Here is a 71425-nt window from a genome sequence, read left to right as displayed (position 1 = left end):
AACACTTGCTATTTTGTTTATTGAAGTTAAGAATCCGTTAAATTGTGGTTGTCTGAAATGACTGGTATTCACCCCCTAGGAAACAATTAAAGCAAAAAAATCATTCAGCATTGTGAGCCGCAGACAAAGAGAGTTCAAACTGTTACGTCGTCCTGTCACTAGCATTTTCAGTGTAATATTTGTAAAACATTATTTGTACTATCCACATCATTCCATTTCTGGATCCGTGACCGGCTGTTTCACACTAACCAGGCCATGTTGTGCGGTTGTATGGGAGATCTGTTTAGAGTCTACACGGCATGTTTTTGTGTTTAGGTGATTTAGCAGAGCTCTGGTTTACAAACGCTTAGTGCTCGGCCCTGCACACGGTTTCATTTTTCATTTAGTCCCAGCCCAAGGCCATGTCCTGGATCCCAGATCCCAGATCTGAGGCTGCTCGGCTCGTCTGGTCTGGAGAGAGGACCTGCGGATGACCCCAGTGCCTGGGACACACACACACACACACACACACACACACACACACACACACACACAGACAGACAGACAGACAGACAGACAGACAGACAGACAGACAGACAGACAGACAGACAGACAGACAGACAGACAGACAGACAGACAGACAGACAGACAGACAGACAGACAGACAGACAGACAGACAGACAGACAGACAGACAGACAGACAGACAGACAGACAGACAGACAGACAGACAGACAGACAGACAGACAGACAGACAGACAGACAGACAGACAGACAAAACACACACATGTACACACATAGAACACACACACACACACACACACACACACACACACACACACACACACACACACACACACACACACACCCAGATGCAAACTCAAAGCCAGACAAGCGGAACACACCTTTTAATTCCACCAATCCACACATTGACATGCATCATATACGCCCACTCAAACAGTAACTACAAAAAGCAATATCGCAGAGACACACACACACACACACACACACACACACACACACACACACACACACACACACACACACACACACACACACACACACACACACACACACACACACACACACACGCCTGTGGTTCTGTTTGAAGTGGAAATACATTGCCTAAGTGATTGAATTTGAGCATAGCTTACTCTCCACATACACACACACACGAGCTCACACAGCTCACACGCACATATACACACACACACTTGTGTGTGAAACTCTCGCCTCCATTAATCTATCCAATAGCAATGGACCAAGCTCCCTGAAACAGACCTGATTTCACCCTGCTCTGCATATCTAATACACATACACCACGCCCAGCAGTATTCAGCAAACACACACGCTTAATAAACACACACGCTTAATAAACACACATTTGAAGCAGTCACCGACACAGCTGTGGTCTAGGCCTAGTACAGAGGGCTCTTCAGTCTCAGAGCTTTCTTAGTGGGGGCATCAGTAAAGAGGTTTTGACAGACAGCGAAAACACACACACACACACTCGCTGCGATGGGTACACGGCTGGAGTAGAAGACCTGAGTAAGCTGTATTTCTACCCTGCTCCCATTTCTCATTTTCCATCTGCCTCAGTGAGGAAGAACCTGGGGGAAAGTAATGTCCAACGCAACACTCTCTATTCTCCTCCTCTCTCTCTCTCTCTCTCTCTCTCTCTCTCGCTCGCTCTCTCTCTTTCCAACATCTCTTCTTCTCTCGCCTCCATTCCCTCTATCTCTCCCCATCTCTCTTTTACCTTCACCTCTCTCCCTCTCTTCTCTACTCTGTCATTTCTGTGGTGGTAGTGTGTGGTTGACCAGCAGCCAGAGAGACAAGTGCAAGCCTGCAGCGCCGGCCAAACTGCCTCTCCGCCCAAATTACACGGGACAGTCCCAATTACCCTGTGGCCAACCAAAGCATTTCCTGGGTTAGCGCTGGTGACGTGCAGCCTCTTTGCTGTGGTGAGGAGGGGGTGTGTCATTAGACGCTTGTTTTACTGCAACCCCAGGAACGCGCCGTCCACCGCATCCACGCCACGGGAGCGCTACCGCAACGCTGCAATAACATGTCCTCGCCGTGACGGATGACATGGGAGGAGACGTCTGTGCCATGTTAGCGGGAATGAAATCTGACGTGGCGGCATCGGAACGTTAACGCGGGTCGGTGGTGTCAGGTAGTGTACAGGTAACATTGTCTAACGGCATCCAAAAACGACAACCTTAAGGCAATACTGAGAGGGTGACACAGGTGTGCAATAAAAATGTCCCCATGATTCTAACCCCTGAACCTGACCGAGACTCTAACTCTTCTGCTAGAGTAACCTACTGGTCTTCTAACCCAGATATTCAAGCACTTGCTGCCCAGGGCTATTATAGATAAGAATGTCGCTTCAGGACGTACAGAGTTAGACAGTCAGAGGGGGTTGTGTGTGTGTGTGTGTGTGTGTGTGTGTGTGTGTGTGTGTGTGTGTGTGTGTGTGTGTGTGTGTGTGTGTGTGTGAGACAGTCTGGAGTGCTCTGTCATAGAAAAATAAATAGTAAATCTGTAACCCCTAATATCTTTATTAGAACCAAACCGTGAAGAGGGGAAAGACAAAGAGATGGAGAAAAGAGAGGGGGAGAGGGGAAAGACGAAGAGATGGGGGAGAGGGGGGAGAGGGGAAAGAGTATACAATTGACGCACAGAGCGGGTGGGAGATGGGGGCGGGGATGAAGGGGTCTGGTGAGAGAAAGGCAGAAAGAAGGGAGGAGGGATGTAAGGGAGGTGAAGAGCGATAGATTAGCTCTATAATAGAGATAAAGGGGTGCTCTCGTTCTCACTCCATCATCGTCCGAAAAAAGGGAGAGTCATCAGGCTCAGGGGTGTATGGCAGCTGTGTGTGTGTGTGTGTGTGTGTGTGTGTGTGTGTGTGTGTGCATTTCAAGTATGTTTATGTGCATGTATGTATTCATATTTGTATTGTCAATGTATGCGTTGATAAGTGCCAAAGTGTGTGTGTGTGTGTGTGTGTGTGTGTGTGTGTGTATGCTTAGTTGCCCATCTGGTGCTGCTCAGCCAGCACTCTAATAACTCCAATAAGCCTGAGGTTTGCAGCTTCACACACACACACACACACACACACACACACACACACACACACACACACACACACACACACACACACACACACACACACACACACACACACACACACACACACACACACACACACACACACACACACACACACACACACACACACACACACGCTCCAGTCACTGTGATTCTTTTCCACGAGAAAGAGGCCGAAAAACGACCATTTATTTACTCTGAGCTACGGGGCTGTGGTAACACGCCTGCCAGTACCAGAGGACGACAGAAACAGAGGGATAGGGAAAAGGAGAGAAAGAGCGAGTGAAGTACAAAGTAAGGAGAATGGGAGAGGTGGATGGCAGGACAGAGGGAGGGGCAGAAGGAGAGCGAGAGGCCCAGGTTGAGAGAGACAGGTTGTTGGTGGTTGTGGTATGGTTGTGGGTTGCAGTCGGCTGGTCTGGGCTGGTCTGGTCTGGTCTGGTCTGGTCTGGTCTGGTCTGGTCTGGTCTGGGCTGGTCTGGTCTGGTCTGGGGAACGTATTGCATGCTGCCAGACTGGCTGTTCTCAGTCGCTCCTCTGAGTGTCGGAGTGTGTCTGTCTGGTTGATAGAGCTTCAGTCTTGCAGCTTTGGAATGTTAGAGAGTTCAGGGGAGTGTACTGTACTGGAGGTGAGGGGAGATCAGTGTGACTCAAGTGCCACTCTCTTCCTCCATTCCTCTCTCCGTCTCTCTCTCTCTTAAACAGGCATGTACACACACACACACACACACACACCGCACACACGCGAACATGCGCGCGCGCACACACGCGCTTCGTCCTCTCTCCCTGTCTGTCACTCCCTCCACTGCAGGCCAAGGTTACCTGCCCTCTCCCTCTGTCCCTCCCCCCTGTTCTCCCTCTTCTGTTCTTTTTCATCCATCCCTCTCTCTTCCCCCTCTCCCTCCTTCCTACACTCCTCTGTTAATATATTCCAGAGCATTGTGATCACATGGAAAAAACATAGCAAGTGCACATATTTCCCCCCAAGCCAAGAGTAAAAAAACACAGAGGCAGAGGGGGGGAGAGGGGGGGTAAACTGTTTATTCAAAGCCAGTGCTGGTCCCTTTTGTTGTGGTGGGAACCTGTCTTTTATTAGCAGTCTGAACTGTCTTCAAAGCCTGGAAAGAGAGAAGACATGCCAACAGACGAGTGTATACAACTCAGAGGAGAGGGGACAGGGGGAGGGAGGGCACGGGGAGCAGAAATGAGGGGAAAGGGGTACAGGAGAGGAGGGGGCAGAGGGGAGAAGGGAGAAGGGGGGGTGGCGGGAAAGAGGGGGATGATGAAGCGGTGGAGGGGAGAGGGTACAGAGGGAGGGGACAGAGGCTGGAGTAGATTGCAGGGTTGGGAACATGGGACAGTGCCAGTGGCAGTAAGGACACAGAGCTGGGGAGAACCAAGGAGAGGGGAGGGGGTGTAGTGGGGGGGCTGGGACCACTCCAGATGGACCAGAACATGGGGAAAGTGTTCAGGCCTGTTCTCATATGTTTGCAGGTTTTTACACTGGCAGACCTTTCACAGAGCCTTGTAACTGACTTTGTCAGCCTACGCGAGCGTGTGTGTCTGTGTGCGCCTGTGTGTGTCTTACAGTGTGTGTGTGAGAGAGAGAGAGATAAATATAATAAAGACTTGGCTCAGTTGTACGTGTGTGTGTGTGTGTGTGTGTGTGTGTGTGTGTGTGTGTGTGTGTGTGTGTGTGTGTGTGTGTGTGTGTGTGTGTGTGTGTGTGTGAGAGAGAGAGAGATAAATATGATAAAGACTTGGCTCAGTTGTGTGTGTGTGTGTGTGTGTGTGTGTGTGTGTGTGTGTGTGTGTGTGTGTGTGTGTGTGTGTGTGTGTGTGTGTGTGTGTGTGAGAGAGAGAGAGAGATATGAAGGATGTATTTGGGGATAGCTTTGAGAGACGCGGAGGAGATATTCCCACATCTCTTATCTCTGCTCTCATATCAAACCTTCAGTATTCACACACACACACACACACACACACACACACACACACACACACACACACACACACACACACACACGAACACAAAAGTACAGCTCTCTTGGGAATACATTTTTGCTTTACTCTTCATCTCCTGTACATGCATTACCTATGACAAGGAGTGTGTCCCTGTCCAATATGTGTGTGTGTGTGTGTGTGTGTGTGTGTGTGTGTGTGTGTGTGTGTGTGTGTGTGTGTGTGTGTGTGTGTGTGTGTGTGTGTGTGTGTGTGTGTGTGTGTGTGTGTGTGTGTGTGTGAGCCTGTCAGTGTGTGTGTTTGCCTGTCAGTGGGTGTGTGTGTGTGTGTGTGTGTGTGTGCTCTTGCACTGTGACTGGTCTTGAAACAGAATCAAAGTTCTCTGCTTTGAGTAAGAGTCACAATCACCAAAGTGGCAACAAGCGATGACATCACTGCAGCTGGGACCCCAGCTGGAGATCAGAAAGGACTTTTGGCATGTGTGTGTATGTGTGTGTACGTCTGTACGCCCACCCTGCGTGCATGTGTGTGCTCAAGAGACTGAGTTTATGCATGTTTTTTTAATGTGAATGTGCATACATTCTTTTGTATGTACAGTACCAGTCAAAAGTTTGGACACACCTACTAATTCAAGGGTTTTTCTTTATTTTTACTATTTCCTACATTGTAGAATAGTAATGAAGACATCTAAACTATGAAATACATAATGGAATCATGTAGTAACCAAACAAGTGTTAAACAAATCAAAGGATATTTTATATTTTCGATTCTTCAAAGTAGCCACCTTTTGTCTTGATGACAGCTTTGCACACTCTTGGGATTCTCTCAACCAGCTTCATGAGAAATGCCTTTCCAACAGTCTTGAAGGAGTTCCCACATATGCTGAGCACTTCTTGGCTGCTTTTCCTTCACTCATCTCAATTGGGTTGAGGATGAGTGATTGTGGAGGCCAGGTCATCTGATGCAGCACTCCATCATTCTTCTTCTTGGTCAAATATCCCTTACACAGCCTGGAGGCGCAAACCAGATGGGATGGCGTATCGCTGCAGAATGCTGTGGTAGCCATGCTGGTTAAGTATACCTTGAATTGTAAATAAAGCACTACAGTGTCACCAGCAAAGCACCCCCACACCTCCTCCTCCATGCTTCATGATGGGAACCACACATGCGGAGATCATCCGTTCACCTACTCTGCGTCTCACAAAGACACGCCGATTTGGACTCATCAGACCAAAGGACAGATTTACACCGCTCTAATGTCCATTTCTCGTGTTTTTTGGCCCAAGCAAGACTCTTCTTCTTATTGGTGTCCTTTGGTAGTAGTTTCTTTGCAGCAATTCGACCATGAAGGCCTGATTCCCGCAGTCTCCTCTGAACAGTTGATGTTGAGGTGTGTCTGTTACTTGAACTCTGTGAGGCATTTATTTGGACTGCAATCTGAGGCTGAACTTGTCCTCTGCAGCAGAGGTAACTCTGGGCCTTCCTTTCCTGTGGCGGTCCTCATGAGAGCCAGTTTCATCATAGCGCTTGATGGTTTTTGCGACTGCACTTGAAGAAACTTTCAAAGTTCTTGAAATGTTCCATATTGACTGACCTTCATGTCTTAAAGTAATGAATGGCTGTCATTTCTCTTTGCTTATTTGAGCTGTTCTTGCCATAATATGGTATTTTACCAAATAGGGCTGTCTTCTGTACACCACCCCTACCTTGTCACAACACAACTGATTGGCTCAAACACATTAAGAAGGAAAGAAATTCCACAAATTAACTTTTAACAAGGCACACCTGTTAATTGAAACGCATTCCATGACTACCTCATGAAGCTGGTTGAGAGAATGCCAAGAGTGTGCAAAGCTGTCATCAAGGCAAAGGGTGGCTACATTGAAGAATCTCAAATACAAAACATATTTTGATTTGTTTAACACTTTTTTGGTTACTACATGATTCCATCTGTTATTTAATAGTTTTTATGTATTCACTATTATTCTACAGTGTATAAAATAGTAAAAATAAAGAAAAACCCTTGAATGAGTAGGTGTGTCCACACTTTTGACTGGTACTGTATGTACATAACAATATTACAAATGCAAGGACATGCTTGTGTGACAGTTCGTTTGAATGTTTATATAAGCATCAGTATGTGAACCAACCTCAGGCCTATCATCACTCTCACCACACACCCTCTCCTGTGTTTCTATTGGCTCAGACAGAGAGGGGGGTGAGAACCAACCTCAGGCCTATCCTCACTCTCACCACACACCCTCTCCTGTGTTTCTATTGGCTCAGACAGAGAGGGGGGTGAGAACCAACCTCAGGCCTATCCTCACTCTCACCACACACCCTCTCCTGTGTTTCTATTGGCTCAGACAGAGAGGGGGTGAAAACCAACCTCAGGCCTATCATCACTCTCACCACACACCCTCTCCTGTGTTTCTATTGGCTCAGACAGAGAGGGGGGTGAGAAAAACAACAGGACTCATCTGACATCATCTGAGCCTCATAAAGAGTGGCTGGTGTGTTTTATGCACACATCTATACGCCACAGCTACCATACCATGGAATATCATCAAGAGCAACAATGTGTGTGTACGCATGCGTGTGTGTATGTATGCGTGTGTGTGTGTGTTTATGTTGGGTGTGAGAAGATTTTCAAACGCTAAGTCATGCAAGCCGGAAAATACTGCTCATAAACTTCCAACCAGCGTGAGCAACTGAACCGACAACCCTTCGGGCGTGCCAACACACACACGCACACACACACACACACACACACACACACACACACACACACACACACACACACACACACACACACACACACACACACACACACACACACACACACACACACACACACACACACACACACACACACACACCACGCTACTGAACATACCAAGCTACCAAACACTCCAAAACTCACCAGACACACCTATGATCACACCACAATGTTACCTACCACTTGACCTCTATGGTACTCTAATGGAACAATAGACCATTGAGTTTACAGACAGAACACTGAACAGATGCTAATCTGTGATGAGGAAGAATGGCTTGTATCTTCAATTCAGTCAGACATCATTTCCAGTCCGAAGACCACAGCAGACGTAGTCCTTTCGGAATGGAAATGACAATGTGCTTTCTTGGATTTGTCTCATCAACAACTAAAAGGTAAAAGTCTACAATTGCAAATCAACACATAAAGTGGAAAGCAGTGTTTTTAGGAGTCTAAAACGGGTCTATCGCTAAGTTTTATAGTGCTGGATCTTTTACGATCCGCTATACAGGCACGCACGTCCCAGTGAAGTGCTCTCAGGCCCTAGACGGAGCCAACATGCCTAACCAACACTGCAAACCTGGGGAACACAGCGATGACGGACGGCTACCAGAGACACCAAGCAACGCTGCACACACACGCACACGCGCACACACACGGCATCAGCTATCAACACGTCCCTTATCAAGACCCATTCTTCTCTCTAGGGCTAACCACATTCTTCTCCTCATGTTACTTTCCTGCTGTCACTGCTTTCTCTGTACTTCTCTCTCCCTCTCCCTCTCCCTCTCCCTCTCCCCACCTCCATCAACTTCTAAACTTCTATCACCTTCCAGAATCCTGTCACATTCTATGGCCCTGCCACTCTCCACAATTCTGTCTCCAGGGCCGCACAATTCTGCCCCCCCCCCCCACACACACACACACACACACTCGCACATTTTAGTGGCCCCCTCTCTTGGCGGCAGAGAGAAAATGTCATGCAATTCTACTCGTTTTGCCATGGGGCAGCGATAACTAAATTGTGAGCCCCCTGGAGGTATTTGGGCATGATTACTACAAGTTCACTGGCTAAACTAACTTACCAACCCCAAAAACTGTTAGCTGAAACGGCTGATTGAGTGTCTGTCAGTGACTGACATAACAAGAAAATAAATTGCTGATCCACAACCCTATTTTGAACTTGCACCTTGTGTATACTCCCAGTCGGTATTAGATAGAACGTCACGGCACCGCCCGCCTTGGGGGAAAACCACCCATGGTCACCTTGGTTACCCCATTGTCTCACAGCAAAAACTTGACCTCTTTCAAAAGCTATGTTCTTGTTGTCTGCTTGTTTTTCAACACTGCCTGCTCCCTACCGTTCTCACTACTTAGAAAAACATACTATTGTAGGGCTTCCCTCATGCCCCTTTTCATGACGGCGCTGGCAGCCACGTGAGTCAGTGCTAGCTAGCTACCTACCGGGAACATTAAGCTAGCCAAGACCAACAACACAAACAAATGGACTACATAGATGTGAGTGGAGTTACAAACGGACTATATAGATGTGAGTGGAATTACAAACGGACTATATAGATGTGAGTGGAGTTACAAACGGACTATATAGATGTGAGTGGAGTTACAAACGGACTATATAGATGTGAGTGGAGTTACAAACGGACTATATAGATGTGAGTGGAGTTACAAACGGACTATATAGATGTGAGTGAAATTACAAACGGACTACATAGATGTGAGTGGAGTTACAAACGGACTATATAGATGTGAGTGAAATTACAAAGGGACTATATAGATGTGAGTGGAGTTACAAACGGACTATATAGATGTGAGTGAAATTACAAACGGACTATATAGATGTGAGTGGAGTTACAAACGGACTATATAGATGTGAGTGAAATTACAAACGGACTATATAGATGTGAGTGGAGTTACAAACGGACTATATAGATGTGAGTGAAATTACAAACGGACTATATAGATGTGAGTGGAGTTACAAACGGACTATATAGATGTGAGTGGAGTTACAAACGGACTATATAGATGTGAGTGAAATTACAAACGGACTATACTAAACAAGTTAAATGTCTTTCTTACCTGTGATTAAATGTTTTTCACATACATAGCTACATGTAGCTTACTTGGACGCCGGGTCACCACAATTTCCCACTCTGCCACACTGAATACAGCTCATTTCCTGCAATTCTACCCATTTTGCCATGGAGTGGAGAGATACTTTTTCAGTTTTTTTCACATTTTGCCATGAATTGAGTGAGAGCGGCTAACCAAATCTACAGGTGCCCCCTGTAGGTAAGTGCCTCTGGGCACATGCCCTGTGTGACTGGTCGGTATTTTGTCATGATTACTACAAGTCTAGATAGCCGGCTAGACTAATTTACCAATATAAAAATTGTTATCTGACATGGCTAATTGACTGACATAACAGTCAGTGACTGACATAACAAGAGAAAAAATGCTGATTCACAACCAAATTTCGAACTTGTGCCTTGTCTATTCTACTATTGTAACTCTGAGGCCCCCCCCCCCAAAAAAAAATACTAAAAATAAAGGGCCCCCTAGTGGCCTGGAGCCCTAAGCGACCGCTTATGTCACTTATGCCTGGAGCCGGCCCTGCCTGTCCCACTCCATTATCCCTTACAAATTGACGTCCCATTCCTCAACTCTGTCACATTCTATGTTTCTGTCCCATTCCAGAATTCTGTCACATTCCATCTGTCTGTCACTTTCTGTATTTCATTGTCATCCCATAAGTCTGTCAGAGCACTGTCTGCCCCTCAGCCAGGCTGTGGAAAAAGGGAACGAGTGACAGAGAAGATGGAGGAGGTGCCATCAGAAAGGGTAAACATGTCTCTCTTTTTCTGTTGTTTCCCTGAACTCTGCCTCTTTTAAAATAACAAAGGGCAGAGGGGGTGGCAGGTGGGGTACGGAGATGGAAGGAGGAGGAGGAAGGAGGAGGAGGACAGGGGGAAAGGCAGTCACCGAAACAGACGCTGACAGACAGAGAAAAAGGGTGAGCAAAAGAAAGAGGGGGGAAAAGACAGAGACAGGCCGAGAGAAGAGAGAAAACCAGAGACATTTTTTTTCTCCAACGGGACAAAAGGTTACGGCATGACGGGGGTAGGTGTCAGGTGATGTGTGACAAGCCCAAATTAAAGATGACATAATGGTGGGGGCCGTCAGGGCCGGGGGCTGGCTGGGGGTCGGTGGAGGCAGGGGCCCGTGGCAGAGGAGCCTGGCTGAGATGAGCTGAGCCGTGCTGGGCTGGGCTTGACTGGGCTGGGCAGCGGGGGGCTACCCCGCCGCGGGCTGCTACTCCATATGGAACGCGTTAGTCTAGCGCTGCTAATGAAATGCAGGCTGACGTCAGGCCGACACCAGCCCATTGTTTTGCTGCTTAATTTGTTATAATATTTGTCTTACAAACGAGGGCTTTTGCAGAGCGAGAAAGAGAGGAGGGTGTGGAGTTTTAGGCTTCAAATGAGTGAAGACAGAACTAAGGAAGGGCCTTAGTATGACAACCATAGGGAAGGGATCTTGAGGGTTTAGCATTAGCGATCGAGGTAGAGAGAGGCTTGAGGCCTTAGCATAAGTGCTAACAAGAGAAGAGCTCAGGGTTTCAGCATAAGGGTAGAGCCGTTTAAGTGGGAGGTTGTGCCCGGAGGTACATAGAGGTGTGTGGGTGGGAGTGTTAGTGTGAATGGTGAAAGGGTGTGTTTATTGCTGATGTGGAGGAGGTCTTACTCACAAGCAAACACTTAATCTCAGTCTGTCTCAAGTGCCCCTCTCTTCCTCCATTCCTCTCTCTCTCTCTCTTTCTCAGTCTTTCACTCTCCCTTTCTCATGGCTTGTACCTTCATTCACAAACAGACAGGCCTTCCCAAAAATAGTCTCTCTAGACCAGGCTAAAGAATGCCTTTGTTTTTCCCAAAAAATAAATGTGCTGTAATTGACTACCACCTGGGCATTTGGCTTGAGTCAGGGTGAGAAGGGAGGGGCACGGAGAGAGAGAGAGAGAGAGAGAGAGAACAAGGGGGAGGGAGGGAGGAGGGTATGCAGAAGGAAGAAAGGGGATGCGGCGGATGGGGGAAAAAATGAAAGAAAAGATGCGACATGAACCAACTGAGAGACAGAGGAAAGACGAGAGAGAAGGGGAGGTTGGGGGGGGTGGAAAGGGTGTGTATTATGTCCTTCTTCCCCCCCCCCTTCTCTCTCCGACATGTCAATTCGAAGGTGCTTTATTGGCCTGAGTAATGATGAGAAGTGTTGCCAGGGTAATTACATAGTACATTAAAGGGTTTCATAAACATTACAGTTCCTCCTCTGCCCGGTGGCAAGGCTAAGGGGGCAGGGAGAGCAAAATAAATACCAAATAAATAACAGAATGAGAGAAAGAAGGTGGGGAAGAGAGGAAGGGGAAAGGGCAACGGTGAGGGAGGAAAAATACAGGAAGAGGAGAGAATCAAAAGGAGGAGTAGAGAGGAAGAGGGAGGAGAGGACGAGGAGAGAAGCTTGGTTTTAGAGGTCCGTAGATTCCATCGTCGTCAGAACATGAAACAGCAACAACCAGGATCAGCCTCCAACATAAACCACAGCTGCTATTCACATCATCATTAACAGTGTAGCAGAACACACACACACACACACACACTGCTGCCACGAGCATTACACACTCGCATAACCTTAGCATACAACCTCACACACACCGCAGACACAAGCGTTACACACTTACACAACCACAGTGCAGCCGCGAGTCGTACAAACACTCACACACACCGCAGCACACGCCTTACACACACAATCTCCATGCACACAGCAGCCACAAGCCTCATACACTACAACTGACTACGTCCAAAAATACAGTGCAGCCTCACACCCTAAACTACATCCAACCAGTAGCCATGACTGGCATTCTACTGCAACTCACTAGATTGCAGTTGAGAGCCCAGTGATACTAGAATTTGCTATACCATCACTATTCAATAACACACAGATTTCACTAAAGGCTGCATAGTCAGGCCTTATATGGGGAGGCTAAAGGGCCTACCTACTACAGCCTGTAAGCAGAGACGGATTGGCCATTGGGCAATTCTGGCAAATGCCAGATGGGCTGGTCCATAGTTAGCCCAGTGGGCCAGTCTTAATTGTGCTTTTTTTGTGCAAAATGATAATTATTTGACTAATAATGGGGGGGCCTCAAGGGAAGAAATGGGCCAGTGTGTTTCCTGGCTGACTTCTGGTCCCAGTCCATCACCGCCTGTCTATAATGAGATATGGCTGACTGTGAGAACGTAGAGGGAGATGAATAACTAATCATGAAGAACCCTGCTGACATGATTCCAAACAAGCATGAAACACTTCAGCTTGAAAGTGTCAAAGAAAAGTTATTCCAGCACTCAGCTGGTCTATGTATAGACACTTTCCAACAACAGCTGCGTCGGATTCCCGGACATGGAACGCAAATGTTCAGTATTAATCTCACTGAAAGCAAGAGAACCAGACCAGGCTCTGTATGCCACCAACATCGCCGCTAATGAAAACAATATTTCTCATTTCTCTTCATCTCTTGCAGCGCGGTATCGCACAAACGGCCCTCGTTAATTAATTCCTGGTGTCGCGCCGTCGCAGCTGCTGGGGGATCTCATCTTCCAGACGTGGACAAGTGGTGAACAGGTTCCCATTTCAAAGCCAGCGCACTGTGCACATTCCACAACTCGAATGTACAAAAACATTTCGTAAGAAGAGCCCCGGTCATCAAAGCCGCTTTATTAAGTGTCTCATACATTGACACGTTGGGGAACGGCTGAGACTTGGCTCGTAATTAACAGAGCGGGGATATCTATCCCAGGAACCGATGTTAGGCTGATATCTCACCATCTGACCAGAGGGGGTCACGTATTAATGAAAACCACACAGCACGCTGTCCAAAGATCACACACACGGCACTGTTCCCCAACCCCCCCCAAAAAAAATAACCCAATCCATCAGTCTTTCAAAGTTAAAGGGAGACTTAAGGATTTTTGACACGGCCATTTATCTACTTCCCCGGAGTCAGATGAACTCGTGGATACCATTGTTATGTCTCTATGTCCAGTATAAAGGAAGTTAGAGGTCGTTTTGTGAGTCGATGCTAACTAGCGTTAGCGCAACGACCGGAAGATAATAATTGTGCTAGTGCTAGTCAGCAACTTCCTTCAAACTTCACACAGAGATAAAAATGGTCTCCACGAGTTCATCTGACTCTAGGGAAGTAGATAAAGGGCCTCATTGCCAAAATCCCGAAGTATCCCTTTAAGAGTATAAGCCTTTGCACTAGACCAACCTAAAACCAACAAATCCTGGAGATAGCAGTGTCCTTGTAGCAATTGAGGGGGATCCGGCCTAACCAACTATACCTGGCCTAACCAGTAACCATCCCAAAATAAACCCATACCCTTCACCTTCCAAACTTGTCTCTGCTAACCCCTATTTACCAGAGGACCCTCCTGTCGTGATCAATGAAGGGCTCTAACCTGTGACCTCACAGCTGGGGCCAGAAGTTTTACCTCACCTTGTGATCTGTCAATGAAATACTCCGGGCTCTACCAATATCATAGGGTATAACCTATCCTAAAGACTATAGTTAGGACCCAGAGTTTATCCAGGTCAGGTCACATGGTCAGGAAAACCTTGTGTCTCTGGTCGTATCAAGAGCCTAGTGCTCTAGCCTCCATATTGACCTTGGGGTCAAGCCAGAATGCCCTCATATAATCAGAGCGCTGTTTGGGGATTTGTTCTAGCGTGATAGAGAAAGGGCAGGCTCACGCAATGCACCCTGGGTCTTTGTCTGGGCGCTGGCAGTATTGACGAGCACTGATCGATGTTAATTGCTAGATGGAATGGCCCTAAGGAGGCAGCAGCCTGCAGATCTGGCTGGTTGGTCATCCTCATCCCTGAAAAGAAAGAAAGACAGACAGAGACAGAAAGAAAGGAAGGAAGAAAAGAGAGAAAGAGAGAGAGAAAGAGAGAAAGAAAGAAAGAAAGGCAGAGCAAGGGTCAGACCCACACAGCAGCAGCCACTGGACTACACACACATGCTCTCATTCACTTTAATAATGAGTAGAGAGAGGAACACAAAGGCATAGCGTCCATCAATGCCAAGTCTATTCAAATCAGGGAGAGGGTATATGCAAAATATACGCTGGAGTGTGTCTCTTTGTTTGAGAAGTGTGTGAGTGTCGGTTGGTCTATATCTGAAAGTGAGACTTACAGGTAACTTCCAAAATGAAGGAAACACCAACATAGAGTGTCTTAATAGGGTGTTGGGCCACCAACAGCTTCAATTCGCCTTGATTCTACAAGTGTCTGAAAATCTATTGGAGGGATGCGACACCATTCTTCCACAAGAAATTCCATCATTTCTTATTTTTTTTATGGTAGTGGAAAACAGTCTCAGGAGCCACTCCAGAATCTCCCATAACTCTTCAGTTGGGTTGAGATCTGGTGACTGAGACACACACACATCAAATCAAATGTCATTTGTCACATGCTTCTTCAACAACAGGTGTAGACTAACAGTGAAACGATTACTTCCAAACAATGCAGAGAAAATTCGAAAAATATTAGCACAAGGAATAACGCAATGAGTAACGATAACTTGGCTATAGAAGCTCTTCAAGGTCCTGTTAGTTCCAGACTTGGTGCATCGGTACCACTTGCCGTGCGGTAGCTGAGAGAACAGTCTATGACTTGGGTGGCTGGAGTCTTTGACAATTTTTAGGGCCTTCCTCTGACACCGCCTGGTATTGAGTTCCTGGATGGCAGGGAGCTCGGCCCTTAGTGATGTAGTGCTTTGCGGTCGGATGCCAAGCGGTTGCCATACCAAGGGGTGATGCAGCCAGTCAAGATGCTCTCAGTGGTGTAGCTGTACAACTTTTTAGGGCCCATGCCAAATCTTTTCAGCCTGCTGAGGGGGAAGAGGCGTTGTCGTGCATTCTTCACGACTGTGTTGGTGTGTGCAGACCATGTTAATTCCTTAGTGATGTGGACACAGAGGAACTTGAAGCTCTCGACCCACTCGAGTACAGCCCCATTGATGTGGATGGGGCGAGCTCGGCCCTTCGTTTCCTGTAGTCCACGATCAGCTCTTTTGTCTTGCTGACGTTAAGGGAAAGGTTGTTGTCCTGGTACCACCCTGCCAGGTCACTGACCTCCTCCCTATAGGTGGCCTCATCGTCGTCGGTGATCAGGCCTACCACTGTTGTATTGTCAGCAAATGTAATGATGGTGTTGGAGTCGTGAAGTCTCGGGTGAACAAGGAGGACAGTGGGGGACTAAGCATTCTACCCTAAGGGGCCCCCATGTTGAGGGTCAGCATGGCAGGTGTGTTGTTGCCTACCCTGGCGGCCTCTCAGGAAGTCCGGGATCCAGTTGCAGAGGGAGGTGTACAGTCCCAGGGTCCTGAGCTTAGTGATGAGAGGGCACTATGGTGTTGAACGCTGAGCTGTAGTCAATGAACAACATTCTCACATAGGCATTTATCTTATCCAGGTGAGAGAGGGCAGTGTGGAGTGCAATAGAGATTGTGTCCTCTTTGGATCTGTTGGGGCAGTATGTGAATTGGAGTTGGTCCAAAGTGTCTGGGATGATGGTGTTGATGTGAGCCAAGACCAGCCTTTCAAAGCATTTCTTGGCTACAGATGTGAGTGCTACAAGGGGATAGTCATTTAGACAGGTTACCTTGGTGTTCTTGGGCACAAGGACTATGGTGGTCTGCTTGAAACATGCAGGTATTACAGATTGGGCTAGGGAGAGGTTGAAAATATCAGTAAAGAAACTTGCCGGCTGGTCAGCGCATGCATCCTAGTAATCTGGTCAGCGCATGCTCTGAATATGCGTCCTAGTAATCCGTCTGGCCCTGCGGCCTTGTGACTGTTTAAAGACCTTATTCACATTGGCTACGGAGAGTGAGATCACATAGTCGCCCAGAACAGCTGGTGCTCTCATACATGGTTCAGTGTTGCTTGCCTGTTATTTAGCTAATCTGGTAGGCTTGCATCACTGGGCAGCTTGCAGCTGGGTTTACCTTTCTAAATCCATGATGGTTTGCAAGCCCTGCCACATCCAACAAGCATCAGAGCCAGCGTAGTAGGATTCAATCTTAGTCCTGTATTACCACTTTGCTGGCTTGTGGGAGGTCATAGCAGGATTTCTTAGAAGCATCCGGATTAGTGTTCCGCTCAGATGTTGCCTGTTATTTTTTTAAATCTTTATTTAACTAGGCAAGTCAGTTAAGAACAAATTCTTATTTTCAATGATGGCCTAGGAACAGTGGGTTAACTGCCTTGTTCAGGAGCAGAACGACAGATTTGTACCTTGTCAGCTCGGGGATTTGAACTTGCAACCTTTCGGTTCCTAGTCTAACGCTCTAACCACTAGGCTACCTGCCGCCCCATGGCTTCGGGTTGGGATATGTTGTCCTGAAGATGTTTTCGGTCATTGAAAATAATGGCAGAGACCTTATGTGCAAAAATGCTAAGATCGGGCATTAAAAAAAACACACACAATAGGTCTGTAGCCCATAAAACAGCTGCTATCCACTGCAGCGTCATCTCTCACACACGCACCTTTGTTAAACCCCCTGTGTTCCTTTGAGACCCCACTTTCAAAGTCACTGAGATCTCTTCTTCTAGCCATGGTAGCCAACATAATGGGCGACTGAGCATTTCTATACATGACCCTGTGCGTGTGCGTGTGTGTGCGCACGCATTTAAAACATCTTAGCTGAAGATCAATAGCCAGGAGCTGCAGAAGCAAGGACATGGGCGATCAATACACTCCCTCGCTGCAAACAGAGCGACAGTGGGAGGTGATAAAAAAAAGACAGAGGGGGATTAAAGAGACAGATAGGGAAGGCAGAAAATGAATGAGGGAAAGACTTACGTGACAGAGGGTGAGGAAGAGAAGGAGAGAGAGGGGGAAAAAAGGAAGAAAAATATAAACGTGTGTAAGGTAGACAAATGAAAGCCCTGAGGAACTTTTAGATGTGGTCTCATATTTCAGTTGACTATTTCGCTCTAGACTTATCTTTCGCCCATTCGAAAAAATTGCATCTGTTGGTTAGCTGACTACACAACGGCTGTCAGCCAGCACATCAAAAACTAATTCATCAAGGTGACGCCTTTCTTATACCACTGCAAAGCTAGATACCCACAAAAGGCGCTCAAAGTGAAATAGACTCCCTGAAGTCACTCCTCATGATGAGGCCTTTCTGCAGCTCTGTGGTCAGTCTAATAAAGAGCATGTTAATATAGCACAAATGACCGAGGGCAAGCTGGAGCAAACGGACGCCACGTGCTCCCTTTGTGGTGTGTTGTAGCAGCAGCGGTGTGCGTCTGTTTGAACCTGGTGTCCAGCGGGCTGTGGTCAACCAGGTGGTTAAAAATAAGTGCCCTCCTGCCCTGGCCTGGCTAGCTGGACACCAGGCAGGCCAGAGGAGCAAACTATCCACCCAGACACAGGTGCAGGGAGGGGAAGAGGGCCAGTAGGAGAGGAGGGCCAGGAGCTCTTCTATTGAGCATGACTTAAAAGCCAGTCAACCACAGTACCCCTACCCAGCACTATGAAGCCACGTAGCCTGTGTGTGTGTGTGTGTGTGTGTGTGTCTGCGCGTGAGCGAGCAACTTTGAAAAGCCAAGATATCTGCCCCCCCCATTTCATATCTGCCCCCCCACCCCACACAAGCGAGTGAGAACCCAATCTCTCCTGCAGTGTGTGTGTGTGTGTGTGTGTGTGTGTGTGTGTGTGTGTGTGTGTGTGTGTGTGTGTGTGTGTGTGTGTGTGTGTGTGTGTGTGTGTGTGTGTGTGTGTGTGTGTGTGTGTGTGTGTGTGTGTGTGAATGAAAGGTATGGAATGAGTGTTGTGTTGGCTTGGCTGACCGTCTGCGGTTCTGTGGCGGTGAGAGGGAGGGTTGGGAGCGCAGAGCGGGCGTTGCTGCCGAAATCCCTGAGAAATGTTCGTTTTGGATCCGAGTCCATGCTTACATACCGCCCTCCCGCTTTTCAAGCGGACTGTCTCTCATTCTCTGTTTCATTTTCCCCTCAAGGTTTAAGTTATAAGTTATGAAACGAAGAGTCACAAAACATCACTTTTCAAAGCGCTAATTATTTACTTGGAGGGTCTGCTCTGCTAGTCGTGCCCCCCACCCCGCTCTGGCGGTCTCGCCTCAGCCCACACTCCCCACCATGGGTCAGGGGCAGAGGGATGGCAATGGTCGGGTTTCTTTTTAACTGAGGTGAGAAGTAATCGGAGGGCAAAAGTGACTCGCCCCTGTTATTCCCCAATGACTAGTGAAAGGTGCCAAAAAGCGCAGAGAAACCCACATAAACCCGTGTTTTGTGGAGATTTGTAAAAACGAAGCCCTGTTCCCCCTTCCTTTGTTGCAGCCAGTGACATTTCCAACATTTCCAGCCTTTGGTGTAGTTGGTCGGCATCACATAGCGACTGACTAATCTCATTTTGATCCAATAAGTGTGTGTGTGTGAGAGAGAGGGAGAGAAAGAGGGGAAGCGGGGGAGAGAGAGAGAGCAGACGCGAGAGGGGGGGGTCTGGTGGTGGGAGGGAGGGGTGGATTGATCCACGGCTGTTAAAATCTTGTTCTGTTTTTTTTCTTGGAGGTTTGTGCCTGCCGACTGACTCGCCTCTCCCTTACAGCACTCCCATCCACGGTAAAGACGAGCTTTTTGCGGAAGGAAAACACTTTTTATATACATGCTGTAGCTGGAGAATAGACGCAGCTGTGTTCTTTCCGTATTTTCTCCTGTGCTTTCCTCTCGTCACTGAATGAAAGAGGGAGGCTGTGAGAGAGAGAGAGAGAGAGAGAGAGAAGGAGAGGGGAGAGACGGTGCAGGTTCTGGGGTGATCTGTCAATGTGATTAGGTAAACGTCGTTGAAGCGCATGCATTCACTTGTATTTCTTTACAAACAGGAGAAGTAGACCTGTCTCTTCTGCACTGCAACGGTCGGTTCCAACTGAGCCACCCAGACTTTGGTGGCTTTACAGGAAAACTGCTAACTTTCTACGTTTAAAAAATTACTAAAAAGATCGGATTGCATTTTTTCCTTCAAACATTTTTGAGGTGATGTCATCGCGCTCTGTTTTGGCTGGTATTGTGCCGGAGCTCAGGGAGGACCGCAGCCAGGCAACCAGCGGTTGAAACGGCCGGGGAAGTCCGAGAAATCAGGTGCAGAGAGCGCCTGTCATTTCCGTGCTGTCGCGGGTGGCTGGGTCCGCCACCCAGTCACAGCTGTTCCCATCCTCTCCAACTCCCCCTCCCTCCATCCCTACCTCTCTCTCTATCTCCCTCCCCTCCCTTTCATTCAACTCTCTCCATCTCCGTCTGAGCTGGACCGCTACGGGCTCTTATCCACATTATTTGACACTGTTGTTCGGTGTCCCCGGGGCCAGAGACTTCGTGACCCATCGTGGGGTCGCAGCCATGACCGAGCCCGCCCTGCAGCACCCGGCGCCCGCAGAGGCCCCTTCTTCACGCCGCCCTAGCCTCCAGCCCGTCCAGGTACCCCACCTCCCGCAGCGCCTGGCATTGCCTCGCAGGGACTAGAGACCTTAGACGTGCTCCAGCCTGCGTCCAGACCACCACTCCTCCTTTTACCATCCCTCATTCTGCGCCTCATCTCTTCAAATTCGTCTCTAATGTGGAGTTCTCTCAGAATAAAGTTATTGACCTAGTATACGCTTTATTGTCGCACTAAAACACCAATACGAACGTGGATTACGCATAAGATTACCGGGAGAAAACATCGTCACTAAATCACATTGGAGTGATTTTGACTGACATTAGTTTCATTATTGATACGTAGCAGGTGAGTCAATTGGAGTTTAGCCTCTATGAGTCGTGAACGCGCTTTCACCTGTTCCTCTCCAGCCCGGAGGTGCGCAACTGTTTGATGACCTAACCTCCCCCCGCGCCCCGCCCCTCCCCGTTGCACCGGCCACCGTGACAGCCAAGCGAGGTAGCCCTCCAGTCATAGTGGCACGGTCCACCCCCGCCCCACAACCCGCCCTGCCCGCGCCCTCACACCCACGCCGCCGATGCCAACGGGAGTGTCCGCTGACTCTTTGACCCTCCACTCCGTCCAGCGGATTATAAACACACAAGTGAACTCTCCGGACTGTCGGACCGGCTCTGACCGAGCGAGGCGATTGACTCTGGGCGAAGTTCCTTAGTGGAGGGGGGAAGCGATGCGGTCCCTTCTCTCCACGCTGGCTGTCTTGTAAGTCCCTCTAACCATTTATCAAGAATGTTATTGCCATATAAGCACATTCTGTTTGATTGTTGCAGTGTGTTGTTTAGTCTTTGACCATATGGACACGGCAGTTTTTGATGGGCATGATTCATGGATGTTCTGGCCTGGGTTTTCGACGTCTCATCTCTTCCCATCGGTCACCATAGAAACGTGTCAAAGAAGGTGATTGGCTATTGAGTCAGGGTCACTGGGTCAAGGTTGGGGCTGTGCCACCCATAGGACTTGTCATAAACACTTTTATAACTGTTTATTACTGGTGTAGATGTTGACCATTTCAATTGGATCTCGGTCTATATGATGTACAGTAGAGTAATATATTGCATTGAATCCTCCACTATCCCAAACTATCTTTTGATCATAGTCTGCAACCATATTTAATTGAACATGTGAAATACTTGCCAACTGCAGCTATGTGAAAGGATACAGAATGAAGCCAGGGATTTCATTTGTCTTTCATTGTGTCCATTGTACTTCTCCCAGATGGTAGTCATCTCCAGATAGTTCCTCTCTCTCTCTCTCTCTCTCTCTCTCTCTCATAAATGGATAACAACCTAACAGTTTCTCCACCACCTCTTCTACGTTATCTTCTCCTCTGCCATGCAGGCTCTCTTTTTATTTCCCCCTCACTCACCGAGACCACAGCTACTAACTTCTGCTCCACACAAACGTTGCGTCTATGATCGTCAACATATTATCTTGCCTGGCTAATTTCTGCTCTACACAAACTCAAGCATCGGTTCAACGGTCTAGACTCGGAGCTACTGCTCCGCACTGGGGCCTATTTCACCTCTGACCACAACACCACAATGAGACCTATGGTGCTATTCTTTTAGAAAACACTGCTGCACGCTGGGACCTGCTGCTACTCTAACCACTGCTCCACACTGGGGCCTGTTACTGCTTTCACCACCACTGAGACTTACTGCTCTGCTTTTCAAACCACAACTCCGCTCTGAGGCCTACTGCTCCGCACTGAGGCCTACCACTCTAACCATTTCTCAACAGTGAGGCCCACTACCTCAGCCATTGCTCCACGCCGGAGCTCCGTATTTCGGCCCACTCTACCTTAACGTCTACTCAACATGGGAGAACTTCAGAGACACAGGTTTATGATGACAGCTTGAGGCTTGTTTTGGCACAGGTCCAACGGATAACCAGGTTTTCCATTGGTCCCTCTTATAGAACTTTCCCTCCCTCTTACAGTCTCTTTTCATCTCTATCTTTGTTACTCTCCCTCTCTTCTTCATTTCTTCTGTCTTCGCTTTCTCTGCTCTCCATTTCCTCACTGGCATACTGTGAGTGTCTGTGGTCTGGAAGAGAGAGGTAGAATCCAGAACTGAAGCACTTTTCTCTCCGTGTCCTCGGCAGCAGTGCAGCAGTGATGTTTTAACAGCTGAGAGTCCTCACAATGCACAGACATCACCACTTTTACAGCTGCGCAGGCAGAATGCAGCTTTGGTTCCCCTGGTGTCTGCGTCTGTTAGCAGCCCCTATGAGCTGATACACCAGCTAAGGGAAAGATCATCAGTGTACTGTTGCATAGGAAGGAGTTTGGCTTCTTGTTGGTGTGGGTTGTAGTATGTGGGTTGAGTGAGTCAAGAGTGAGGTACATGTATGTCTATGAGTACGCATCAGTGGATGGATGGCAGACTGTTCTCTTTTTCACGTTCTCGCTTTCTGTCTCTCACACCACAGAAAATGGGGACACCCCTCTTTTTTCTCCAGCCGCAGTACTTGTACAGTAGGAGTAGTCTCTCTTTCTCCCCGCCCTGTCACTCCATCCCTATCTCTCCCCGTACACAGACACCTCTCCCTCACTCTCACCCTGCAGTGTATCAGTCTTTTCTTCAGCCCAGCTGTCAGCTGCCTGCTCCCCCTGTGTGTACACACATACACACATCCAGCACACATCTCCACATCTGCGTGTGTGAGGCCATGACAGTGTGTGGGGGAGTCTCCTCCATCCCTAAACACTGAGCATGGTACAGGAGAGAGAGGGAGGGGAGAGAGTGAGAGATAGATAGGACAGTGGAAGGGAAAGAGGGAGACTGGTAGACCTAGAGATATGTGAGAAGGACAAAGGGAGAAAACAGATAGGAGAGAAGAGAGAAACAGGTAGGAGAGAAACAGGTAGGAGGGGAGAGCGAAACAGGTAGGAGAGGAGAGCTAAACGGGTAGTAGAGAATAGAGAAGCAGGTAACAGAGAAACAGGTAGGAGAGGAGAGCGAAACAGGTAGGAGAGGAGAGCTAAACGGGTAGTAGAGAATAGAGAAGCAGGTAACAGAGAAACAGGTAGGAGAGGAGAGCAAAACAGGTAGGAGAGGAAAGAGAAACGGATAGGAGAGGAGAGAGAAACAGGTAGGAGAGGAGAGAGAAACAGGTAGGAGAGGAGAGATAAACAGGTAGGAGAGGAGAGAGAAACAGGTAGGAGAGGAGAGAGAAACAGGTATGTACTGCATTTGGCAACACTTCACTCAACAAGCTTGCCTCACCATGCTGTATTGTAGAACACACACAGAGAGAGAGAGTGAGAGAGAGAAAGAGAGAGATAGGGGAGACAGTGCATGTTCTTCTCCACAGCACGCACACACACGCGCACGCACAAGTGATATTATGGCTACTTCCACAATGGCACAGTACAGTCATGTAGGGGTCAAGAGGTGGTTGTGGGAGAGGTGTCAGTCAGTCAGTCAGTCAGAGGGTTTCCCTGGCTGTGTTTCCCTGGCTATGTTTCCCTGACTGTGTTTCCCCGCTGCTCTGATGGAGCATCTGCTGGAGGAAAACATGGAGGCTCTGGGTGTTGTCCCCGACTGACCCTGGACGTCTGTCTGTTTGTCTGTCTCGCATGTCGCCATGCCAACTACACACCACCCCATCCTGTAACTAATCCCACCTACAGAATGTCTGTTGATAGACACCTACAGAATGTCTGTTGATAGACACCTACAGAATGTCTGTTGATAGACACCTACAGAATGTCTGTTGATAGACACCTACAGAATGTCTGTTGATAGACACCTACAGAATGTCTGTTGATAGACACCTACAGAATGTCTGTTGATAGACACCTACAGAATGTCTGTTGATAGACACCTACAGAATGTCTGTTGATAGACACCTACAGAATGTCTGTTGATAGACACCTACAGAATGTCTGTTGATAGACACCTACAGAATGTCTGTTGATAGACACCTACAGAATGTCTGTTGATAGACACCTACAGAATGTCTGTTGATAGACACCTCTTCTTAGGTCAAGTGTCAAGGCTGGTGGTTCTGCTGATATCAGAATAAGGGTGACAAGGTTTGGGAACCAGCGACTGTCTGTCTCTTGTAGCACAAAAAAACAGTTGAAAATGCATGCACTCACTACTGTAAGTTGCTCTGGATAAGAGGGTCTGCTAAATGACAAAAATGTCAAATCAAAATGTAACATCTGAGGGAGCGGGAGTCCCGCAGTCCAGCCAGAAGCTCTCTCTGGTTTCCCAAGGATAGGTCTCAGTGTTGTGGAAGGGACCAGACGGACGGAAGGAGAGGAATCATTGGATCGGAGATATACTCAACCTATTTTCTCTTTCCAGATGTATCCAGATGTTGCTGGTGATGTGCAATCCATTGCAGGTGAGAAGCTAGATATGTGCGTGTGTGTGTGTGAGTACATGTTTGTATGGATGTGTGTGTATGTCAATAAACGCGTCTCGACAAAGGACCTTCAGATTTTTGCGTCGTGTTGCTGTTCATCGTGTCCTCGTATTCCTCCCACAAGGATGGAGGGAGTGGGGGGATAGGAGAGAACATGCAGTAGCAGTATGCTTACTGGTACCCGTGTGTCCCGTGTGTGCAGCAGGTGTTTGGCGTGGATGGGGTTAACTTCAGCGTGCACGTGGAGAACCAGACCCGGGTGAGAGACGCTATGAGCCGGCGGCACCACCGGGTCTACCAGCTCTACAGCCGCACCAGCGGCAAACACGTCCAGGTGCTGGGGAGACGCATCAGCGCCCGCGGAGACGACGGAGACAAATATGGTAAGACACACACACACACACAGACAGGCACACACAGCACACACACGCCTCAATCCTCCCAGCCTTGGCAGTGGGCAGTGGAGCTTGTCTCCGGAGCACAAAGACCTCATCGACCAACTGCTGACTCAATGATTCACCAGAGAGACACACAGAGAGAGAGAGAGAGAGAGTGAGAGTGAAAGAGAAAGAAAGCAGGAGAGAGGGGGGGAAGCCTGCCAGGTAGAGTGTTAGGCAGTGTTAGAAACTCATCTCCTCCATCGATCTATCCATTGATTTTTCATCCTCCCCGTTGTCTTCTCTGGGTTTAAAACAGCAGGCTGCCTCCCCCTCCCCTCCCTCGTCCATCCCTCCCCCACTCCTCCCTCCCTTCCCCTTTCTCTCTTTGTCTGTAATTATGCCTAACCCATTCTTAAACCACGGAGGATCAATGCAGGAAAAAAAAAAGCCCACTGTTAACGCTGGTGTTCATGTTCCTGTGTAGATGAATGGGGTTCATGTTACCAGCTCTCCCATTCACAACCATGCTCTTCACAAACATACCACTTCAAGGCCAGCCTTATTACTGCTCCAGGAGCAGATCTGTTCTTGACAAATGCTTCTCAAAAGAAGAAAGACCGTGGTTAACGCCATCAGGCAATGGCAGTAAAGCATTGTGAGAGGAAAAAAGAACACAGAACGAGGGAGAGAGCGAGAGGAGGGGAGAGTTACGGGAAGAAGAGGGAGAGAGAAGGGTATTGATTTCTTGTGACCCCTTTGTTGACTAAGGTCATGTAGGAACCATTTTAGGGATTTCTTTTAAAAACAGGCACAAGCACTCTCTCTAAAGACATTGAGTCAGGGCAGTGTTATTACAAGAGAAGGGGAGCAGTACTTTAATATACACTGAATCAGCTTCACAATGGCATGATGAACACACACACACACACACACACACACACACACACACACACACACACACACACACACACTCTTAAAACAACAATCCCTCCTGCAGTGTTTGCTACACTTCTTCTTCTTCTGTAGCCTCGCTCTGTCGGCTGTCCTCATGTCTTCCTGTATCTTTTTTTTTTATATGAGTCCCATTTGTGATGACCAGTCTCTTGTAAGGCCATCTTTGAACAGGCTTCTCTGACAACTAACCATCTACTCACCCAAATGTCTGCCTGTCCTCGCTTTGCCATCTGCCCGTGATTGATCTGTTAGTATAACCTAGGCTATAATCCGTCGCTCTGTCAAGTTGCGTCCCTCCTCCTCCCTTATTTTCTGTCCCTTTTTAGTTTTTTGGTGCTCTACCTGTCTGTGGCTCTAACGTCTGTCTGTCCCTTTGTCTGTCCCTTCACAAGCCCAGCTTGTAGTGGAGGCCGACACCTTTGGTAGCCAGGTGAGAATCCGTGGCAAAGAAACCAACTTCTACCTGTGCATGAACCGCCGTGGCAAGCTGGTGGGAAAGGTGAGACCTCTTCTGTTTTCATGAATCACAACAATATACCAAAAAAAAGTGCTGTTTGGAAGCATTCCTGAGCATTCAGTTTTTTTGTTTGAGATTGATTGAGTTCACATGGATTGCTGATCTGCCTCCTCTTGTCTCTGTGTGTGTGTGTGTGTGTGTGTGTGTGTGTGTGTGTGTGTGTGTGTGTGTGTGTGTGTGTGTGTATTCGTGTCTCTGTTCTCTCAGAAGGCCAGTAATAAAAGTGAAGACTGCGTGTTTGTGGAGAAGGTTCTAGAGAACCACTACACCGCATTGATGTCATCACGCTACACAGGCTGGTACGTTGGCTTCACCAAGCGGGGGCGACCTCGCCGCGGCCCCCACACGCTGCCCAACCAGCAGGACGTCCACTTCATGAAGCGCTTCCCGCCCGGGGAGTACCCTGAAACCACGCCCTTCCGCTTCACCACGGTCAACAAGAGGAGCAAGAGGGTCCGTGCCACCGGGCCCCGCTAGCAGCTAACGCCAATGGCTACCCTCCATCCACTGCCACCTGTACCTGCTTATTCAGTAATCGCTAACGGGATAACATTGACCCTTCCTCTGGACTTTAATACATGCTAATTGGCTAACCTGAAGCTAATCGATAATGGGATAACATTGACCCTTCCTCTGGACTTTAATACATGCTAATTGGCTAACCTGAAGCTGATCGATAGTGGGCCAGTGATACGCCCACACTCTTGACCCCACCTAACGCTTCCCGCTACTGGGATAACATGTACCCTCCTCTGTACCCTGATTGGTAGGTTTACTAACTGTGCTAGTGCCACAGTATATCCACTAACTTGACACTTGGCCCTGCTAAGCCGTCACTGCCCCAGGCTCCACGATCTCTGTCCATTGACTGAAGGCCACTAGCTTATAACCCTGCTATCCCAACTAGCCCATCGACCTGGCCCACTCCCCTGCCAGACCCAGAAACTATGACAAGGCCCCTGAAAGCTAGCTAAACTGATGACCAGGCTTTCCAACTTGTCTAGGCCTCGTTTCCCTCCAACCTCCAAGCTTGAACATAATGGTGCTATTGCACTGTCACTGGCCAGTTAATCTCTAGTTTACAACGGACAAACAAAAACCTGTCACTTTGCTGGTTTAACAAGCAGCCATGCTTTAAGGTAAACACTAGTGCTCTGCTAAACAAGAATGAGTTCAGTGTGATCTCGAAACTGCGGGTTTAAACTCCTTCCGAGGGCTAAAATGTAGCTAAGCTAGCTACACTGTGATAGCCCCAACCTTACTCACAGGCTTGGACCAGTACAGCTATCTGACGCTGTCCAGGACTCACTGGATGATACCTACTAATGGACCAAAAGACAGAGACAGGAGAGACAGACAGATGGACAGACTGAAAGTCCATGAGACAGTGGCGTCATGAGAGAAACTGTGGAGCAACAGGTGGACAAACAGCACGAGGAACACAGGAAGTCAGTGGAGTGGGGATCAAGCCACAGTACGGGACTAGACAGAATGGCACTGTGGAAAAATGGATGGACTGCTTTGAGGCACTTCTCTCTGTCTCCCCCCCCTTGGTGAGAAGAATCTGTGAGACTTGGGGTGAATGAATGTGAATGTATGTACAGTATGTGAGTGTAAGGGCACCAAAGACCATTTGGGGGGGAATCTGGAAAGGGACTAGAGGTAACCTAGGTAACCTCCCCCAGCAACTCACTGAAGTGACGGAAGCTTTCTTAAAAACTGGAATGTACAAACCAAGCTGAACCAAAAACAAACCAAATCTAATGACAACCAAAGACAACTGGAGACCAGCGACATGACACCTCCCCAATTCCCACTGCCAGGACAGAATACCCTCTTCTTATAGGATCAGAGGGTGATGACGGGCGCGTGGGGGAAGGGTGCCTTCTCTTCATATATGCGTTGCTATAGAAACGACCCAGGGGATGACGCTCCTGTGCGATACCATGGATACAGAATGCTGCTACCAGGACATTCAGTGGAACACCAAAGTCTTATACACAAAATATAAAGGGAACAATTTATTAAAAGTTATATAAAGATGACAAAAAAACCTAAATAAGCGATCTTTTTATGATTGTTACTATAATTGTTGATATTATTATTATTATAAAATTATTTCTTTTATTTATTTCAGCTCTGTGTGCAGCAGTCTTTCTCAAGTCAGTAAATCTGCTTACAGAAACATGTCTACTGTGTCATAAAGCATCTATACACAGCACAGGATGTTGGTGGCACCTTAATTGGGGAGGACGGGCTCGTGGTAATGGCTGGAGCGGAATGGTATTAAATACATCAAACAAATCAAATCAAATTTTATTGGTCACATGCACATGGATAGCAGATGTTATTGCAAGTATGGCGAAATGCTTGTGCTTCTAGTTCCCGACATTGCAGCAATATCTAACAAGTAATCTAACAATTCCACAAATACTACCTAATACACACAAGTCTAAGTAAAGGGGTGGAATAAGAATATGTACAAATAAATATATGGATGGGCCATGACCTACCGGCATAGACAAGATGCAGTAGATGGTATAAAATACAGTATATAGATCTGGGATGAGTAATGCAAGATATGTAAACATCATTATTAAAGTGGAATTAATAAAGTGACTAGTGATCCATTTGTTAGAGTGGCCAATGATATCAAGTCTGTATGTAGGCAGCATCCTCTCTGAGTTAGTGATTGCTGTTTAACAGTCTGATGGCCTTGAGATTGAAAAATATCTTATATCTCTTGGTCACAGATTTGATGCACCTGTACTGACCTCACCTTCTGGATGGTAGCGGGGTGAACAGGCAGTGGCTCGGGTGGTTGTTGTCCTTGATGATCTTTTTGGTCTTCCTGTGACATCGGGTGCTGTAGGTGTCCTGGAGGGCAGGTAGTTTGCCCCCGGTGATGCGTTGTGCAGACTGCACCACCCTCTTGTGAGCCCTGCGGTTGTGGGCGGTGCAGTTGCCATACCAGGCGGTGATACAGCCCGACAGGATGCTCTCACTTGTGCATCTGTAGAAGTTTATGAGGGTTTTAGGTGACATGGTTTCCATGTGTTTGATGCCATTCCATTCGCTCTGTTCCAGCCATTATTACGAGTCATCCTCCCCTCAGCAGCCTCCACCAATACACAGGTAAACAACCCCTTCATCATCATCATCATAAATGGACAATATTTACTTATTTAACTATGTGGAACATAAGTCTTCCACAAGAGAGTGCGGCCACTGCTGATGTACCATTTTGTTTCTCGCCAGGTTTCCTTTGGGTGGCCATGTTTTCTTTTTTGGAAATATATTGACACAATATTAACATGTGGGTCTTGTAGGGCCATATTAGCATAACAAAACCTTCATTTCTTACTCTACTTATAATCCTGACCACTGATCTGAAAGCATTGTGGAAAATAACAGTAGGCTTCTGCAAAGCAGTAGTATCAGTTTTCTTATTCTTGCTCTCAACCCACAGACATAGGCCGACACCCAACCCCCTTCATCCCACCTAACCCACCACACAAACAACCCTCCACCACCATCCCAACACACAATTCTATCAGGGCGGTACCATGAGACTTCAACATGGTCGCATCACAATAAATGTCATCGTGATTTACTGTATTAAATCCTCTTGGCCCCTTCGGGAGATTAGGGCATCCACCATGGTTCTCTGCCTCACCGTCTTCTATTACCTCTTAAATTCTGTCTCTCGCCATGAGATCCCCGCTTTACTGAGTTTCCAGCTGGTTTTTGGCCATCCCTGCTTTTGTAAAGAATCTTCCTTTTCCTAAATCTGCATTGAACTGTGAAAACAGGATAGGTGAAACTAAGCAAAGCCTACTGGCCAGTTACTTACACCTGTCCAGTTCTTTCACATCTGAGCCGATGAAGGAAAGGAAGAAGGGAAAGGGAGCAACCAACCTTGGACTATTGAGATGCAGCACGTCTCTTACACACTACCTACTCCCCCCATCCCTCCCGGGAGGTCTTTATAGAGATGTCGCTGCCGAATGACCCAATCACGTCGGCAGACACAAACAGCTGACTCGGGGGGGGGCTGTACCCAAGGATTCCAAGGAAGGCAGGAGCATGAGAGTGAGGAATCTGAACTGTAGGGGGGGTTCTGGAACATCGCTGCAGTTCCACTCGGAATGATGGAAATATTCTGCGGAGCCAAACCCAGAGTAGAAGGTGTATGGTAATCATTTCGGGGAAAGAATGCCAAATATGTGTGAGAACGGCACTGTGACCTGAGAGCTCCAGGAATTATGGGCCAAAATCCGACAGACCCAGAGTAAGCGCACACACCCATACTCCCTCTCTAAACAGTCTCACACACAGAGCTTTATTTTTGTGAAATTTCAGGAGTTAAGTGTAAAAACGGGATTTTTCCTAACCCCAAAACCCTAAACCTAACCCTTACACTTAAAATAGCATTATAAAAATTCAGGACCTGAAAAAAGTTCCGACTTCTCCAAAAAGTTAACTTTTCAGGACATTCGGGTGAAACGTTAGGATATTGGGGTCCTGAGATGTAGGAAAACAAGTGCAGTCACACACACAGACATTTCTACACCACCCCACACATCCATATGACACCAGTTATTCACACTCAGTGCAATACAGGGTACTCTACCACAACACAGGCACTCTACTCTTCCCCCTCCAACACAAACTTAAAATAAAAAGTTTAACCCACTCATCCGTTGGTGAAGGATAAAGGCTACTGGTATAGAGCCTGTTTCTACAGTACATTTACTCCCTAACTCTACCCAAGAGGCTCAGCTATCCCAGTCATGAATGGAACCCTATTCCTTATATAGTGCACTACTTTTGACCACGGACAATAGGGAATGGTGCCATTTGCAATGCATGGAATCTCTGCAGGTTGGAGTTTGAACTCTGGCATTTGAAACTACAGTACAACTCGGTACAAAAAAAAAAAAAACATAACCCAACAGCCACTTTAGGTTCCATTTGAAAGCTTCACTCCCATCTCTAGTACTTTTAAAAGGAAAACTAAATACTTGTCGCTAAGGAAAACGACATACTGCTCCTACAGGTTTGGTTATCCTATTCATACGAGTGGGTAGTGTGTTAGAACAAGTTGTAATGGGATATTAGCAGTGTAACTACTTGGGTAGGACTAGTGTTTCACCATATCAGGCTCAGTGATTCACTAGGGTTAGAGCGCCACCCGGTGGTAAAAGCTTAGACGAGAACGGACACGTTAATGACGTCCAAGTATAGGTACCCATCTGCAATGATGTTGAAACGGTCATTAAAGCTAGAATCCAGATTTCGTGACACAGCACCACTGTTCGGCCCAGCACGTTTGTTATTGTTTTGTTGATTAAACAGAGTAGAGTGGTTGGTAATGTGGTAAAAAAAAAACATCAAAATCACGTTGTCACATGCTTTGTAAACAGGTGTAGACTCACAGTGAACGCTTACTTATGGGTCCTTCCCAAAAAATGCTGAGGTAAAATAGAAAAGTAAAAAACGCAGTACATTCTCTCCGGTTTTCTAACGGGCATGCGATGACGTAAGAGGGGAAAGAACAGTGGTCGTTGTTTTAAGTAACCTCCTTGTCGTCGTAATATCCTAAACGGACGTGGCATTTTCAACAAATACAGATTTCAGCTTCAAGGACGCAGACGCTAACACGCATCTGGGCACACTTACTGATGCAGCCACACACACACACACAATAATGACACAAGGGATAAACAAACAGACACACACAGTCATTCACGTTAGTTGGCTCAATACCCAATCACTGTCAAGTACTTTATTCACAATATCATTTTCTTTAAAAAAATCATTTTAATATAGAACAATTTTGACAAGAGGACTCAGTTAACAGCTAAATTGCATTCAGAGTTCCAGCTTCTCTCATAACTAAAGCGAGCATGGATGGACAGAAAGATGGTGAGCGGAAACGACTGAGAAGAGTGAATGAGAAAGACAATGAGAATAAGAGACAGAAAGAGAACTACAATGCTTAGTATAATTTTACTAAGAACAAAATCATTTGTCAAATAAAATATAAAAACAAAAGAATAAAAAACATTCAGAAAGTAAAACAGCCGTAAAAGGAAAGAGCATAGGTGTCGCACGGGACGACGTATCCCGGCAACCTCAACATGCACATCCATTTCCATGGTGACGGAGCAATACAGCCAGTCTTTCTATTAGTCTATGCCGCATTTCACAGGTTCACTCACACACACACACACACACACACACACACACACACACACACACACACACACACACACACACACGCGCACGTGTGTTCCGCGTTCCGAACAAGTGTTCATCCCTCATCCTTCCTCACTCAGAGCCGAGATAAAAGTCTCTCTCTCCCACACCGCAGCACCAAGGTCATTCTCCATCCATACGGGCACGTGTGTCTAGGTAGGGTTGGGGGTGAGAACTGAAGAACTAGAGCTTATGGTAGGACTTCTTAAGGTAAGTGATTAGGTCATGTTTGGTGTAAGATATGTAAAACATTTTTTACTGTGGTGGGTTAGTGTAGACTGGAGAACATAAGATAGTGATATAATATGAATGTGTGGGTGTGTGTTCAACTGCAGGAAAAGTTGCAGTGTGTGTGTGTGTTTCAGGGGTGTGGTGGGAGACTTAAGTCCATGTCAGAATGGGTGTATGGACAGAAGGATGAGGAAGAAGACGAGTTGAGCTCCTCTCTGCAACACACCCTCCATCAGCCAATCAGATCTCAGCTCCTCCAAGACTCGCTGCAGTGGATGGCGCCACCTGAAGGACAGAGACGGGTCAGAAACTCCAAGCCAGAGTTGTGCGCGTGTGCATGTGTGTTACCTGCTATCTGGAGATATAGGTGTAGGTGCGTGAGGGGGACCGGCCCTCTGACTGTCCATTGGTCGACACGTTCAGGAAGTCCCAGATGAGGATGGTGTCGTCATGGGAACTGCTGATGATCTGGAACTCGTCAAACTGCAGCCGAAACACGCGCCCCGAGTGCTCCTGAAAAACACACACACACACAGGACAACCACGTAACGCTACGGTCTACAACAGACCAGACGTTAAAAGATTAAAGCACACAAAGATACTCACCACCAGTGTGCGCAGACACAAGGTGCTGGCTGGGGCTCGTGGGTCCAGGGCAGCTTGCAGGTCCCACACCTTGATCTTACTGCAGAGAGAGGAGACAAGGTCAGTAGAGAACAGCAGTGCGTGTGCGAATGTCTTTTTACAAATCTATAAACTCAATGTGCGTCTGTGTGACTCACCCGTCATAGGCACCACTGACAATCCTCTTGTTGTCAAAGCGAATGCAGCGGACCAGTTCCTCATGACCTTCCAACACTCGCAAACACGCTCCACACTCAATATCCCATAACCTGGAAAGGAACAATACGTTCACACAAACAATTATATAACACACACACACACACCCTTCAGAAAAGTATTCGCACCCTTTATTTAGGGCAAGCCTAAATAAGTTCAGGAGTAAAAACGTGCTTAACAAGTCACATACGCTGCATGGACTCAGTGTGTGCAATAATAGTGTTTAATAGGATGTTTTTAATGGCTACCTCTGTACCCCACACATACAATTACCTGTACGGTCCCCTCAGTCGAGCAGTGAAAGCACAGATTCAACCAGAAATCTAATTTACATAAGTATTCACACACACACTCGTCAATACTTTGAAGAAGCACTTTGCCAGCGGTTACAGCTGAGTCTTTCTGGGTAAGTCTAAGAGCTTTCCACACCTGGATTGTGCAACATTTGCTCATTATTCTTTTCAAAATTCTTCAAGTTCTGTCAAATTGGTTGTTGATCATTGCTAGACAACCATTTTCAGGTACTAATAGATTGAAGTCAAAACTAACTCAGGAACATTCACGGTCTTCTTGGTAAGCAACTCCAGTATAGATGTGGCTTTGTGTTGTAGGTTTTTGTCCAGCTGAAAGGTGAACTCATCTCCGTGTGTCTGGTGAAAACTCCTTAGTCCTTGCCAATGACAAGCATACCCATACTTGAGTAAAAGTAAAGATACCTTAATAGAAAATGACTCAAGTAAAAGTGAAAGTCACCCAGTAAAATACTACTTGAGTAAAATTATAAAAAGTATTTGGTTTTAAATATACTTAAGTATCAAAAGTAAATGTAATTGTTAAAATATACTTAAGTATCAAAAGTATAAATAATTTCAAATTCCTTATATTAAGGAAACCAGACGGCAAGATAGCTTTAAAAGCATTTGTGTTTAGTGAGTCCATCAGATCAGAGGCAGTAAGGATGACCAGGGATGTTCTCTTGAGAAGTGTGCGAATTGGACCCTTTTCTTGTCCTGCTAAGTATTCGAAATGTAACGAGTACTTTTGGGTGTCAGGAAAAATGGGAGTAAAAAGTACATTCTTTTCTTTTGGAATGTAGTGACGTAACAGTAAAAGTTGTAAAAAATATAAAAAACAGTCAAGTCAAGTACAGATAACCCCAAAAACTACTTAAGTTGTACTTTCAGGTATTTTTACTTAATTACTTTACACCACTGCCCATAACATAATGCAGCCACAACCATGCATGAAAACATGAAGTGGTACTCAGTGATGTGATGTGTACATTTTAGTAATTTAGCAGACGTTCTTATCCAGAGCGACAGTGAGTGCAATTTTTTTTCCATTCTGGTCCCCAGTGGGAATCAAACCCACAACCCTGGTGTTGCAAGCACCATGCTCTCCCAATTGAGCAACACAGGACACTGTAGGATTTGTCCCAAACATAACACTTTGTATTCAGGACATAAAGCTCATTTAATTTGTCAAATTTTCTGCAGTTTTACTTTAGTGCCTTATCTCAAACAGGATGCATGTTTTTGAATATTTTTTATTCTCTACAGGCTTCCTTTTCACTGTCATTTAGGCATGAATTGTGAAGTAATTGGCCAGGCCAATGTACACCGTCACCGACATAACAGTTCAGGGGGAGGTAAAAAAAAAAGGCGAGGTCATAACTCTGTTAATACACTTGTTTACATGGATATGCGTCCAAATAAAAGCTATTTGAAACACTTCATTATCATGGCATTTCATTACTATTCAGGTTATTAAGGAGGCTGCTGAGGGGAGGACGGCTCATAATAATGTCTGGAATGGAGTCAAACATGGTATCGTACTCATTAAACACATGGTTTCCGTTTCATTTATTCCGTTACAGCCATTACCATGAGCCAGTCCTCCCCAGCTTTAAATATTAAAAATCAACAAATTAACAAACGCCAGGTTGGGGGGGGGGGGGAATCTGTAGCATTTTAGTATTGACAACATGAAGAGTCAAAATAAAGATGCTTACCTTGTCCTCTCCTGCATGAAAAAAATTATATAAGATCCTACTTTGATGCACAAAACCATTCAAATGAAGTCTGATGGGTTTTCCCCACTTTTCCCCGAAAGGCATTTGACGGCAGTGGCATATGTTCTTCAAAGAGAAGACGCCGTAATGAGAGAAATAATGTAGACGAAGCTACTGAAAAATAGGCCTTTTACAAGATTAAAATCATGATTCTTAAAAGAGACGGAGTCCAGACAGGCTACTTTAGGAAACTTTCTGAATTATGAAATTGACAATCAATCATCAGAATAGAAACATGTCCATAGCCTATTTAAAATCAGCGATGCTGATTATCGAGGGGTAGGAGTGTTAGAAAGATTTTTCAAATACTGTTAGTAACATGTATACAAACAAAAAATATTCTGAGAAGCCCAGCTGGGCACTATACTACATTTGCGAGAAGCAGGCCAGGTACTTCTATGCGTGCTCAGGCGCATGCGCTCCATCAACATCTGGGGCGGCAGGTAGCCTAGTGGTTACAGCGTTGGACCAGTAACCAAAAAGGTTGCTGGATCGAATCCCCGAGCTCACAAGGTAAAAATGTCGTTCTGCCCCCGAACAAGGCAGTTAACCCACTGTTCCCTGGTACGCCGTCATTGTAAATAAGAATTTGTTCCTAACTGACTTGCCTAGTTAAATAAAGGTTCAAGAAAAAAAAATGTATTAACAGGGAAACCAGACGCATGCGGACATGGAGCTCCTAAATGGTAAGACTTGTTACTCACAAGTGTAACAACAAACAACGTTTCCACTCCAAGAATGACCAATTACTGCATTTAATACAGGCAGAAATGACAGGGATTAACGGTAAAATGCCTGTTTTACATACTGTAGGCTACCACATGGGCATTCATAAAAATTAGGAAGGCGGCAATTACGCCTGATCAGCGTTGATTAGTACATAAACGAAGAAAAGATTCTGTATAAAATTATATCACTCCAGGTTGGAGGATTGGTGCATTGTCCATTTGACAAAACATTAGTGCATTACAGGCCTGTCAGAACAAATTTGTCAACTGCTGTTGAATAATTAATGAATAGTCAGACACATCCAAAAAAATGTTATAACACAGATTTATTTATTTACTAGCAAGCAATGCAAACAAAGTCCACATATCTTTTTTTTTTAACTGTAGTCCCATAGCGCTCTACACCCCCCCCCACATCTAGGGATTAGCTGCTCGAGCGTCAAAGGAAAACGATCTAGAAAGTTAACAAGGCACACCTGTTCATTTAAATGCATTCCAGGTGACTACCTCATGAAGCTGGTTGAGAGAATGCCAAGAGTGTGCAAAACTGTCATCAAAGCAAAGGGTGGCTACTTTGAAGAATATCAAATATATTTTGGATTTGTTTAACACTTTTTTGGTTACTGCATGATTCCATATGTTATTTCATAGTTTTGATGTGTTCCCTACTATTCTACAATGTAAAAAATAGTAAAAATAAAGGAAAACTCTGGAATGAGTAGGTGTCCAAACTTTTGACTGGTACTGTATATGAACACCTGCTCTTTCCATAACATACTGACCTGCTGAATCCAGGTGAAAGCTATGATCCCTTATTGATGTCACTTGTTAAATCCACTTCCAAATCAGTGTAGATGAAAGGAACAGGTTACATGACTTTTAAGCCTCGAGACAATTGAGACATAGATTACAAAAGATTTAAGTGCCTTTGAACGGAGTATGGTAGTAGGTGCCAGGCGCACCGGTTAGTGTCAAGAACTGCAACACTGCTGGGTTTTTCATGCACCCCATGTGTATCAAGAATTGTCCACAACCCAAAAGACCTCCAGCCAACTTGACAACTGTGGGAAGCATTGGAGTCAACATGGGCCAGCATCCCTGTGGAACGCTTTCGACACCTTGTAGAATCCATGCCCCTACGAATTGAGGCTGTTTGGAGATCAAAAGGGGGGTGCAACTCAACGTTTTGTACACTCTGTGTGTGTCTATATCCACAGTGCATTCGGAAAGTATTCAGACCTCTCCCCTTGTCCCACATTGTTACGTTACAGCCTTATTCTAAAATGGATTAAATTGTCCGTAGAGCGCTGAGACAGGTTTGAGTCGAGGCACAGATCTGGGGAAGGGTACAAACTTTTCTGCAGCATTGAAGGTCCTCAAGAACACAGTGGCCTCCATCATTCCTAAACGGAAGACGTTTGAAAACACTAAGACTTCCTAGAGCTGGCCGCCAGGCCAAACTGAGCAATCGGGTGAGAAGGGCCTCTGACAGAGCTCTAGACTTCCTCTGTGGAGACAGGGGTTATCTTCCAGAAGGACAACCATCTCTGCAGCACTCCACCAATCAGGCCTTTATGGTAGAGTGGCCAGACGGAAGCCACACTTCAGTAAAAATGCACATGACAGCCCGCTTGGAGTTTGCCAAAAGGCACCTAATGACTCTCAGACCATGAGAAACAAGAATCTCTGGTCTGATGAAACCAACATTGAACTCTTTGGCCTGAATGACAAACGTCACCTCTGGAGAAAACCTGGCACCATCCCTACGGTGAAGCATGGCGGTGGCAGCATTATGCTGTGGGGATGTTTTTCAGCGGCAGGGACCAAGAGACTACTCGGGATCGAGGGAAAGATGAACGGAGCAAAGTACTGAGAGATCATTGATGAAGAGCGCTCTGGAGCAGGTTAAGACCTCCGACTGGGGTGAAGGGTCACCTTCCAACAGGACAACGACCCTAAGCACACAGCCAAGACAACGCAGGTGTGGCTTCGGGACAAGTCTCTGAATGTCCTTGAGTGGCCCAGCCAGAGCCCGGACTTGAACCTGATCAAAAATCTCTGGAGAGACCTGAAAATAGCTGTGTAGCGACACTCCCCATCCAACCTGACAGAGCTTGAGAGGACCTGCAGAGAAGAAATGGAAAAACTTCCCAAATACAGGTGTGCCAAGTTTGTAGTGTCAGACCCAAGAAGACTCAAGGGTGTAATGACTGTGAAAGGGGCTTCAACAAAGTACTGAGTAAAGGGTCTGAATACTTATGTAAATATAATAATTGTAATAATCTGCACAAATTTCTGAAAACTTGTTTTTTCTTTGTCATTATGGAGTAGTGTGTGTAGATTGAGGGGAAAAAAACAATTTAATCAATTTTAGAATAAGGCTGAAACGTAACAAAATGTGGAAAAAGTCAAGGGACGTGAATACCTTCCAAACGCACTACCTACCTGACACACACACATCCTACAATGCCCCATAAACCCAGTGAAACAAGCTATCACAGACTGGCTGTGTGCAAATACCCATAACCTGTTCTAAATAGCAGGCATTTAGCATATGTGAAAATATAACGTTTTACAGTAAGAGAAACTGGAGAGGGGAAAAAACGTATGTTTTAAATGCCAGGATGTCATACTCGTTTCCGCTTTTCACCTAGTACGGATTCACTGCATGCTATCGAGTATGAAAATCACCTTTTCAGACCCATGTGTGATTGACAACAGCTGATAATCAGACAAGGGGACGCGCTGCACCAAAACAAACAAACGATGGGAAACGTCACCATTGTGCATTAGCTGACGCATTCTCAGTATGGGTGAGTCTAGTACGTAGATACTTATTGCTCACTGCATACGTTATTTCTGAGCATTATGTTAGAAATAGTATGTAGGATGATTAGTACAGTAGTAGGCAGGACAGATTTAGGACAGGGCCAGTCTCCTACCGTATGGTGTTGTCTGAGGAGCCGCTGACCACCAGTCTGTCTCTGTACTGCAGGCAGGCGATGCCTCGCTTGTGTCCATTTAGCGTGCGCACAAACTCACACGTACTGGTGCTCCACACCTACAGGGGGCAGCAGAGAGAGGGAGACGGACATCAATATTCACAGGAAACGACTCCAATATCTAATCTCGTAGAGACAAGGTATACCCATGTGCACCCACATACTCGCTAACACACTAGCCCCACATTTTGTATCTCATGATCCACACACACACACACACACACACACACACACACACACACCTCTCACCTTGATGGTGCGGTCCCCTGACGCCGACACAATGTATTTGTCGTCAAAATCGACCACGTTGACGGCGGCGCGGTGACCCACGAGGACCCGCCGGAGGCTGATGTCGGTGGGCGAGGCCATGTCCCACACGGCGATGGAGCGGTCCTTGGAACACGTCACCATCAGACCGTTGCAGAAGCGCAGGTGGAGCACCGCTTCGTTGTGATGGATCAGGGTATTCAATACCTCGCCCGACGTCACGTCCCACACCCTGGGTGAGCGGGGGAGACGGAGAGAGGAGAAGAAGGGGAGGGTGGAGGAGAACGAGAAAGAGGGGAGGAATATTAGAAAAAAGAAAGAACGAGACTGATTAACGAAGGCTCTGCTAAACAGACCGATGCGGCCAAGGCTGGACCCCGCGCCGTCCCAGTCAACACACCCCACACCAGGGACCAGCCGTTAAGAGCGTTTTTATTGAGTTCCACTGTACGACGGGGGGACGGGGGGAAAATCAAACACACACAAACTCAAAACGCACACTGGAAAAGCTGAGACTCAAAGCCACAAACAAGTGCCCGTCAAGCCGTCGCTAAGGAAGTGAAGTCACATTTTCCTTGGATACCTCCCAGGGAGTGTGTGAAGTAATGAGTGTGTGAAGGTTGAGCTTCTGTGTGCAGCCGAGACTGGCATGGGCTGGCGCGCACACACACACACACACCCTCTCTCGCCTCAGGTTTGGACATTGTAAATGTTAACTAACCATATTGACTACCACAACTCTCTTACAGATAGGAAATCTAACAGCTAGCCTTATACTGGAAGGTGAGAAATGTTGACGATTTCATTTAAATATCAATCTCTTCCCTGTGTACTAGAGTGTGTGTGTAGCTTCTGTGTGTAGCTACAGAAGACAGAGTTGAAGTACTGATTATTAACACAAGTGTGGTAGAGAGAGACTGGCATTCACAAATGATATAGCTGCTGCATCTAAGAGACAGAGATGGCTGGCCAGCAGTTTAGCACTCCTCAACTAGCTATAAATAAATGAGCAGACAGGGCTAGAAGGTTTCATATATAGATAGACCACAGACAGATCTCAAGGCAGAGAGAGAAGGCTCTATGTTTGGCTGTGGTGGGTATTGGGCGAAACCAAGACGGATGTGGAGACGGTTGGCTATCCTGACCAAGACAACTTTTTAGTCACGTTTCTAGGTTGACAATGTCCATTCTAGATGTATTTCTATCATATACTTTTCCCACATTTTCTTCCGTTACAGCCTTATTCTAAAATGAATTAAAGTTTAAAAATCCTCAGCAATTTACACACAATTCTCCATAATGACAGTGAAAACATGTTTAGACGTAGTTGCAAATATATCAACAACAAAAAATTAAAGAAATAGCTTATTTACTTAAGTATTCAGATCCTTTGCTATGAGACTCGAAATTGAGCTCAGGTGCATCCTGTTTCCATTGATCATCCTTGAGATGTTTCTACAACGTGATTGGAGTCCACCTGTGGTAAATTCAATTGATTGGACATGATTTGGAAAGGCACAAACCGGTCTATATAGTAGACAGGTCAGAGCAAAAACCAAGCCATGAGGTCAAAGGAATTGTCTGTAGAGCTGTGAGACAGGATTGTATCAAGGAACAGATCTGGGGAAGGGTACCAAAACATTTCTGCAGCATCGAAGGTCCCCAAGAACACAGTGGCCTCCATCATTCTTAAATGGCAGAAGTTTGGAACCACCAAGACTCTTCCTAGATCTGGCCGCCCGGCCAAACTGAGCAATCGGGGAAGAAGGGCCTTGATCAGGGAGGTGACCAAGAACCCGATGGTCACTCTGACAGAGCTCCAGAGTTCCTCCGTGGAGACCGGAGAATCTTCCAGAAAGACAACCATCTCTGCAGCACTCCACCAATCAGGCAAAGATTATCAGAGAAAAGTACAGTGAAACCCTTGATGAAAACCTGCTCCAGAGCGCTCAGGACCTCAGACTGGGGTGAAGGTTCACCTTCCAACAGGACAACGACCCTAAGCACACAGCCAAGACAAAGCAGGAGTGGCTTCTACAAGTCTCTGAATGTCTATGAGTGACCCAGCCAGAGCCCGGACTTGAACCCGATCGAACATCTCTGGAGACCTGAAAATAGCTGTGCAGCGACGCTCCACATCCAACCTGACAGAGCTTGAGAGGATCTGCAGAGAAGAATGGGAGAAACTCCCCAAATACAGGTGTGCTAAGCTGGTAGCGTCATACCCAAGAAAACTCGTTGCTGTAATCGATGCCAAAGCTGCTTCAACAAAGTAATGAGTAAAGGGTCTGAATACTTACATATTCTAAAAACCTGTTTTTGCTTTGTCATTATGGGGTATTGTGTGTAGATTGATGAGGTGAAAAAAACTGTTTCAGCAATTTTAGAATAAGGCTGTAATGTAACAAAATGTGGAAAAAGTTAAGGGGTCTGAATACTTTCCAAAGACACTGAAGGTGGCTATGGGCTTTACACTGTGACATACCGGGTGGCTAAGACATACCGGGTGGCTAAGACATACCGGGTGGCTAAAGTAGTCGGTAATATAGCGACATAGATGGCAGTGTAAGGTTATCCCGCCAAACGGCACCCTATTCCATATATGGTAGTATACTACTTTTTGACCAGAGCCCCATGGGTCCTGGTGAAAACTAGTGCACTGCATGGGAAATAGGGTTGCATTTGGACAAAGCCCCTCTCTCTGTGTGTGTGTGTGTGTGTGTGTGTGTGTATATATATAAAATGACTGTCATACCTGACAGTGGAGTCGGAGGAACCAGTGACTATAACCCTCTCATCATACTGCAGACACAACACTGACCCTGTATGACCTGTCAGGATCTTCAGACACTCCAGAGACTGCTTGTCCCAGATCTACACAGATGGAGGGAGGAGGAGAAGGCAGGAGAGAGAGAGAGTAGAAAATGAGGAGTGAGCCTGAGGAAGGGAGAGAAAGTGAGCAGCAGCAGATGTGGGTCAGGGTAAGCTGGTCTCAGAGTATTGTTCATGCCCCATTCCCATGCAGTGTGGAGAGAACCCGGTGTACTAGAGCACTGGAGATGGAAAGGCCAGCCCTTTCCTCCCTCCTCCCCCTCATTCTCCAGGCCAGACAGATGAGTGGAACACACAGAGGGTGGGCAAATGACTCCTTTCATCCCTTAATTCATGTCTTTCCTTTGAGATACAGACAAGCTGTTGTTTCACAAAGGCATAGTCTGCAATAACATGATGATTAATCCATCTTGACCCGTCCAAAAAGACAAGTAGACTCACGCACCTTTATGGAGTTGTCTCTCAGGCCGCTGATGATCTTATCGTCGTCGTACTGGAGGCAGTAGACTCCTTTACTGTTCTCTGACCGACACTGGATCCTCTGCAGGTTGTGTCTGCCACACCGCCAGTTAGCCTCGATAGTCTACACACACACACAGGAGATGGGGGGGGTAGAGGTGAGGAGAGCAAAGAGGGGGTTGACAGGTAGTGGGAAGGAGAGAGAGATGTCAAGAGGAAACACGCAAAGACAATAGGGGGATAGAAGAAAACAGAGGAAAGAGTGGATATATATGAGGGAGGAAAAACACATCGGATGGGGAAAAATAGCAACGCTGGGTGAGACTAAAATAGATCCCTTCATCAAAAGTATTAATCAACCTTACTGATCGTTTTTAAAATCACGCTCACCCCCAAATGGCACCCTATTCCCTACATAAGGTCACCAGAGCCCTGGTCAAAAGTAGTGCACTAAATAGGAAACAGGGTGAAATTTGAGACGTAGCCACCGCCTGAAGGGCGAGGTTGTTTTTTGTGGACAGAGCAACAGTCTAACCTCTATGTCCTGGATGATCTTGGGGTACAGGGAGTGGTAGTAGGAGTTGGGCGGGACCTCTGTCGTTCGGTTCTTGAACAGATACTTCTCCCTGAGATGACGGACAGAACAATAAGCCAATGAGAAATCAATCTTCAGAACTTCCCTATCCGTGCGTCTCCGTCTCCAGTAGCTCGACGAGCGTTCGTGTTCATGCTCACCACTGGTGCCTCTCCGACAGGCCTTTCCAGAGGGGGTCTGTGCGGACCATGCGTTCTATGAGTTTCTTCCAGAGCATGCCCTCCGAGATCACCCTCTGCCACTCCTTACACACCAGCTCCGCCGAGCACAGAGACTGCGCGTCCAGGAACGACAGGATGTTCTCTGCTATGTGGTCCAGACCCTGGGCTAGAGAGAGAGCGAGAGAGATGGGGTGTAAGTGTTTGTTGGGTGTGTGAAGGAGTGAAAAAGTGTGTGGAAGATGGAGCTCTGCTACCTGACACTAGACATCAGGTTAGGGGCCCGGGTAGCTCCGTTTTTTTCCGCCAGTCGCTCGCCATCTGCTGTGCAGTAGCCTACAGTCATACCTGCCTACCATGGTGGCAGAAGTGCTTTAACCTCGTCAAACAGACCAGAATATTGTCCGTGTCGTCAGGAGAGATTTTGTCACAGGAAATAATAACGTTGCGGAGATTAAAGTGACGAAAAGTAGTTAGCTAACGGCTAACTGCTAACAGCTAGCCGCTAACTGCGCTCTCACGTCTCGTCATTGAGCAGCCCAAGGCGGAGCCGTTGCTATGGATACTCAGACAGGCTGGTTAGCAGCAGAGTGCATGCAGCAGTGAAGGGAGGGGGAGAACAGACAGAGACCAGAAGCTAATGGAGGGTAGTTATTTCTAATTTTGGGTTGGGACCGGGCTGGGCCTTAAATTAGGCAGAAGGAATCGGGCCTGAACGTCACGGGCATTGGTAGGGCTCAGGCTCAAAATGCATTCCTGTGCTGGACTCTAGTGGAAGCATCCAGAAGAAGTTGAACGTGTGTCCGGAAAAAAGGTTAAAGGGTGTGTATGGTTGTGGCAGTCACGAAATTGTCAGCCGGTGATTGTCAAGCAAATAACTGTTGGTCTCACGGTAATTGACCGTTAATTAACATGCACATTTAGCATCTCCTGGCTTCCACACATACTACAAGCCACTGATGCAGACCTTTGAAACACCTACATTTCAAAAAGTCTAACAAATCCATGTATTATAGCCTACACCTTCACAATAAATCCATTATTTATTTTAGACAGGTCTAAAGAAGCATGATGTGAAGAAAATATAGTCTATTACAGAAGAAAATAATAGCAGACTCTGAGTTGTCCTTATGTTAGGTCCTGATGTGACTATGCCAAATGGCTGTGGGCTACACTAGTTCATTTAGCAGACAAGATTTGCTTAGAATTCCGTGGCATTATTTTATGTTATGACGAGTACAATTGAACAAAGCTGAATAAAAAAGGATATATTGTTACCCATCAGACTATCACTTGTATTCATTTACATTTTTTGCGACTTTTCCCAAATCAGTCACACACCTCATGTAGCCCCCTAGCCCATAGGCCTATATGTTTCTATAAAGTTTGTATCACAACTAAAATGGCCAAATAACTTCTTAAAATTAAGCACATTAATCCGCTTTGCAAGGGGTTAAGAGCCTAACTGGCATACATAAACAGCGCGTGAGTTTCAAGTTTGGGGAAGATAATTTTCACTATAAAAATGCACCTTTATAAAAAGGATTACATGCATAATTGCATTTGCCGCACTGCTGGTAACATATTATTTAATCTATGTAAAGGCAAGATGAAACTATTATTGATTTAATCTTGCCTTTACATAGATTAGATTAAATAATATACATTACCAGTCAAAAGTTTGGACACAAATACTCATACCATGGATTCTTTATTTGAACTATTTTCTACATTGTAGAGTGATAGTGAAGACATAAAAACTATGAAATAACACGTATGCAATCATGTAGCAACCAAAAAAATGTGTTGAACAAATTTAAATTAATTTATATGTTAGATTCTTAAAAGTAGCCACCCTTTGCCTTGACAGCTTTGGAGACTTGGCCTTCTCTCAACCAGCTTCACGAGGTAGTCACCTGGAATGCATTTAAATGAACAGGTGTGCCATGTTAAAAGTTAATTTGTGTAATTTCTTTCCTTCTTAATGTGTTTAAGCCAATCAGTTGCATTGTGACAAGGTAGGGGTTGTATACAGAAGATAGCCCTATTTGGTAAAAGACCATGGCTATATGGCAAGAACAGCTCAAATAAGCAAAGAGAAACAACAGTCCATTACTTTAAGACATGAACATCAGTTAATGTGGAAAATTTCAAGAACTTTGAAAGCTTCTTCAAGTGCAGTCGCAAAAACCATCAAGCACTATGATGAAACTGGCTCTCATGAGGACCGCCACAGGAAAGGAAGACCCAGAGTTACCTCTGCTGCAGAGGATAAGTTAATTAGCGTTACCAGCCTCAGATATTGCAGCCCAAATAAATGCTTCACAGAGTTCAAGTAACAGACATCTCAACATCAACTGTTCAGAGGAGACAGTGTGAATCAGGCCTTCATGGTCAAATTGCTGCAAAGAAACCACTACTAAAGGACACCAATAAGAAGAAGAGACTTGCTTGGGCCAAGAAACACGAACAATGGACATTAGACTAAAGGAAATCTGTCGTTTGTTCTGATGAGTCCAAATTTGAGATTTTTGGTTCCAACCGCATGTAGGTGAATGGATGATCTCCACATGTGTGGTACCCACCGTAAAGCTTGGAGTAGGAGGTGTTATGGTGTTGGGGTGCTTTACTGGTGACACTGTCTGTGATTTCTTTAGAATTCAAGGCACACTTAACCAGCATGGCAACCACAGCATTCTGCAGCGATACACCATCCCATCTGGTTTGTGCATAGTGGGACAATCATTTGTTTCTCAACTGGACAATGACCCAAAACACACATCCAGGCTGTGTAAGGGCTATTTGACCAAGAAGGAGAGTGACGGAGTGCTGCATCAGATGACCTGGCCTCCACAATCACCTGACCTCAACCCAATTGAGATGGTTTGGACTGCAGAGTGAAGGAAAAGCAGCCAACAAGTGCTTAGCATACAGTTGAAGTCGGAAGTTAACATACACCTTAGCCAAATACATTTAAACTCAGTTTTTCACAATTCCTAACATTTAATCCAAGTAAAAATTCCCTGTCTAGGTCAGTTAGGATCACCACTTTATTTTAAGAATATGAAATGTCAGAATAATAGTAGAGAGAATGATTACATTTCAGCTTTTATTTCTTTCGTCACATTCCCAGTGGTTCAGAAGTTTACATACACTCAATTAGTATTTGGTAGCATTGCCTTTAAAGTGTTTAACTTGGGTCAAATGTTCTGGGTAGCCTTCCACAAGCTTCCCACAACAAGTTGGGTGAATTTTGTCCCATTCCTCCTGACAGAGCTGGTGTAACTGACTCAGGTTTGTAGGCCTCCATGCTCGCACACACTTTTTCAGTTCTGCCCAATCTTTGTCCCCATGTGCAGTTGCAAAGCGTAGTCTGGCTTTTTTATGGCGGTTTTGGAGCAGTGGCTTCTTCCTTGCGGAGCGGTCTTTCAGGTTATCTTGATATAGGACTCGTTTTTTGTGTGTATATAGATACTTTTGTAACGGTTTCCTCCAGCATCTTCACAAGGTCCTTTGCTGTTGTTCTGGGATTGATTTTTACTTTTCGCACCAAAGTACGTTCATCTCTAGGAGACAGAATGCATCTCCTTCCTGAGCGGTATGACGGCTGCGTGGGCCCATGGTGTTTATACTTGTGTACTATTGTTTGTACAGATGAACATGGTACCTTCAGGCATTTGGAAATTGCTCCCAAGGATGAACCAGACTTGTGGAGGTCTACAATTTCTTTCTGAGGTCTCGGTTGATTTCTTTTGATTTTCCCATGATGTCAAGCACAGAGGCACTGAGTTTGAAGGTAGGCCTTGAAATACATCCACAGGTACACCTCCAATTGACTCAAATGATGTCAATTAGCCTATCAGAAGCTTCTAATGCCATGACAATTTTCTGGAATTTCCACAGCTGTTTAAAGGCACAGTCAACTTAGTGTATGTTAACTTCTGACCCACTGGAATTGTGATACAGTGATTTATAAGTGAAATAATCTGTCTGTAAACAATTGTTGGAAAAGTTACTTGTGTCATGCACAAAGTAGATGTTCTAACTGACTTGCCAAAACTATAGTTTGTTAACAAGAAATTTGTGGAGTGGTTGAAAAACGAGTTTTAATGACTCCAACCTAAATGTAAACTTCCGACTTCAACTGTATGTGGGAACTCCTTCAAGACTATTGGAAAAGCATTCCAGGTGAAGCTGGTTGAGAGAATGCCAAGAGTGTGCAAAGCTGTCATCAAGGCAAAGGGTGGCTACTTCAAAGAATCTAAAATATATTTAGATTTGTTAACTATTCTACAATGTAGAAAATAGTAAATATAAAGAAAAACCCTTGCATGAGTAGGTGTCCAAAATGATGACTGGTACTGTATGTGTGAAATTTGTTTTCACTTAGAATGGACCATTACCTGTACCGAAACAGGGGGCAGCGGAAAATAAATACATTTCATCTATGCACTTAAATAGCTAACGGAGGACACTTTTCCCCATGGTTTATTTTCATGCCAGCCAGGTAGGCTATACTCCGGTTGTAAATATAAGCAATGTGCTTAATATTAGTAAAGTTGAGAAATAAATATATTAGGTCTGCCTATAGAAAGCTGAACCGCCGCTTTTTAGTAGAGGCCATCACTCTGTTTTCACACGCAATTGCATTTCCTATTGAAATGTTGCACAACATGAGGTCTCATGAAGTGTTTGATTCGATTTTCAATAACATTTGCATTGATGTCAGAGTGATTAGAGGGACAACAGAGTGCTGAGTACCAGGCAGTTAGCAAGTTTGGTAGGCTACCCAATGACCATGAGCAGCATCAGAACTTGGAGAAGCCAAATTACCGTGAGTAAACAGTCACGTGGAATTTGACTGCCTTCATGACTTGTGACCCCCGGCGTGGCGGTGTTACGTTCACCTCAACAACCCTAGGTGTGTGTTACCTGGCAGTGCTGTGATGAAGTCTCGTTGGAGCATGGGTTTGAGGTAGGAGTTGATGTGGCCGTGTTGGTAGTGGCACATTCGGGAGATGAGGTGTTCTACAAACTCCACTTGGTCAGTCTCGGACCACTGGTCAAAGAGGGCGATGCAGTGCTCCTTCTCCTTGTCGTTGTTCCCCTCCGACGGGCGCTTACGAGAGCCCGTCATCACAGGACCGTTACTAAGCTGAGAGAGAGGACAGAGTTATGCACGCTCACACGGCACTACGGGTTCCATCCCCACTGAAATTGAATTGCCCATTGCCATACATTTTAAGTGCTTTTTCAAGGACAATTACACATTTAGGATGTAATATCCCTCAGATATATTACACAGATTCCACACCCTCATAATCCACCTACACACACCTTGGTGAGAACTGTGGTCTTCTTTGGCGAGAGGTCGTCTATGTGGTTCTGAGACTCCATGACTGATGTGTTCTGTATGAAGAGACAAGAACACGGGGAATGAATGGTTAGAGCTCATTTGGTGTCTGTTAAGAATAGGTAAATGAACACAAATGTGCAAAATGGTAGCAGAATGCAGAGTACAATGGCGCGCACACACACACACGGCTAGCTAATAATGTAAGAAAGCTGATCTCTATCTCCTCTCCCTGTGATGTGCAGTCTGGACAGGAAATTAAACAGGAGTATGTGGGTATGGCTGCTCGACAAACCCTGCAGTAATGAAACCATAATCTGATAGTACCCAGCCCTCCAACAGACAGTTTGCATCTCAAATGGCACCCTATTCTCAAACTATGTACTACTTTGGGTCAAAAGCACAGCACCATATAGGGAACAGGGTGTCATTTGGGATGCAGACACAGACAGAGGGAGAATGCTGGGAGGAGTACTGTTAAAAGGTTGAACCAGACGGACTCCCTCTCCCATTTAAAACGTTAGAACAATCACGGGCTGTGTGTGTTATGTCTGTGTCAGCCACACACACTTCACCTGATACTGTCACAGATTATTGAGAACCCTGTCCAGATGTGTATGGATGTATGTAGAAGAGAAACACAAGGGATTTCCTCAGTCAGCCTACAGTAGCACATCTCCACTATCTGATCTGCAAAAATGAAACTGACATTGCACTGGATCATTTGTCGCTCTTCAGTGGAGAGACTGACAGACCAATAGTAACAGGTCAGACAAGTACACAGACAAGGTCAGGGGTCAAGGCTGATGCGGACACTGGTGTTCATGCAGCAGTGCCATACAGAGCAGACAAACTAACAAGACAGAGACAGACAGAGCAAGCCTAGGGACAGGCTGCTAGAGACAGCGAGCATACCATGGCGCCCCTCACTTCCCCCCCCCCCCTAACACAGGCAGGGCGGGGGGGGGTTCCTAGACCATCCCCTGCCCAACACACCTCCAGGCAACCTAGCACTGCACCCCAGGCAACATGCTCTGGTAGCCTCTCCTTCCTTTCACCCCAGCCAGCAGTGGACCCAACTCTGCTCATCTAATTCAGATTAACTAGACAACTCTTGTCAAGTGAACTTGGGGAACTTTTGTCTGAACTTAAAAATAAAAATGCAAATCTTTAGAGTAGGGAGGGAAAGACTTAGTCTAGCTATCTGAAGCTTTACTTTCACTTTGACAAGACCTAGCTAGGTTTGGCCAGGCTCGGTACAATCCTGTTCCTGTGATTCACGGGTTAGCCTCTTATGCTATCTTTGATCGAAATTTGGTCTTCGTGTCACTTCAGCTTTGACCAAAACAACTTTTTACCAAGGAAAGAGGGAGACATCTTTCTGGCGTGCTTGTCTGTATTGATCAACCCTTTTCCAGAAGGCTAAATATGAACTTGAGCCAGATATCCTGTAAGCTGGGCTGGAGAGAAGCATGTTTTGGGGAGGAAGAGGCGGGAAGGCAAGGGGGCCTGGGGAGGGTGCAGGACACAGTTCATGGTGTGGTAAGGGGCTGGGGGGCAGTAGGTAGGTCAGAATTAAGAGGAGAGAGTAGCAGAACCTGGTTGTGTGCCCGGGTGGAGGGGATGCTCTGCAGGCACCTGAGTGCACACAAACTCTCTGCCACCGAGGAGCAGCCCAGCCAGAGAGAGCGAGGCACAGAGCACTGTGTGAGAGAAGGAGAGATAGGAAGAGGAATGAAAGGAGAGAAAAGAGGCATGAGACAGGGATGGGAGAGAAAGGATGGGAAGAGAGAGAATGAGGAAGGGATGAGGGAACAAGAGAGATGAGGGGGGAGGAAAGGAGTTGACGGGGTAGAGGATAGATGAGTAGCAGGAGGAAGATGAAAATGGGGGGTAGAATATACATAGACAAAAAGGAGTGGAAGAAATGGGAGAAATGTGGAGGGAAGACAAATATGACCAAACAGAATAGGAAAGAGTGAAGAACAGATTGGTGTGTGTAACCAAACCAGTGTTCGTGACGATGAGAAGAGAAGGTGGGTTGGGGTAGTGAGGGGAAAAACCAGTATTAGAGCTACACGCACATTGGCACAGTGAGCGCAGAAACACATACTTACACACACAAGGCATAGACAGACACACAAAAGCATTGTTAGATATATGAAGTGGGTGGGGATAGGAAGAGAAGTTGGAGGGACGAGTCCGCAACGGACATGTTCGTCAATTTTAAGGCCTTTGATTTTTGCTAATGCCCCGCCCTCTGTTCTTCCATCCTCACACTATGGAAGTGGTTAGTGATTTACATAGGGTCAAAATACACAAACACACAGAAAATTATCTAGAACATACATAACATATGTACATTGTCAATTCAGTGCGAGTAAGCTATCTAATGGGACTGTCTAATATAGCCTAGGTTGGGGAAAGGGTACACAGGGAAGGGAAGAGGGTAACTGCAATACAGAAACATGACATGTATCCTAGCTCAAGATCAATGTAGTTTACTTGCAGGGTGGTTGTGTTGATTTAGGTTTAGTCAATGTCAAATAATGCTTACCATTGAGCTTAGTAATGGTTTAAAGAGAGGGGTATGACTGACCTAATAGGACAAGGGAAAACTCAATTGAAGTCTTGACAGTCTCATTAGCTAGTTACAGGTAAATCACCTAGAGATTTCTGATTCAGTGTGAAAATAATACCAGCATTGCTGCGGTATGAGGAGCGAGTCTGGTTATGTGGAATTTAACTTTGCCAAAACAAACAGTGGTGGCTGAGGATTGTTGTGCTGGCTGAAACCAAATCGGTTCCTTTTTACTGTAATTATCAGGCTTACTGTAGATCTGTTTCGTGCTACTAGTTACCAACACTGAAATATTATTCTAATGTTAGCCAATTGACAGGCAGATGTCATTTTTGATAGAGGACACCGGACCAACAACTAGTAACATTAAAAGTGCAAGGTAGAACTCTGGGCAAACAGCTAGCCATCACCCCAAAATCTGATATATTGGCTTTTGGACTGGTCAGGTGGCTAGTTCAGTCTAGCTAACGTTACCTATAAGTCTGCGAGCTAGCTAACGTTACCTTGGTAAATTGAAGAATGAAAAGATGGAAAAACCAAGTACAACATAGTTTGTTACAAATGTCAACTGTCCATCTGTGGCTGTCGAAATCAAGTAAATTACAATTATTTATGCATCACAATGTCACGGTGGCCAACTATTTGCTGCTTAACTAATAACTCGTTAGCAATGAAAATACCCATCGCGAGTTAATGTTGTGCACTTCCTTCTACGCAGCTTTATTAAACATGAACACGCACGCCAGAAGAACATTCAGAAATTCACATGGAATGGTGTGGGCAACATTTAATTATCTTTATCAGACTTGAATATGCATTTCTGTAGCTATCCAGCTAACTAGTCAGGTACGTTGTGTACATAGGTAGCAGGCTAGTTAGCTAACTAGCTGTGGCACACAGGGCCGAGTGGCGCAGCGTCACCGCAGTGAAAAGCTACACCGAAATCCGTGACTTTATTCAGCGGACGCCTTGCAGAAACCATTCGACTATTTTACATGAGGTTATGGATTGTATTTGGCCATTGCAAAAATCAGGGACTATCCTGTCACTTTGACTAATAGGTTTCGACGACCTAGTCAGTCGCTGCACCAGGACCCTCAAAGGAAAAATATCGATGTTTCAGGCCCTCCCTCTTTTTCTAGTTCCCCTTCCTTTTTCCTCCACCTCTCCCGACCGTCGGTTCGGGTTGGTACCACGTTCGGCCTTCGATTCAAGCCTCTACCGCTCCTTTTCGTTCCCAATAGCGACTTAAGGGGGTCAATGTCACCAAAGCTTACCATTAATTCCAACGTTTTGTCCTCAATCTCCGGCTCCATGTTGTTAGTCACCCCAGAAACTCGGCTGTGAAAATGGAAACCAAACACTGCGTCGGCGGCTGCAAATGCAGAGACGTCATTCACTTCGCTCAGCCACAGCTTGGCAGGGCTGTGTTCAGTGGGGGTAGGGCCCCCACTCACGAATCCGACACTCTTGACTGGCCAAGCTCTGCTAGAGGCGTGCCGTAACTGGCTTGCCCCGCATTGATTGGCTTGTCGTGCTATCAAGGCATTACCCTAACAGAAGGCCAAATGTTTGAAGATGCTGCCATTCTGAGAAACACATCAAAACTATACCACTCATCACTTTGAGAACGATACCAAATATGCTTTCTATGAGTCTCAGAGATGACTCGTGTCATATGTTAACACATAAAGCACATAAAGGAAGCACATGAAGGCGAGCGAGCAAGCAAAACCTATTTTGCAGTACTTCTAATATAACACTGTAAAGTAATGTACACTAGTAAACAAGCACCAGATCATTTGAAGACTGACAAGTGGACATAAAATGGCAAAAATGACATCAAGGCATGCATCTCTTCGAACAGGGATCTTTAGGCCAAGATGGGCTCCTGAGTGGCGCAGCGATCTAAGGCACTGCACCTCAGTGCTTCGGGCGTCACTACAGACACCCTGGTTCAATTCCAGGCTGTATCACAACCGGCCGTGATTGGGAGTCCCTTAGGGCCGTGCACAATTGGCCAAGCGTCGTCCGGGTTTGGCCATCATAAATAAGAATTTGTTCTTGACCGACCTGCCTAGTTAAATAATGGTTCAAATTTAAAAAAATGTAATGAGCAATGTGTGGGCAAATGTATTTGTGACAGTGTAGAATGTGTTTCTCCTGAATTACACCTTCTCCTTACCTTTTTGACAGCAATTGATTTGAGACTTTAAAAACCTGACCAGTTTATCTACCTCTAAGGTCCTCATTGATTAGAATTTAGTATCCTTACTTTCCACACCAAATAAAATGCATGCACCATGATGATCATTACAGCAAAACAATTCAGACATTCTGCAGTCACACTCATCGGTGCTTATTGGCCAAAGAAACCTTTCATTGGTGGGGAAGCAGGAAGAGCCAGCCGCTCTGGGAAGGCCAGCCTCTCCACAGGATTGTAGACGACAGCGGATGAGGAGGTAGCAATAGTTTTGAGCAGTTCAAATTTAATACTCCACCCCCTTTCGCTACAGAAACCCAGGTAAAAAAAAAATATTTAAAAAAAAAACTCCCCGCTCTCAAAATTACAACAGCAGGAACCAATAAAAAAAATGAAATGCATTTTTTTTTTTTTTACGCATTGAAGGGGGGGAAGGAGGGAGGAGAAGGACAGGATGAGGGGAAGAAATAATCTTTTTTTTTTTTTCTATATGTGAGGAGTGAGTCCAGTCTTCATCAGACCGTCTTAATTGGACCGGGGGACGGGGTCGGTGGCAGCGAGTGAGGATTGCTGGGAACTTGCTGTTGTGTTCATTCAAAATGGAGGGGAGAAAAATCTACAAACAAAAAATATTTCAGTCAACTCCAATCCAACCAGGGGAAGGAACCAGCACTCTAAGGCAGGGATTCATTCAGGAAGGGTTGTGTCCCTCTATGGATTGAAATCAAATTTCACTCTTCAGCCTGTGTGAGCATTAGTGGAAGTGTGTGTGTGTGTGTGTGTGTATACGCATTTAAAATTGAATGTACAGCTCCCCCTCTCACTTTCTGCAAAAGATAAGTCATTTTTCTTTCCTTATTTCTTCATTCATTCTTGCAGGTTTTTTCCCCTCTTTCTCCCCAATTCAGTCCCCTACTACCTAGTAGTCATCTAAATCGAAAAACTCATCGTCCTCTGCCTGGTAATCTATGGCCTGGAAATCCACCCTGTACCGCAAGCATCCTGAGAAAGAAAGAAAGAGTCAATTATCCAGGTGAAGACTTCTGCTGGACTGAAGGGTCATTACAAATGTTAGGCTACAATAGTCATTTACAACATTAGCAATGTCTACACAGTATTTCTGATCAATTTGATGTTATTTTAAATGGACAAAAAAAGTGCTTTTCTTTCAAAAGCAAGGACATTTCTAAGTGACCCCCAAACTGTTGAACGGTAGTGTATGTTATAACCCTATAATAACAAGTGGCTGGTGCGGACTCACCCCCGATGCCTCCGAAGCCCTTGACAAACTGGGAGCCTTCTTGACTCTTGTCTGTGACAATCTCCAGCGTGGCTCCAAACTTCTTGTAGTTGTTGGCGAACCACTCCAGCAGAGGCATGCTCTCAATCAGCTCGTGGTCCTGCCCAGTCTGTCAACATGTGCACACACCAAATGGACACAGAGAGCGCAAAGAAAGGTTTACAAGTAATCAACAAATTGAACCACCCAAATGAGTTCAGGAACAGAAAGTGTTGTCCAGGCAACTGTGTGTATGACACCAAGGGATAGAGAACAGGGATTTACCTCCTTGTCTGTGAAGTGGGACTTGTCTTTCTCCTGCTCTGGTGTTAAGTACAGAGTCTTCTCATCTGAAACACAAACCGCCAATGGAGACAGGGAATGAGAAAACACTTGTGTGAAAAGGGAGTGTGCCTTCAGCATTCTCTACTCAGTTGTTCTACTTCACGGAGCAAGACGACATACTGCACATGGGGAGCGTGTCTGTGTGTGTACCGTTCTCTGTTCCAATGCTCTCGGCCCCGTGCAGGCGAAGGATGTAACGCATGGTGTCCAGGTTCTCATAGACGATGAGGATCTCCACAGCTCCCATCTCCAGGGCTTTGAGTGTGTCCTCCACCCCAAAACAGTACTTCCCCGTGTCCTGACTGATCTCATCAAAGTACCGCCCTGCAGCCAGAGAGAAAATGAAGGGGGGGATAAAGGGTCAAATAAAAAAAAGAATGAGTGACTGGGGGATGGAAATGGGGTAGCAATCATCATTATCACTCATCATCATCATCATTCACAATCTTCACTAACCCGAACAAACACACCGGACAAACGCAGGCACAGGCAAACATTCGCTGGGATAACCCAAAATCTAACCTCAACATGTGCCACAAACACACACCTATGAGCTTCTTTTCCTGGATGAACTTGACGTTGGAGAGGACCTCTGCCGACAGCTCGATGGCCTGGTTGAAGCCGTTCTCTCCTCCGTACGAGATGTCCACCAGCTTCAGAATCTTCGCCTGTAACCTCTGCGCGCACACACACAAACCAGGGGTTAGTGTGCAGTGCTATGCACTGTCACTAAGGATGAGCAAATCCATGAGAGGAATTGCACCAAAAGCATCAGTCTGACAGAGGATTGACTGATCACAGTAAAGATTGGTGCAGCATAAACCATGGATAATCTCAAACACACACTTACAGGGTCAAACATGTCGGACTGGCTGAGCTCAGTCTTGAAGTCGGCAGACCCTGCTAGGACCATTCCGGCCACGTTGACCTTGTCGTTGGACACATAGAGCTGGACAGCTGTCTCAGCCACCTTCCTCACATAGTTGTGTCTCTTCTCCATCCTCAGACGGGCAAACCGCAGAGCAGACTGACCTCCTCTGCCTGACAGAGTGAGAGAACGTTAGATGGATAAAAAAGTAGTGATGGGGGATAACATAAATTTCTTTTTTTGATCAATTGTTTTTATTTAAAATCTCAAAATGTTCTTGTTCTTATGTCCGTCTGTGTAATGAGCGGAGCGTACCATGTTTTTTGGGCAGGTCCACTGTGAACTTGTGCAGGACCTCTCTGGTGTTCCCCTGGAGTGTCCCGAAGAGAGCCCCGCTACCATCGATCACTATGAAACCAAACTTACTGTCATCGGACAGCAGGGCCGTCAGCGCCTGGTAAAAGGGAGAGTGGGAAAAAGAAAGACAGAGGGCAATTTCATTAACTTCATTGCCATTAAAACACCCACAAAGAGGAGACATACAGTGCCTTCTGAAAGTATTCAGACCCCCTGACTTTTTCTACATTTTGTTACGTTACAGCCTTCTTCTAAATTGGATTAATAAAAACTCCACACAATACCTCATAATTACAAAGCACAAACAGGTTTGGCAGTTTTGCACAATTATCAAAAATAAAAAGACAGAAATACCTTACTTGCATAAATATTCAGACCCTTTGCTATGAGACTCGAACTTGAGCTCTGGTGCATCCTGTTTCCATTGATCATCATTGAGATGTTTCTACAACTTCATTGGAGTCCACCTGTGGTAAATTCAATTGATTGGACAGGCACACAGCTGTCTATGTAAGGCAGTGGGTGGTCAATTCCAGTCCGAGGGCCTGATTGGCGTCACAGTTTTGCCCCAGCTAACACACCTGACTCCAATAATCAACTAATCATGATCGTCAGTTTAGAATGCAATTTGATTAGCTGTTTGCTAGGGATGGAGAAAAAGTGTGGCGCCAATCAGGCCCCTGAGGACTGGAGTTCCCACCCCTGATATAAGGTCCCACAGTGCATGTTGGAGCAAAAATCAAGCCATGAGGTCGAAGGAATTGTCCGTGGAGCTCCGAGACAGGATTGTGTCGAGGCACAGCTCTGGGGACGGGTATGAAAACATTTATGCAGCATTTAAGGTCCCCAAGAACACAGTGGCCTCCATCATTCTTAAATGGAAGAAGTTTGGAACCGCCAAGACTTCTTAGAGCTGGCCCCCCGGCCAAACTGAGCAATCGGGGGAGAAGGGCCTTGGTCAGGGAGGTGACCAAGAACCCGATGGTCACTCTGACAGAGCTCTAGAGTTCCTCTGTGGAGATGGGAGAACCTTCCAGAAAGACAACCATCTCTGCAGCACTCCACCAATCAGGCCTTTATGGTAGAGTGGCCAGACGGAAGCCACACTTCAGTAAAAGGCACATGACAGCCTGCTTGGAGTTTGACAAAAGGTACCTAAAGACTCTCAGACCATGAGAAACAAGATCCTCTGGTCTGATGAAACCAAGTTTGAACTCTTTGGCCTGAATGCCAAGCATCACGTCTGGAGGAAACCTGGCACCCTCCCTACAGTGAAGCATGGTGGTGGCAGCATCATGCTGTGGGGATGATTTTCAGCGACAGGGACTGGGAGACAAGCAGGATCGAGGGAAAGATGAACGGAGCAAAGTACAGAGAGATCCTTAATGAAAACCTGCTCCAGAGCACTCAGGTCCTCAGACTGGGGCGAAGCTTCACCTTCCAACAGGACAATAACCCTAAGCACACAGCCAAGACAACTCAGGAGTGGCTTCAACAAGTCCCTGAATGTCCTTGAGTGGCCCAGCCAGAGCCCAGACTTGAACCCGACCAAACATCTCTGGAGAGACGTGAAAATAGCGGTGCAGCAACACTCCCCATCCAACCTGACAGTGCTTGATAGGATCTGCAGAAAGAATGAGAGAAACTTCCCAAATACAGGTGTGTCAAGCTTGTAGCGTCATACCCAAGAAGACTCAAGGCTGTAATCGCTGCCAAAGGTGCTTCAACCAAGTACTGAGTAAAGGGTCTGAATACTTATGTAAATGAGATGTTTTTTTTATTTATAAATAAGCAAAAATTCTAAAAACGTATTTTTGCTTTGTCATTATGGGGTATTGCGTGTAGATTGAAAGGGAAAAAAACAATGTAATCCATTTTAGAATAAGGCTGTAACGTAACAAAATGTGGAAAAAGTCAAGGAGTCTGTACATATGTAGAGCTCCTACCTCAGTGTGGAACTTGTTGTCACATAGGTACAGAGAGGTGTTGATGGGTTTAAAAGGCTCAAAGTCTATGTTGACTTTCTTCTCTTTGCCCTCATCTGTCACAATGGTCCCACAGTACACCACCAGGCCATTAGGGGGCACTGCAGGAGAGAGACAGGACTTAACAGTCAACACAGGCAAGACCCAGTGACCCTTAACCTGTTGGGTCTAGGGGGCAGCATTTGCACGTCTGGATAAAAAAAATGTACCCGATTTAATCTGGTTACTAATCCTACCCAGTAACTAGAATATGCATATACTTATTATATATGGATAGAAAACACTCTAAAGTTTCCAAAACTGTTTGAATGGTGTCTGTGAGTATAACAGAACTCATTTGGCAGGCAAAACCCTGAGACATTTTCTGACAGGAAGTGGATACCTGATGTGTTGTATTGACTTTAAAGCTATCCCATTGAAAGACACAGGGGTTTAGGAATATTTTGGCACTTCCTATTGCTTCCACTAGATGTCACCAGCCTTTACAAAGTGTTTTGAGTCTTCTGGAGGGAGATCTGACCGAACAAGAGCCATGGAACGGTGATGTCCCATTAGACACCTGGCGCGCTACTTCATGTTGGGTACCCTCGTTCCAATACGTTATAAAGGCTATGCATTCGTCCACCTTGAATATTATTCATGTTCTGGTTAAAAAGGCCCTAATGATTTATGCTATACAACGTTTGACATGTTTGAACGAACGGAAATATATTTTTTCCCCTCGTTCATGACGAGAAGTCCGGCTGGCTTACATCATGTGCTAACGAGACGGAGATTTTTGGACATAAATGATGAGCTTTTTTGAACAAAACTACATTCGTTATGGACCTGTGATACCTGGAAGTGACATCTGATGAAGAGAATCAAAGGTAATGGATTATTTACATAGTATTTTCGATTTTAGATCTCCCCAACATGACGTCTAGTCTGTATCGCAACGCGTATTTTTCTGGGCACAGTGCTCAGATTATTGCAAAGTGTGATTTCCCAGTAAGGTTCTTTTTAAATCTGGCAAGTTGATTGCGTTCAAAAGATGTAAATCTATAATTCTTTAAATGACAATATAATATTTTAACAATGTTTTCTAATTTTAATTATTTAATTTCTGACGCTGACTTGACTGCCGGTTATTGGAGGGAAACGATTTCCTCAACATCAATGCCATAGTAAAACGCTGTTTTTGTATATAAATATGAACTTGATAGAACTAAAAATGCATGCATTGTCTAACATAATGTCCTAGGAGTGTCATCTGATGGAGATTGTAAAAGGTTAGTGTATCATTTTAGCTGGTTTTATGGTTTTGGTGACCCTGTCTTTGACTTGACAAAACATTACACACAACTCTTGTAAATGTACTGTCCTAACATACTCTAAATTTATGCTTTCGCCGTAAAACCTTTTTGAAATCGTAAAACGTGGTTAGATTAAGGAGATGTTTATCTTTCAAATGGTGTAACATAGTTGTATTTTTGAAAAATTTGAATTTTGACATTTATTTGGATTCAAATTTGCCGCTCTTGAAATGCACCTGCTGTTGATGGAGTGCACCACAGGTGGCACGCTAGCGTCCCACCTAGCCCCAAGAGGTTAAGAAATATACACAACTAACAAGAAAGAGAGACAGTGGACTCCAAAGCTACAGCAAGGATGTCTATGAGGAGGTCAAGGCTCCTAGCACAGATACATGACGACACACTTAGTTCCATTTGAACACAAATCACTCACCCTTATTGTATAGCTTTAGTCTCTGCTGTACAGAGGTAATGGCCCCGAGCACAGAGAGCCTGTTGACCCTGCTCTTGATGTTGGAGGCCGTCCCAAACTCATCAGCTAACATCTTGGCCACTCTGGAGATCTGGTCCTTAGGGGGAATGATCAGCGAGATCATACTGGTTCCATTACTGAGGAGAGAGGGACAGATAGTGTATTTACACAACCTTGAAAGTGTGCGTTTATTTAACTGTCTTAGTCATATCAATCTCCGAAAGAAAGGAATGAATATGCTCTCATAATCAAAACAAATCTGCCACCCATCAACCCCCCCCAATCATTCTCTAATATTACCTGACCCATATCTACCCTTGTGTAACACACACCTCAACATTAAAACAGGTCTGACACCAAACATTAGTGTCTGAAATGGGAGGGGCACACAGTTCCCATACAGAACAACGAGTTCTGTCCTTGACACCAACAACTGCGCTAAACCCCCACCGTGCCACATTCACTACCAGTTAATGGCAAACCAGCGAGCCATACACGTTGACGCTGCATACATACAGGTAGCTGGTTAGTGAATATAGGCCAAATTGTCAACCGTATGTGTATGTAGCAGAAGATTCTGTGCCAGTGGACAATAAGAACACGTTGGGGCCAAAGCGGTCCCATTTGCCTAGTCACACTGCCGAGTAAGCTACGTAGCTAGCTTTATCAACTACTTATCTAAATGAATATGTATGACCGCTAGCTAACTACACACATTGTCAACAAAGGAATAGGAAATGGCAGTCGTGTGCCTGCTGCTTGCTACTCAAACACACTGTAGCTTTAAGCCTTCCACTCCCAAATACAAGACATGCCCAATGCTGTATCTTGAAAGCAAGCCAACATAGCTAACAACTGCTTTATCTATTGCAGCATATGGGAACATACTGGTGTCAGTTAGGTGCAACTGTACTGGGTTGCACAAAGGCATTCCATGGGAAGCTAACGTTAAGTTAAATACAATTGTGTTTCAACTTACTGTGCCAGTGGCACCACATGTGGCCAAAAAAGACAACTTGCTGGGGACTTTTATTTTTGACATGATGTATAGAGAGGAAGTGGGTCTACAACCGACCCGCGTTTGGCAAGTCTGTTAAATATTAATACGATCCTGTAGATATTTTCTCTCAAACCCCCATCATAATGACCCACCGTCCTGCCCACTGCCACAGTACTAGCAGCTAAGTTGAAATTGAATTTAACTTCTGGCTTCCCAATGACTGTTTTTATGCAACCCAATAGAATTGAAAACGCTAGTGTATACTGTATTGTCTTAGTCAAAGTACCTAGTCGTCAGTGTGATATACAAACGTCCCCGCTGTTCTAAAGATCCCATCCACAGAAGCCGGCATTTTCAGCTAACATGTAGCTAACTGGCTAACTAACCCGGACATAAACACACACAACAAGTAACCGAGCTAGCTACAAACAACACGAATGGCATCATACTAATTATACGACAAAAATCGAATATTGGTAGGAACTAACGTCATTTCCAATGTTGACTGTGTTAATAGTACGTTAACTGGCTAGCTAGTACCACTCCCAAAATTCGTCCTCGCCTATCCAGCTGTCCATTCAGGTCTGCATATCTCCGTCTCCCACCACCCCTCCGACACCCAGCGAGACGTCCTGTATCGTGTGCCCGTTTCAACCACTTACCCTCGGGCAGCTTCCAAACTTTTAATCAACTTCTTGATTTTCCATATCTCCACGTTCCTGTCCGCTGCGTTAGGGTCGTCCGCCATCTTTCCTGCTGTAATCGCTTCAGCACCTGAAAGAGAAGAACATCAACTAGCTGGCTTAACGTTGCATCAGCCGCGAACACAAAGGATAGATTTAGCTAACTTCACAAGGTTCAGTGACCGGATTTTAGGTTGCCAGGGTGACAGTTGTGTGTCTACCTCTCTGAGCTAGAAGCGGGTGTCCGAGAGGGACCTGACCAGTGTGGTGGACCGACCGGGAGGAAAGACTCTACCCCGCAGCTGTGTCAGTAAAGTGCGCGGAAAAACTAGGCCTTCGCACTCTTCCCAGGCCCTAGTGTCCACCCTATTCATTGTCTAACGTCGCAACCCGACCTAGTTTCAACTCTCTTCCTCGAGAAAACGTTAAACCATTCAAATGTCAACCGGTTCCAAACCCTTTAATTTACAAAAACGACGAAGATACCGTACCTGCCTCGGGCAAAGCCACTCCGGTCTCTGCGCTACAGCTGCCGCTCTCGTTCGGTCGTCGGTGAAATGACGTTGTCCACTTGCCTCTTCTGCCGGTTCCTCTCTACCACACTCCATAGGCTTCGCGTGGTGAGATCGGGGCTCACACGTGGGACTTCCTGGAAACGTAGAAACTCAGAGGAAAATTTCTGGTTGGTCAAAACTCCATGTTGATCATGGATATCTATACGGTGATTGGAGTGATTTCAATATCATACGAAAATGGGCGGTGATATCTCAAAATTGTTCATATGGGATTTGTAGTCAAAATTCTAATTTGTTATTCATCTCAATTTAAAGTTCTCCTGAACTTCTTTAGTGACTATGATGGGGGAAAACGTAGTTTAACGTGTTAATGTCACGTGAAATGCCTTTCTTGCTAGCTCTAAACCCAACCATGCAGTAGTCAATATCATTGTAGTACTAAAAATAACATAACTTAGAACAAAATCACACAATAAATAAAAATAAGAAATAAGAAGAACATGATAAGTAAGTAAGCTATATACAGAGTCAGTTCCAATACCATATTTACAATGTGCAGGGATACTGGAGTGATAGCGGTAGATACACTATATATACAAAAGTATGTGGACACCCCTTCAAATGAGTGGATTCAGCTATTTCAGCCACACCGTTGCTGTCAGGTGTATAAAATCGAGCAACTGTAAAGTTTGGTGGAGGAGGAAAACGGTCTAGGGCTGTTTCTCATGGTTCGGCTAGTCCTCTTAGTTCCAGTGAAGGGAAATGTTAACGATACAGCATACAATGACATACGAGACCATTCTGTCCAACTTTGTGGTAACAGTTTGGGGAAGGCCCTTTTCTGTTTCAGCATGACAATGCCCCCATGCACAAAGCGAGGTCCATACAGAAATGGTTTGTCGAGATCGGTGTGGAAGAACTTGACTGGCCTGCACAGTGCCCTGACCTCAACCCCATCAAACACCTTTGGGATGAATTGGAACACCGATTGCGAGCCAGGCCTAATCACCCAACATCAGTGCCCGAATGCTCTTGTGGCTGAATGGAAGCAAGTCCCCGCAGAAATGTTCCAACATCTTGTCGAAAGCCTTCAAAGAAGAGTGGAGGATGTTATAGCAGCAAAGGGGGGAACAACTCCATATTGATGCTCTTGATTTTGGAATGAGATGTCTGATGAGCATGTGTCCACATACTTTTGGTCATGTAGTGTATGTACAGGGTGACTAGGCATCAGGATATATGATACACTGAGTAGCAGCAGCGTATATGTGGATTCTATGTATGTATGTTTGTGTGTGTGTAGAGTCAGTATAAATGTGTGTGCAATGTTCTGTGTGTGTGAGCAAATTAAGTGAGTGAGAGAGAGAGAGAGTGTGTGTGTGTGTGTGTGTGTGTGTGTGTGTGTGTGTGTGTGTGTGTGTGTGTGTGTGTGTGTGTGTGTGGTGTTGGAGTGTCGGTGTGCATGAGTGTGTGGAGTCCTGTGAGGGTGCATGGAAACAAAATAAATGACAACGGTCAACTCAGATAGTCTGTGTAACCATTTTGTTAGCTATTGAGCAGTCTTATGGTTGGGGATAGAAGCTGTTCAGTAGCCTGTTGGTGTCAGACTTGATGCAAGTCTTCAGAACTGTACTCGTGTGTGTGTGTGGACCATTTTAAGTCCTTAGTAATTTGGACACCAAGGAACTTAAAGCCTTGAAGCCCCCCCCCCCCCATCTCCTGTAGTCCACGATCAGCTCCTTGGTCTTACTGACGTTGAGGGAGAGGTTGTTGTCATTGACCTCCTCCCTGTAGACTGTATCATCGTCACCTGTGAAAAAGCATACCACCGTTGTGTCCTCAACAAACTTGATGATGGTGTTGGTGCGTGGCCACGCAGTCTTGGGAGAACAGGGAGCAGAGGAAGGGACTAAGCACACACCCCTGTGGGGCCCCCGTGTTAGCTAAGCAATGTCATAAAATTAAAATACCAGTCACAATATCACATTACCAAAGTTTGTTTGGTGGAATGATAGATTTAGTCAATTATGGAGCCTCTAATTTCCTCTTCAGAATATTGAGTATGCACAAAGGGTCAATTGCATAAAAAAATTAAGTAATCTATAAGCAATGTGGAGTTGAAAGTTCTACAAAATCTACAGTATTTATTCCAAAGTCAAGCCCATTTTTTTACCACTAGATGACAGCATTGATTCACTAGAGAAGGGCCAATATTACTATACCAGTTACATATACACGCACAGTGGTACTGGTACAAATTATATTTCTACCCCCCCCTTTGCCCTCAGAACAGCCTCAATTCATCGGGTATAATATGACGAAACATTTCAACGGGATGCTGGCCCATGTTGACGTTGACTCCAATGTTTCCAACAGTTGTGTCAAGTTGGTTTGATGTCCTTTGGGTGGGAGACTGTTCTTGATACACATGGGAAACTATTGAGCGTGAAAAACCCAGCAGAGTTGCAGTTCTTGACACAACCGGTGCAACTGGCACCTACTACCGTATTCTGTTCAAACGCACTTAAAACTTTTGTCTTGCCCATTCACCCTCTGAATGACACACATAGACAAATGTCTTAAGGCTTAAAAAATCTTTCTTTAACCTGTCTCCTCCCCTTCATCTACACTTATTTAAGTGGATTTAACAAGTGACATCAATAAAGGATCATAGCTTTCGGCTGTATTCACCTGGTCAGTCTATCTCACGGAAAGAACAGGTGTTCCTAATGTTTTGTACACTCAATCACAGAATTTAAGCTCTGCTATTCAGTTGAATTGAAATGATGTGCACACATACAACACACTCGTGCAAGCACGCACGCACGCACACACACACAAACCCTCTGCCCCCTCCACATCATAGAATTAGGAATGAAAATACTAGAATGGACATGAACCTTCTTATGACGGGGTCAAAGGTCAGCCATTTTGTCAGGGAGTTGGTCAACGATGGTTTGCCAGTGCTGTGATAAGATATGGTGTAAAACAATGTATGTTTGTTAACTAGCTAGCAAGACAGCTTTAGTTGAAATGATGCCATACATTTTTCAAATTAACTGCCAATATGTCAACATTCAATTCAAACAATGCAGTCAATCCACAGTCATACAATAAATGAGGTAAAGAAGTCAATACAACAAAGACCAGTGGGGGATAGAAGAAGGACACCAGGTTTGCGCACATTCAACAAATTTGATCGAACAAAGTGGATATTCCTCAAATCCGTCATGATTGATGTTTTGTAACAGGCCCACAATGTCGTTACTAAAGTCAGGCGTGGATTTATTTGGCTGTTTTCACTGCATAACATTTAGAAGTTGTCCCTTTTCAGGTTTAGAAAAAGTGACTGCTAAATGCTAAGTCCCATATAAGTTGGTAACATAGCTAACAAAGAGAAAGTGGTGATGGTAGCAGGGACGGATTACCGAACGGGCACGGTGGGCAGATCCTTACTGTCATTTTATTTTTTGTAATTTGAAATAGATTTCTAAGTCTTTTAGTAAACGATTGTAAAGCCCAACCTCCAGGGGGCCCCCAACCAAAAAAACAGCAACATATTAACAAATAACAGTGAAATGCTTACTTACAGGCCTTTCCCAACAATGCAGAGAGAAATAATAGATAAATAATAACACAAGGATAACTACACAATGAGTATTGATAACTTGGCTGTATACACAGGGTACCAGTACCAAGTTGATGTGCAAAATGACAAAATGTTTCGAATTGCAGGCAATTTGCTTTAAAGCTGCACAATTATCTCTCAGCTTCATGTCAAAATGTGTAGAACAGCATTATAAAACTGCACATTTTACTCTCTGACCCATCGTAAAATGTGTTAAAATGCAGGAAGTTAGCTGTTTTCTGGAGGTAGGTGCCCTAGGGGCCTCAAATGTGGTAGGCCGGCCATGGTTGGTAGTCAAAGTCGTTTTTAACTGTAATGCAGTTGATGACATGAACATGTATTGGGGTTGACATCCATACAGGCATTGTACACCAATTTTTACTTCAACATAGTCTGAAATGCACAAAAAATAATAGCCTAAATGTAAGCACGTTTTGCTGGTTGGTCAATGAGGAAATTCAGGATCTTGCCACAACAGCATCTTTCCCCCACGTGTTTCCATGGCATATTTCCATTGTTTTGGTCAAGTTCCATTGACCTCTTTACCACATCTATGGTTGAAATCAGTTGATGATAGGACTTAGACAAGTTGTAAATGCAACAAGTACTGATATTGTATCATGTAATAACACACAGCTTTCCAAGAAAAGAAGAATTGAGACATTTATGGTCTGTTTACATATATTTTATGGAGACAATTGGTATGAAACCCTAATAAACTGTATCTATAACGATATATCACAATATTTTAGGTTGACAATATTTCTATTACACAATTTGTGATATATCGCATGACTTACTTTCATTTTCTTCCTTAAGTAAAATCAGGAAATGCATCACCTATGCTTCTTCTGCCATTCATTCCAATTAGACTGGTTTTGGATTTCTCCCTGAGCACAATGGCTGCCATTTTTACCCCATTCTGGAACTTTGAGGGTTGATGACATAGCCCTTCTAGTAATTTAATAGGATCTCTATGCTCCACATGCTCTCAGATTCCATTCCAATTTCCCCTCTGCCCCGATACCCATATTACAGAGATTAAATGACACAGCAGTTTGCTAGGCAGTCTGCCTCCAGAATGGCTTCGGTACAATATAAACACCAATTCATCACTATCTGTCTGCAATCAGAGCTGTAATCTGGAAAGGCATCCGGCCTTGTGTTCAGTGTTCTTGTCAGAAAAGTTACATTTTTCCAAACGCAACAGATTCTCTATCATCCAGGGTCAGAGTGATCGCAGAGTAATATCATTCTGCAACATCCGACAGGTAAGAGAAGGAAACCCATAAGACCTGATTTATTGCTGCCGTAGCCTATATGTTGTTCTGTCTGTGTGTACAGTAGATATTAAAAGTTCAGAAGAAACTGTAACCTACGATATCACCTCCAATCATTTCTGGTGACTCCATAGCTTCAGGTAGAGGTTGGCTGACCATGCCTGCATGGCGTCTGTGTGTATAGTTGTGCCTGGTCATTGAGGAGGCAGAGAAGGAAAAGAGAGAGAGTGTGTGTGTGTGTGTGTGTGTGTGTGTGTGTGTGTGTGTGTGTGTGTGTGTGTGTGTGTGTGTGTGTGTGTGTGTGTGTGTGTGTGTGTGTGTGTGTGTGTGTGTGTGTGTGTGTGTGTGTGTGTGTGTGGAAGGGTTATGGCAAGAGCAACCCCACACAGATGCCATCAGGTCCGCTCTGCTCCACTTTCCATCTGTGGCAATCTGCTAGAGGGGGGCTGAGTGATGGGGGGATGGAGGAGGGAGAGGATGGAAGGAAAGAGTGATGTTGTGGTGTTCAAGGGCGTCACTGTGCTTGACACAACCCGAACAGAAGGGAAGGGCTGCTGCTTTGGGTGTGCCACACGCCACACCTGCTCTGTCACTAATGTCAGATTCAGTTTAGTCCCGCTTCCCAGAAGACTGTGAGAGCAGACATACACAGTACAGTCATTGGAGCAGACAGAGATGGCTCTACCAGTGAAAAGGCCCTGGCCTTATCCATTAGCAGGACAAACACAAAAACGGACCTTGGATCATTGCTTAGGGGGAACCATATTGATATCTCTGACTCACACGCACCCCTGATGCCTCAATGTGGCAAATTATGAAACCATTGCTAGTTCTTCAGTCTAATTGCCGTCACCATGGTTTATTAAGCCTGGATCCGCCTCTTTCTTGAGCAACCAGGTCACCCGTGATACAAGTCAGTAGTCGACGTCCATCCAAATCTGAGGACATCGGGTGATGACGTGGAAACCGGCCACTAGGGGCAACAGTGAGCACTGTTACCTTCAGGTAGGTTTTCCAAACTTTAACCCTTACCTTAACCATTCGGAGTTAATGCCTAACCTTAAGATTTCGGAGTTAATGCCTAAACGAAACCATAAACACTTTGAAATGTGATGTTTGCAACAACTTAGAAATTTGACGTTTCAGAAACATAGACGAACGTCTCATTCTGATGTGGGACTGTGAGAGCTAGTTTTTTTAAGATCAAAGACTGCATAAACGGAGCTGTGCAAATACATCTTGAATGACTTTGATATTTATTTGACTCGTAATCTCTGGCATTATAGAAAAGGGCCCCATTAATGCTTGGCAATGTTTTTTCTCCCTCTGACAACTTCATGTCCCATTTGGAGGGTAAAGATGCAGCTCTCAGAGAGCCAGGGAAAACCTTTGAACCCCTCCGAGGGAATTAAGCAGAAGTTTTATTTTCCCCATGCTAATCTGTGACTCGCTGTCTCTCACCACCACATTCAGAGAGGGGATCATAATCGTCAGCACTTCAATAACTAGCGTCCCCGCTAAATACACATCTTCTTATTAAGCTGTGTGTGTGTTTGTGAGCATATCTGGCAGTGTCTGGCTAGTATCTTTTGTGTGCTGCTGCGGCTGCTTCTGCTAGGAAATGCTAAGATTTGGGGCGCCCATAGCCGGGGCTTTGCTGTGTGTTTTCCATCTAATCTCTGAGTCTACAGTCTTGTCACACTCTGCCACTCCCTCTTTCTCCTCTCTCCGTCCTCCTCAGAGGCAGACAGGAGATTTACGGATCTGCACCCAAATATCAAGTGGATTAATCAGGAATGGAGAGCGGGAGCGTCATAAATATCAATGAGAGGTGGCAAGATGAGAGGAGGTACCTGCTCCTCTCCGTGTCCACACTCTGTAGAGCTATTAAGCGTTTATTAACACGCTGGATTAACCCAATAACCTCTATTTAAAGAAGATGGGACATGCAGTCTATCTTAATGATGGATTTCATAGGGGTCACTCCTAAAGGGAATTGGGAGCCAGGGCAACAATGCCCGCCTCCACCGCTGAGTGATATGGGGCGAAAGCCAATCACCTTTCACCTATGAGGGATCTCTAGAGAGTTACTGTCCACCCTCTTGTACAGAAACCGTTTGGTGTGCTTAGTGGGGATATAGAGGCCCAAACTGCTTAACGTTGCAGGTTGAAGTTAAATATATAGAATGGGCCATTTATGCTATGTTAACCTTCACCTTTCACCAACCAAGCACGTCCCTAATACAACGTCCTGTACTGCAACAGCAGATGAGTTATTTCTGAGTATTAACATTAGAGTAAAGAGAGAGAGAGAGAGAGAGAGAGAGAGAGCAATGAATAATACGTCTTATTTAGGAGGAACAATCAAGCCCCTCAGCTAATGAATATGACAATTGTATGAGGGGCTGGTTTAACAACTGTCAACATGCCCTGTCAATTCTAGCCCAGTGGTTGATGCTATCTCAACACCTCTCGTTGATAACGCCTGCTGCCTAGTCCCTCAGGGGAAGCAGACACATTACCATATGTTCCTATCATCCTGAAAGCATCCCTGGAGCTTCTGGAGTGTCTTTGTTTGGCTTGAGTCTGCAAGGGGAAATAGTAGGAAACAAATAGCGTTCAGCCATTTCAAACCATCTGCATCCACCCAGCCCATGGTATATCAGTTCTCTGAGAACCAATTTCCTGGGAGAATTGGTTGTGTGTGCATCAATATTACAGTTCTGGATAAGACGGTTTAGTCTTGGTTCGGCTCATATTTTGAAAGTTTCCGCGTCTATGACGTTCACTAAACAAGAGACCAGGCCCAGATGACTTTAGGTTCAGACATTGATCTAAGGTCAGTATTGTGCATTTTCCCAAATGGATTTGAGAAGGGTAGACTGACCCTAGATCTGTGCCTAATGTGTAGTGTCTATCCATAGCTATATCAATCCACACCACCAGCCACAGATCACAGCCCTAACCAAGTCTGAAATCACTATGACAAAGCCACAATCATAACAGACTCAGAGAGATAGAATGATAGGAAGTAGAGGACAGAAGAGATGGAGCAAGATGGAGAGGGGAAAGAGACTGAGAAATTGATTTCCCTCCAGCTGCATGAATCACATTGAGTACAAAAAGAACATTATCAAATCAATAGGTTTAATATAGCGTGTTAGATGAAGACAAAGGCATGTCTGATGAGGGGAGTTAACTTTGACTGATGGCACTGGGACACATCAATATAGTCCATTTGCCTTTGGAGGAAGGATAAGCTATGTAGAATGCAATAACACAACTCACAAACCTCTATACGACTTGTTATAGGCATAAATGTGAGGCTCATGTATGTGTGAGTGTGTGAGTGAGGGACTGAGTGAGTGAGTACGTGTCATATGTATGCCTACACACACACTCATTTTGACGATGCAGCTGTGATTGGGTATGTCTGCAGGAATGTCTGTGTGTATGTGTGTGTGTTTACAGCGCCTTCAGAAAGTATTTATA

At 45.5% G+C, this 71425-nt stretch overlaps 3 protein-coding genes across 8 annotated transcripts; 1 reads left to right on the top strand and 2 right to left on the bottom strand.

The window, feature by feature from the left end:
• The first annotated feature begins 19495 nt into the window (after positions 1–19495).
• fgf18a (fibroblast growth factor 18a) lies at positions 19496–28781 on the top strand. Of its 3 annotated transcripts, none has more exons than XM_014199833.2 (5): positions 19496–21119; positions 24734–24773; positions 25000–25177; positions 26521–26627; positions 26853–28781. In XM_014199833.2, exons 1-5 carry the CDS (start codon positions 21088–21090, stop codon positions 27120–27122), a joined length of 627 nt encoding a protein of 208 aa, XP_014055308.1. In that variant the 5' UTR covers positions 19496–21087; the 3' UTR covers positions 27123–28781. The 3 variants fall into 3 exon arrangements, with proteins under 3 accessions (XP_014055308.1, XP_045574112.1, XP_014055307.1); XM_045718156.1 differs by having other exon boundaries at positions 24997–25177; positions 26856–28781; XM_014199832.2 differs by having other exon boundaries at positions 24997–25177.
• Positions 28782–32392: 3611 nt separating this feature from the next.
• On the bottom strand, positions 32393–54204 carry LOC106604789 (F-box and WD repeat domain-containing 11-A). 2 transcript variants are annotated; one of them, XM_014199824.2, is made up of 14 exons: positions 53301–54204; positions 51041–51145; positions 49427–49498; positions 49022–49244; positions 44072–44258; positions 43872–43962; positions 43323–43460; positions 42801–42919; positions 40028–40277; positions 39719–39837; positions 33920–34030; positions 33744–33822; positions 33486–33650; positions 32393–33422 (listed from the first exon to the last, which is right to left on the bottom strand). In XM_014199824.2, the coding sequence occupies exons 1-13, from the start codon at positions 53337–53339 to the stop codon at positions 33489–33491; spliced, it is 1695 nt and encodes a 564-aa protein (XP_014055299.1). In that variant the 5' UTR covers positions 53340–54204; the 3' UTR covers positions 32393–33422; positions 33486–33488. The 2 variants fall into 2 exon arrangements, with proteins under 2 accessions (XP_014055299.1, XP_014055300.1); XM_014199825.2 differs by lacking the exon at positions 51041–51145.
• A 288-nt stretch (positions 54205–54492) lies between these two features.
• On the bottom strand, positions 54493–63246 carry LOC100194717 (eukaryotic peptide chain release factor subunit 1). 3 transcript variants are annotated; one of them, XM_014199826.2, is made up of 11 exons: positions 63002–63246; positions 62490–62601; positions 60789–60964; positions 59022–59161; positions 57034–57172; positions 56701–56891; positions 56398–56527; positions 56001–56174; positions 55791–55855; positions 55488–55635; positions 54493–55228 (listed from the first exon to the last, which is right to left on the bottom strand). In XM_014199826.2, exons 2-11 carry the CDS (start codon positions 62573–62575, stop codon positions 55146–55148), a joined length of 1332 nt encoding a protein of 443 aa, XP_014055301.1. In that variant the 5' UTR covers positions 62576–62601; positions 63002–63246; the 3' UTR covers positions 54493–55145. The 3 variants fall into 3 exon arrangements, with proteins under 3 accessions (XP_014055301.1, XP_014055303.1, XP_014055302.1); XM_014199828.2 differs by having other exon boundaries at positions 63006–63112; XM_014199827.2 differs by lacking the exon at positions 63002–63246 and adding an exon at positions 62732–62995.
• Positions 63247–71425: the final 8179 nt, after the last annotated feature.

This window comes from Salmo salar, chromosome ssa05 (genome assembly GCF_905237065.1).
Source record: "Salmo salar chromosome ssa05, Ssal_v3.1, whole genome shotgun sequence".
Lineage (NCBI taxonomy): Eukaryota > Metazoa > Chordata > Actinopteri > Salmoniformes > Salmonidae > Salmo > Salmo salar.
The sequence above is the reverse complement of the archived record's forward strand: the minus strand, read 5'-3'. Positions and strand labels throughout refer to the sequence as shown.

Bases quoted from the DNA above. Each gene is read 5' to 3' on its own strand.
- LOC106604789 (XM_014199824.2), bottom strand. From the start codon at position 53,339: ATGGAGCCGGAGATTGAGGACAAAACGTTGGAATTAATG. The intron at 42,920-43,322 runs GTGCGTGAGTCT...CCATCTGTGTAG, and splicing joins TGAGAGACAACTCCATAAAG to ATCTGGGACAAGCAGTCTCT. The intron at 34,031-39,718 runs GTAGGAGACTGG...GTTCCTTTCCAG, and splicing joins TCCTCAGACAACACCATACG to GTTATGGGATATTGAGTGTG.
- fgf18a (XM_014199832.2), top strand. From the start codon at position 21,088: ATGCGGTCCCTTCTCTCCACGCTGGCTGTCTT. The intron at 21,120-24,733 runs GTAAGTCCCTCT...TTCTCTTTCCAG, and splicing joins CTCTCCACGCTGGCTGTCTT to ATGTATCCAGATGTTGCTGG. The intron at 25,178-26,520 runs GTAAGACACACA...TCCCTTCACAAG, and splicing joins AGACGACGGAGACAAATATG to CCCAGCTTGTAGTGGAGGCC.
- LOC100194717 (XM_014199826.2), bottom strand. From the start codon at position 62,575: ATGGCGGACGACCCTAACGCAGCGGACAGGAACGTGGAGATATGGAAA. The intron at 57,173-59,021 runs GTAGGAGCTCTA...CCCTTTTACCAG, and splicing joins ACAACAAGTTCCACACTGAG to GCGCTGACGGCCCTGCTGTC. The intron at 56,175-56,397 runs GTGTGTGTTTGT...CTCTGGCTGCAG, and splicing joins CCAGGAAAAGAAGCTCATAG to GGCGGTACTTTGATGAGATC.